Below are 60,948 nucleotides of genomic sequence, written 5' to 3'. Positions count from 1 at the left end.
CTGTGCTCCTCATCTTCAAGGCTCTCATCTCTTTTACAAAACTTCTTGAACCACTGCTGCACTCTACATTTGTTAGCAGTTCCTGGGCCAAATGCGTTGTTGCTGTTGTGAGTTGTCTCCACTGCTTTACCCATTTTGAACTCGAATTAAAAAAATCTCTCAAATTTGCTTTTTGTCTAACGTCATTTCTATAGTTTAAATAAATATAAAATAAACAGCAAGTAACAGACCATTAACAAAAAACAATAAAGTGAGAAATGTGCATTAAAATGATGTATAACATAACCACATTTATTTAAGAATATATTCCATTATCAAACAGCAAGTTTCAACAATGCAAAACCGCAATTACTTTTGCACCAATCTACAGTTAAAGAGAATGAGAAGGAAAGGGGGAGAAAAACTCTAGAAAAGCTATGACATAAGGAAAAGAAAAGTTGAGGTTGCTGGTGTAATGTGGCCTTCACTTTTTTTCTGAAAAGCTGGTGTGTGTGGGCTGGAGGTGGGGACAGAAGTGTCAGCATAGGAAGCGATTGCCACTCAACACTCACCATCTCTAAATCCTGGTGGCTGAAGAGCTTGGCACATAAGACCCTGGTCTCAATGCTCCGCAGAGAGAATTTTTAAAGGACACTGTTTTTATAAGGATTGTTCAGTGACGATCTTCCCTGGCACTGCTCGAAGTTTAGAAGGTTAGCTGGAGACTAACAAGAACCAGGGCTTCCTAGGTGGCTCAGGGGTAAAGAATCCGTCTGCCAATAACGGAGATGCAGGAGACTCCATTTTGATTGCTGGGGTAGGAAGATCCCCTGGAGAAGGAAATGGCAAACCACTCCAGTATTCTTGCTTGAAAAATCCCATGGACAGAGGAACCTGGCATGCTACAGTTCATGGGGTCACAAAGAGTCAGACGCGACTGAGCGCAATGCGAACACACTCTTGCCATCTTGAGGAACTGGATTTTAAAGTTAAAGGTCCAAACTGACTTCTTTTGCTCTGATGCTGGGAGAATCAATGTCAAAGCCATGATGTATCAAGAGTTGTCAACTGGGTCCACGCTGTAATATGCTCTCAACCATCCAAAGGAAGCTGTTGGGGGACTGAAAGCTGGTTAGTGTATTTGGTATGGACAGCCATAGAGCCAGCCCCACCTTCCTACACCTGCATACCTTCCTACATCTACATACCATACATCTCAACTCCTCATTTTCCAGGCTACCCAGATGCTGCAATTAACCTGATTTCATTTTTGGGTAACAGGATTGATAGGAAGATGCCCAGAGGGATGGATACCCCTACAGATGGCCCTGCCTGGAGGCTGGAGCCAAGTTTCAGCTGAAGTTGAATTCACGCAAGCCAACTTGGAAGTTCATAAGCTTGAAGATCTCCAGCCCAGGGAGGCCACCACCAGAACATACTGGTCACATTAGAACCTGCCTATTGAAGTGAAGCCTTGTTTATTTTTCCATGGTAGAGGTAATGGCATGTGACATTTCTCTGAATCATTTATTTATATTTTTCCTCCTTTTTTTCAGCATAAGAAACTAAACAGATGGAGAAAACTCACTTACAGGGTTTTCTTATTACTCCTGGCAGTCTTTGGCTCCAGACAACTGCTTAGCCTGTTTCCCTGGCTAGAAAGAATGCCTGGAAGTGTTTACTCTGTCTTCAGATTTACAGAGGGTGATCAGGGACCACATTTTCTCCATTTGTTCCCTGCATCAAAGTCTTCTTCCCAGCTCCAGTACAAAGATGGTTTACTGATGCTCTGGACCCCTACTCAGAAGCTTTTTTATTTGATTTGATTCTTATTGTTGATGTTAGTAGTGCATTTAAGCATGTCTCCACTCCCATCTTCTAGTGGGAATGAAGAGTTCCTTGTGAGAAGGTTGGATGTAGATGAAAACATCCATAATGCGAACACAGTTCTGCACATGGGCAACTGAGGGATGAGCTGATGGGAGGCAGGGGCAAGAGTAGATGATTAATTTTTGTTACGGGTAGAATTGTGCCTCCATCCCTCCATCCACATGTAAATGTGAGAGTCCTAACCTCCACACCTCAGAATGTGATCTTATTTGCAAATAGGGCCTTGGCAGGAACAAACAAGTTAAAATTAGGTCACTAGCTGTTGTTGTTGTTCAGTTACTAAGTTGTGTCCAACTCTTTGCGACCTCATGGACTTTAACCCACCAGGCTATCCTTCACTATCTCTAAGAGTTTGCTCAAATTCATGTCCATTGAGTCGGTGATGCCACCTAACCATCTTATCCTCTGCAGTTCCCTTCTCCCTTTACCTTTAAACTTTCCCAGTGTCATTGTTTTTTCCAGTGAGTCAGCTCTTGGCATCATGTGGCCAACATATTGGAGCTTCAACTTCAGCATCAGTCCTTCCAATGAATATTCAGGGTTGGTTTCCTTTAAGATTGATTGGTTTGATCTATTAGGATGGACTCCAATTCAGTATGATGTTGTCCTTACTGTAAGGGGGAAATTTGGATACAGAGACACACAGAGAAGGAAGACAATACAGAGACACAGGGATAACAGAGCCATCTCCAAGCCAAGAAGTGAGGCAAAGAGCAGATCTTCCTTCACAGCCTTTAGAAGACACCAATACTGCCCACACCCCGACCTTCAGCTTCTAGTCTCCAGAACTGTGAGTCAATGAACTTCTAGCTGTGAAGTCACTCAGTCTATGGTACTTTGTTATGGTTTCCCCAGGAAACGCATGCAATTGCATTCCAGGAAAGTACAAGGGGTGTGAGATATGTTATAAAAAGAGGGCAGCGGGTATGATGGAGTTGAGAATAATTACTTGCTTCAGACTCTTGAACAGAGATGCTGAATATGGCTCCAAACGGCAATAATAATATAAAAATTGGGTTTGGTTTGGCAAAGGCAACACCATAATGGGTAATTTTAGCATCAAAAACAATCAAAGTATTAAATATCTAGCAAACGAAAAAAGTAAACCTCTAACTATGGAGATTTCCTGTGCTTAAGAGGAATTGACCACAAAGCAATTAAAGTTAAGAAAGAAAGAAAGCCTTCTATTTCATACTTAGAGAAAACTTTTAAAACTCTTCTTGCTATAGACAAATAGCCCCACTTATATTTGTATGGCTTTTCACAGTTTTTGTAGAGCTTCATATACTTGATTCCGTTTAATAGTTCCAAGAGATAAACAGGGCAGAAAAAATTATGCTTATTTTATAAACGGGAAATCTGTGACTGTTAGAGTGTTTTGCTCAAGGTCAGATAAACAACAAATTTCTTTCTTGATTAAAATGATTTTAGTTGAAAAAATAGTCACCAATTTGAATAATTTAGACATAAAATCATTTGCTAGTAAAGATTCCTCCAGCCAAAGAAGCCAAAAGTAACTGGCCTTGGGAAGACCGGAGCTACAGTTCCCTAGCCCCCACAGCTCCCCCCGCCCAGGACCTTTCCCCATAAAGGGTTGTGAGTCTGGTCTATGAGATTGCCATAGAGATGACTCACAGCCAATCTCCAAAACTGAGTCTCTGGTCAAATTTCAAATTCTAAGATGAGAGGATCTGATTGGCTGGTCAAGTGTCTAGTCCTGTGGCTACCAATTGTGATCAGAGTGTGCAGGTCATATAGTATCAGCAAGGTAAATGAGGACCCAATCTTAAAGATTAGGTGGACAGTTTCCAAACAGAGGGAAATTATAATGTAGCCTAGTATGTCCCTGGAAGTTCCACACCTTAGCTGCCCAACACCAACACATATGGGGACCTTCCTGTAAATCTAGATGTGCCCCTCTGGGTAACAAGTGAAGAACCTAGAGGTCCAAGCACCCTCATCCACTCCCCAGTAGAAACAACCAAAGGTCATGTCCAGCTAACAACTAGTAGATGGGCTAGCAGCTCATTAAACATGATTCCCTTTCTTCCCAAGCTCACAGATTCACTCCCTTTCCCAACCTCCCTTGGGATTAGATGGGTCATGTGACCAAGTTCTGGCCAGTGGAATGTGAGCGGAAGTCACTTTCCGGTCTGGATCTCCTTGCTCTTCCCCCTTCATTGACTCGATGGAGAGACACTGTGACCTTGACAGCTTCAGTAAAGTGAATATGGAATAACTACAACATGGAAGGAGGTTGGGTCCCAAGTCACTTCTTGGAGAAGAGGCACAGGCATATCAAGAACAGATTAAAAAATTGCAACCGAAAGAATGCTGATGAAGAAGGTAGTTCCAGAAGGGATTTGATAATCTCCTTGGTACCCACAGGAGGAGCTCTCCAATTATTAATTCATTCATTTAAAGAGTATTTCTTGAGCTCCTAATATGTGCCAGGCATACTCTGCTAGATACTGAAGATTCAATGTCAAACTCAATGTCTGCCCTCTTGATACTTACAGCCTAGAAGGGAGAAGGGTATTAGTTTGTCTCATTCATGAACATGAAATTACAAACTGAGATAAAGACTCTGAAGGAAAGAGTCTGGTCTATGAAAGAGCATAGCAAAGGATCAAATCTTAAATGTGAGGATTTGAAGAAATGACATTTGGGCTGAGTCCTGAATACTGAGTAGGTGGTAACTCATGGAAGAAAGCAATTTTTAGACAAATATTTGCCAAACCTTCTGATGGGGGTACACAGGGAGTACAATAGGAGCCCCTCCAAAAGTATTTTAATTTCTTTGAAAGAAATGAAAAAGGCTTCTTACAGTAGGTGACATTTTGGCTGAATACTAATGGATAAAAAGAAATCTGAAGAAAAATAAAGGAGGAAGGATATCCCAAGCAGAGGGTATAAAGTGTGTGCATAGTCACGGAGGCATCAGAAAGTAAGAACAAGTAGTTCTGCACAACTATAGCTTTAAGATAAAGATGTTTGTGAGGGAAATGGTCCATGAGAAAGCTAGAGAGTCAAATTACAAAGACTCTCTTGTCTAGGTCATGCTAAAGGGGTTAGACTGTACCCTGCGGGCAGTGGGGAGTCAAAGGAAAATAGTCACAGAGAAGTGTTCAAATAAGATGTCTCCTTCAGAAAGTTCAGTCTAGATTTTATGAAGAACAGATTGGACCTGGAAGAGAACGGAAGCTGAGAGGAAAATTCAGAGCCATGAAGCCTCTCTGTGTAATAGTTATCGTCTACTCTAGGCCTGAGCCTGAGCTATCATCCACCATAACCTGAGCCTTTCTGGGAGAAGGAACAGTCTGAAGTGTTCCTCTCTTTCTACCTGCCCCATTGCCGCCATCTTGGTTGGCCCTGGTTGCCACAGCAACAAGTAGTCTCTCTCTCTCTCTCTCTCTCTCTGCCTGCAGCCTTCAACTCCTGTAATCTCTTCTTCACAGTGCCAGCCGGTATGGGCCCTGAGACTCGTGGCTGATCACATCCCCCAGGCTCAGAGAGCTACTCATGGACTAGAGGGTCAAGCTCAAATCTTCTCTTGTGCATCTCTAGTTTCCTCTCTCTTTACTTACTGCTCAGTTCTTCACATACATTATCTTTAATCCTACTCCAAGGTGAAAATCACTGTCCTTATTTTACAGCTTCAGAGGTGTCAAGTCACAGGTCACAACCCAAAGGTCACAGACTAATAAACTCTGGGATCACATTTTGAATCCAGAACTAACTCAAAAGCCCAAACTCTCTCCATGCAGGCATGTTAACACTAAACCAAGTGGCATGGGTCAGTCAAGCTATAGCCCCAAATTATGCACCCCAAAATGTAGTACCCTAAGAACTGACTGAAAGTATTACATAAAATAGAACAATGCCAGTACTATTCTTTTTCCAAACCACAGTAAATAATCCAAGTTTTTAAAATTTACGTATGTGCTCTCTATAAATTTCTTAAACTCTCTGGTCCTTCTACCACCATGAAAATTAGAATTTAGTGTAGAGCACTGACTTTGTACTAATTTTGCAGTTTGTTGTTGCATTGGTGAGCTTTTCTGGTCACAATAATGCAGGATCATGCAGGATCTTAGTTCACCAACCAGAGATCGAACCTGGGCCCCCTGCAGCGGAAGCTTGGAGTCTTCACCACTGAATCACCAGGGAAGTCCCTAATTTTATAGCTATTTTAATTGATTCCATCTCTTAAATAAGTTTGAAATCCACTGAGCTAAATTGTATGGTTAGTAGGAAAGAGGGAAATAAGAAATCTTTGCTGGGGTTGATACATGGAAGGCTCTGAAAGCCTGGCCCAGGAGTGTGTGATCCTATGGACTGTAGCCCTCCAGGCTCCTCTGTTCATGGAATTCTCCCGGCAAAAATACTAGAGCGGGTTGCCATTTCCTCCTCCAGGGGATCTTCCCGACCCAGGGATCAAACCCAAGTCTCCTGCATTGTAGGCATATTCTTTACCACCTGAGCCACTAGGGATGCTTATGTGGTTAGTAGGAAAGAGGGAAATAAGAAGTCTTGGTTGGGGTTGATACATGGAAGGTTCTGAAAGCCCGGCCCAGTAGCTACACTCCAAACTCCACATTCAAAAAACTAAGATCATGGCATCTGCTCCCATCACTTCATGGCAAATACATGGGGAAATAATGGAAACAGTGACAGACTTTATCTTCTTGTGCTCCAAAGTCACTGTGGATGGTGACTGTAGCCATGAAATTAAAAGATGCTTGCTCCTTGGAAGAAAAGCTATGACAAAACCTAGACAACATATTAAAAAGCAGAGCTATCACTTTGCTGACAAAGGTTCAACTAGTCAAAACTATGGTTTTTCTGATATTCATGTATGGATGTGAGAGTTGGACCATAAAGAAGGCTGGGCACTGAAAAATTGATGTGTTTGAACTGCGGTATTGGAGAAGACTCTTGAGAGTCCCTTGGACTGCAAGGAGATCAAACCAGTCAATCCTAAAGGATCAACCCGGATTATTCATTGGAAGGACTGATGCTGAAACTCCAATACTTTGGCCACCTGATGCAAAGAGCTGACTCATTGGAAAAGACCCTGATGCTGGGAAAGATTGAAGGCAGGAGGAGAAGGGGACAGCAGAGGATGATATCGTTGGATGGCATCACTGACTCAATGGACATGAGTTTGAGAAAACTCCAGGAAATAATGGAAGACAGGGAAGCCTGACGTGTGGCAGTCCATGGGATCACAAACAGTCGGACACAATTGAGTGACTGAACAACAACAGGCAGAGGGGAGCATCAGGTGGCTTCCAGTCGAGGAGAGGCCCGATTGCAGCTGCACTGCAGGAAGACTTCTCTGACCACAGGGGCCAAAAAAATAAGAACAGAATTTCTCAAAACATGATCCCATACCAGCAGGATCAGAATCAGCCAGGAGCACATTAAAACATGTTCTCAGGCCCCACCCACAATTCAATTCATCAGGAATGGGAATCCAAGAATCTGCATGTTAACAGCCTCTGAGATTTTAACGGATGCTGACTATGAGGATCAGCAGATTAGGAGGGGAGATTTTCGATCTGGAAACCAGCTGGGTGGCTGCAGAGATTCTCCAGAAAGGAGGCAATAAGGGAGTGAGCTGGAGCAGAGGAGAGAAACCTCAGGACAGGGAGAGACGGGCGGGAGAGGATGTGGGATGGACAAGTGATTAGATGCAAAAGGAAAGGAAAGGAAGACAAGGAAGTCAACTGAGGGTTTCTGACATGGGTGGGGGTGGCCGGGAGGATGGTGGGGTTATTGGCCCAAACCAGGAGGGCAAGGGAAACAGCAATTTGGAGGCAGATAATTTTGTTTGGGTTGGTCACCTTGAACTTGAGATGCTGACAGGACATCCTAGCCAGTGTGTAAACAGTCTACCATTAGCAGATCTCTAAATGGCATTGAGAATCTACAGCCAACTTGCACGTTTGGGAACCCTGGGACACTAATGAGGCTCAGGGCAGGGGACAGGACTTCTGGGAGTCTATTAGCTTTCTCCACTCACAGCCGCAGATGGCACGCACCCTGAGCCCAGTGGCCAGCTGTAAATACAAAGCGTGAATGACACCAAGGTGGGGAGAACGTGTGATTTCCTGCAGATCCAGCCTTGTCCTGGGACAAGCAGCCCTGGTCTCCTGCCCTGCGGAGCGACCTTGTGATGGCACCATCCAAACTGCACTCGATTCTTGTCACTCGTGCTCTGCTTGGGGTCACCCACCAGCATTGACTTCAAAGGCAGCTTCAAAAATCCGTACAGCTGTGTTCTCAACCTGGCCAATTATACGCCACTGGAAAGTCAGGCGGGGCCAGAACCTGGGAGTCATCTCAAGGACACCTTTTAAGACCAGAAGAAGGCCTTTGAGAAGTGACTGTTTCTGTAGATCCAAGCCACCCAGGCCTTTTATCTGCACATTAACACACACGGGCCTCAGGGAGGGGGGCTAGCCTGGAACTCGGATCATCAGGTTTTTCGAAAAGAGACATTTTTCTTGTTTAGCTTCCAGTCCGCTGAGGGGGGCATCTGGGGAATATCACTGCTGGAAGCACATCTAGAGGTTTTCAATTAAAATAAATTGCCTCAATCTTTGCAAATTGTACAACAAACTGTGGGTGTCATGCTAGGGCCTCAAGCTGTTCACTCTCAGGCGAGCTCCAGGCTGAACTCCTTCTGAGGCCACAGGAAAGAAGGAAATATATCAGTGGACTCACAGCGCCCTCATCCCATCCCCCTGCCCCACATTCCCCCCACCTTTGCCCTTATTATTGTTCAGTCACTAAGTGGTTTCTGACTCTTTGCGACCCCATGGACTGCAGCACGCCAGGCTTCCCTGTCCTTCACTATCTCCCGGAGTTTGCTCAAACTCATGCCCATTGAGTCAATGATGTTATCTAACCATCTCATCCTCTGTCACCCCCTTCTCCTCTTGCCCTCAATCTTCCCCAGCGTCTACCCCTCCCCACCTCAACCTCATAAATGGAGCCACTGTGCCCTGTTCTCAGCCCCAGGAAACCCTCAGCAGAAGCCTTGGAAAATCCATCCTGGTGATCAGCCCTCCTAGAGCAGCACAGGGTCTGGTGGCCTCCAGACACCATTTCTCCACCGTCAGCCAAGCCTGACGCATCTCAAGGACAGTAAGTGGCACAGTGCCTGGCACCTCTCGATTCCAGACCTAATCTGCTTCCTGATCTTGGTCCCCGGGCAGGTTCTGTTGGACCCACAGAAGAGCAAGGCTGTAGATACTCACCACTCACATGCCTGCTCAGTCACACAGTTGTGTCTGACTCTTTGTGACCCCATGGACTATAGGTTGCCAGGCTCCTTAGTCCATGGGATTCTCCAGGCAAGAGTACTGGAGTGGGTTGCCATGCCCTCCTCCAGGGGATCTTCCTGACCCAGGAATCGGACCTGTATCGCCTGTGTCTTCTATATTGCAGGTGGGTTCTTTACCCACTGAGCCACCGGGGAAGCCCGCACGAGAGCATCAACTCCCGGGGTGCATATTTCCTTTCTGGAATTCCCTTCCTAGTGCCAAAGCCCTCAAGAGCCCAGGAGGAGTGCAGAGTTTTGGTGACTAGAACTTGTGCAGTTTACAGACCTTTAGGGATGTGATTAATACAATTCAGGAGTGTCCGTGTTGACATACACTTACGTCACTGTCTGAGTCTGCCACAGCTGCCTGCAGAGCAGGGCATTTCCGCAACTGAAATCCATCTTCTCACAGCTCTGGAGGCTGGGAGTCCAAGATCAAGGTGTTGGCAGGGTTGGTTTCCACTGAGGCCTCACTTCTTTGGCTTGTAGATGGCTGTCTTCTGGTATCTTCACACGGCCTTCTCTCTGTATGTCTATGTCTTAATCTCTTCATATAAGATGGAATTAAGGCCCACCCATAGGACTTCTTTACCTTCATTACTTTTTTTTTTTTTAAAGATGCATACTTCAGTTTATTTCTATTTGTTTACTTTTTTGGCCTCTCCAGGTGGCATGCGGGATCTTAGTTCCTGGACCAGGGATCAAACCTCTGCCCCTTGCAATAGAAGTGCATATTCTTAACCACTGGACCACCAGGGAAGTCCCCCTTAACTATCTCTTCAAAGATGCTATCTACAGTACAGTCACATTCTGAGGTGTGATGGTTAGGAGTCAAACATACAACTCTTGGAAAGTGAAAGTGAAAGTTGTTCAGTTGTGCCCGACTCTTTTGAGACCCCATGGACTGTAGCCAGCCAGGCTCCTCTGCCCATGGGATTTTCCAGGCCAGAATACTGGGGTGGGTTACCATTCCCTTCTTCAGGGGATCTTCCCAATCCAGGGATCAAACCCAGGTCTCCCACATTGCAGATGGATTCTTTATCACCTGAGCAATGAGGGAAGCCCAACAACTCTTGGAGAGGACCCAATTCGGTCTATGACAGTCACAGAGCACAGGACCCACCCCTTCAAGTCTGACCCACCCTGTTCCTTGCCTTTTAGCCAGACTGTCCGCCATCATATTCCTTACAAGTAGCAGTGAGTCAGAGAGGAAGGAAAGTCCAGCAAAGTCACTGGCTTCTGGCTCACAGTTAGGGTACTAAGGTCATTGGAAGAAGTTTGAAACTAACAACTGTGGGTCCCTGTCCTCACCTGTTTAGACATGCATCTCCCTGGGTCCTCAGAGGTCACCAAGTGCCTTTAACTGAATCAGATCATCTGCTCTGATTTGTATCCCCTCCCCATTCCCCTATCTTAGAGCAGATTCTTTCACCAAAGATCCACATACACGCCAGGCAATAGACTTCACCCTGGTGCCTGTGCTGCTCGGCTTGCTCTTGAGAACCCCAGCACAAGGTCCAGCTGGCCCTGTGACCTCACAGGACAGAGGAGCCTCCCCCCTGCCCAGAGCCCCCCACCTGCAGATGGGGCTGCGTCATCAGCCAGAGTCTATTGGAGACTTCAGGCCACAGTTTCAAGGGAACCGTTTTGATCTTCACGAGGGATGAGCTCAAACACTTGGGGAATCTACTCTAAAAGGGGGAAAAGACACCAACATTCACTCACACAGAGGCATCGCTGTTTGAGAGCAAGTAGGGCAGGACGGAGCAGTGTGTGGCACAGTCAGAGAAGGGGGGCTAGAGAAACTCGGGGAGGAGATGGTGCTGGAGCTGAGCCTGGGAGGGAGAACTCAACGGGCTGAGAGCAGAGAGGAGGGAGGCCCCCAAAGTGGGGGCATGGCCTGAACAAGGACCAGATTCAGGTAGGAGGTGGCCAGGCTCAGGGCTGGGAGAAGGAGGCAGAGACTTGCTCTGCCCGGAGCAGAGGCAAGTTCTCCTAATGTAAATGCACGGATGCTGTGTGAACCGTCTGATTTCCAGAAAGGACAGGGAGCTGATGGCAGCGCCTGTGGCCAAAGCGGGCCTGTGGACAGGGGCAGAGGCCAGCTTGCTCCCAGACTCAGCACCTCTCCGGCATCTAAACCGAAGCTCCACTCCACTTTTTGGCAGGCCCTGAACGTGCTCTCCGCTGTCAGCATTATTGCTTTCCAGGAATCTCCTGTTTTTCAAAGTATTTTTGCCAAGATGTGATGTTTTGCAAGCCCTGCCGCCCATCGCCCTCCTCCCCTGTCAAACTGATGAAACCATCCGTCTTCTAGCCCCAAGCGGTCTTGCCCCACCCTGCCCTCGCACCCCAGCTCACCCCAGCATCTGGCCGAGATCCAGGAGTCCCGGAGGCAGAAGACAGGCCTGTCTGTCTCCACCGGAGCCGGTGACATGGAGGAGCTGTAGTATCCTCGCCGCCCAGTCAGGACAACTGCTTGTTGGCAAATACCCCCAAGGGGCATGAGTATCTCCCAGGCAGCCCCCGAGTTCTGGCAGGAGACAGGGTAGAATTGTTTCTGGGGCTATTTGGACATGAATTAAGGGCAAGGGGCCCTTCCTAAAATATTTGCTTGAGGACTGGGTTTTAAACTCATTCCACTGCTCAGTGACTCCTGCCCCACATTAACTCATCAATACAGGAAAATATGTATTCAGTCTCCCATTTGTTATACCAGGGGGAACATAAGTTGCCTATGGAGGAAGGGTTTCAGGCTTGTCAGATTCCGATACCTAGGAATCATTCTAACCCAGTCTTGCAAATAAATGTGGAATTTTGCCAGCCTGCCATTATACTTCGTCAGTCTAGGAGAAACCATATCTTCAGGCTGGAGAATATATGACCAACTATTATTGAACTGCAGGGCACAGGCTTTGTTTAGAAAGCTTCATGTGTGTAAATGTACATAATCCAAAAGGGAATTCTATTTTACCAGGAAAAAAACAATCAAAATCCTACACCTGTGACTCTTTGGTTTAGCATCCATGGTGACACCCGCGCTGGTGCTGCTCCACCATGAATACTGGCATGATAACAAATTGTATCTTTAATCCAGGCTACAAGGCTAAATCCAAATTGTTCTTCCTTGTCATTCCTTGGAGACCTGCAAGCTTTCAAGTAATTCGGAACTTAAGTTTTTCCTCACCTGTATTCTGTAGAGCTCTTCCAACTGCTGTGAGAGCCCTTTGGTGGGCATCTACTGCAAGAAATGACCCTGGACCTTTCTGGAAGCCTTGCCAAGACCTAGGAGGGTGAAAGGGTAGGCAGGCTATTTCATTCCCTGGTTTAGCCAACCCTGGGGACATGGCCTCCTCAGCACCAAACATGAAGTTTTGTGGGAAACAGAAAAGTTATTCAGTAAGAAAACTATTTAGGAGCTTACAGGGCAAAATGGCTGTTATTCTGTTTGTATGTTAGTTTCTCAGTCATGTCTGACTCTGTGTGACCCCATGGACTGTAGCCCACCAGGTTCCTCTGTCCATGGAATTCTCCATGCAAGAATACTATCATGGATAGACATGCCTTTCTCCAGGGGGATCTTCCTGATGCAGGGATTGAACACAAGTCTCTTGCATTGCAGACAGATTTTTTACCATCTGAGCCACCAGGGAAGTCCCAAGTGGCTGTTACCAGCCCTAGATAGTATTTGTATTAGAGTAATTCTTCAGAAAGGTTACTCTGTCTCTGACTGCTGATGCCGGACAACATCAAATGTGGACAAGAATTTCAGAGATTACGTTAAGTCTGTGGCTTCAAAACTTTAAAACTTCGAACAGAATCTTATATGGAAACCTGGTACATCAAGCACGTGAGTGGAAGGCCCACTGACCCCTCCTCCTTACCCCAGACACCTCTTGGCACAGTGGGACAAGCTGGGCCACCCCCTTCCCATGGCTTTCCTCCCCACTATCACTCAAGAGCAAGCATTGGAAGAAGGCAGAAGTGACCCAGCCTTCTAACATGGTAGTTCCATTGAAGAATGATGCCATGTTGGCTCCTTGAAATCACAGTCTCCCAAGTAGCATCAGCCAGGCTGGGATATGGACTTGAAGCCCACATGCCTGCCTCTGGGATTCACAGCCTCTGAGTGATGTGACTCTGCCTTGTCCTTGCAGCTGCTCCTTGATCAGCCCCTCTTGTCAGCAAGCAGTTCCTCAGCAGTGAAGCCTGTGCCAAATGCCAGATACTAATAGTGCAATAAAAATCCTACCTATTGTCACTGTAGGTTCATCAATTCTAACAGATGTACCACCGAATACAGAATGCCCAATAGTTACTTCATATGCATTTTTGTATGTCTGTTAGGTGTTATAAAAGATACATTCAATATAAGGGTTATCCTTTTTCCTGGGGCATGAAGAGGGAATTTGCCCTAGAGCCAGTAACATAGCTAGTAAGTAGCAACGTCCAGCTGCAAGGCAAGGGCTGCCTCAAATTTTCTCCCTTTCAGTCTTAAGTCTTTACCACCAACGCCTCCCCCATGCCACTTCCTAACACCCGTTTCAGTCTCTCCATCTCTCAATACAGTCATTCAACAGTATTTATCGAGTAACCACTGTATTACTGGCACTGTTCTGTCACGGGGCAAAACAGCCAAAGTGGGCACATAGAACCCTCTCCCTACATAGAGCTTACACAGGAAATAAGTAAGCAAAGGAACAAACAACAAAATTACATCTCGTGATAACTGCAAGAAGGAAATAAACAGCATTCTCGGATGGAGAATAACTGATTTCCCCCCACATAATCTTAGAGCCATAGCCCAAACCCAGAGACCATCAAACTCCTGATATGCTCCTGACAGCTGGAGCACTTTGGTTACTCCTACTCCCAAGCCCTTAAAAGAGATGCCCACGCCACCCTGGGGCCCCTGGTCCAACCACCCACCCAGCTGTGTGGAGTGGGACAGAAAAGAATGGCAGACCTGCAGGGAGAAAGAGCTGAGGGGAGAAGGAAGTGCTGCGGGGGAACAGGAAGTGCGGAGGAGAGACCAGGAAGTGCGTCACGGGAAAAGAAGAGCAAGAAACAGGAGATAACAGAAGCACGCGTTTCACGGACCGTCAAGGCAGAAGGTTGTCTTCAGCTGGTAAAAAGATGGAAATTCAAATCTCCTGAGTCTTAACCAAACACACCAGGGAGATGCTGCTAAAAGGCGGGCAGAAGACAATACACAGGGCTTCCTTGTCTATGAGCCCAAGGCAGGATGGGGTTGAAGGGGTATTAAAATTTCCTCCCCTCTTCCACCCCAAGGAAATATGGAAGAATAAGAGGAAGAATTTCAGACACCCTAGCTAATCTTTGACAGCTTGGAGAGAATGGAAACCTCAAATAGAACATAGTAACCCACCGATTTCACCTTAGCCTGGTAGCACTAACCAGGACCTGAAGAACCTAGAAGAAACTGCAGTCAGGCGGCTTTGCCAGTGTTCAGAGAAGCTTGCAGGAGGGTGGGATCTTAGAAATATTTGCTGGAGGAGAGAGGGCACAGAAGGCAAACACATGGAGGCCATGCATTTACTCACATTACAACCCAGAGGTTCAAGGAAAGGGTTCTTTATTTTCTCTATCACTTCATCTGATATTCCTCATGAGCCCACACCCTGCTCAATGAAAACTGGCCAATTAACAATAGTTTGGACTTTTCCAATTTAAACGGTCTCCTTTCAATGTAAACATTCAATCAGTTTATTCAAAGTTCAATTCCCTATAAGACTGGTCTTAACAGTCTCTTTAGGACAGCTCCTATTTCCTCCCCTGCTGGTCTTCTACTTTCCTATATGGCAGCTAAGTATTTGGAGGAAAGATAGGGTTTTCGTGACTCCAAAGAGACCTGGCATCTCTGAGCCTCCCTACTGGAAAGCTCCCTGAAACAGATATGCCTAGCTCTGCCTGTCCCTCCAAGGGCATCCAGGCATTTCTGAGGGTCCATTCTACACTGTAGCTGAAGACAACTGTGGAGGGTCAATCCCTGGTTCTCCCTCTGACCCACTCAGTTGATGTCTTCCCCAGCCTAGCACAGGGGCAGCTTGTGAAACAATCTCAGAAGGGTAACACAAATACTTCAGTGGATGAGAATCATCCCCCCCTCCCGAGTCTGTTTGGCCTCACGGCTCTACTCATCCCAGCCTTCTCAATTCTCAGACTCTCAGGTAAGGGGCCACGACAGCTCATAGAGAGTGAAATACAGTTTATTTCACTCATTTACCCAATAGTCCCCACTGACTCTGGGTTTGTGACTGTGAGAGGGGATATTTGGACTGGGGTTTGGTCTCTTACCTCCCCTCCTGCAGTCAGCCCTCCACCAGGCCTTCCATGCCATTTGGAAGCAGCCAAGAGCAGAGTTTCTCCCAGAGGACTGAGCCTCCCTTTAATACACACAGGGAAACATGCCACTAGTCTTGAGATCTGGGGCTGCCCATGCCTATCTGGACGTTTCTGGTAGTCCCGTGGGATAAAAGTGTTTGAGCGGGATCCCTGATACCTAACCCAGCCTTCTTCCTTCTCAGTTCTTTTCCATGGGGTGGGCTCAAGCTCTTCCTTCCATGATGTCTCATATCTTTCCCCAACCCTGTAACAAGGAACCTCCAAGTCTAGTTGTCCCTGGATGAAGTCCACCTCTTCAGTAATTGTGGAAAATTTTCAGGATATGCATCCTCCAGTGTGGGTTCTTGATATGTTTAGGAAGTTTGAAAGTCCTGTCTCTCTCTCTCTACCAAGTCTGGTTTTCAAGACTGTTGTCTTGCTGCAAAACTCTACTTGGATGTCAGAAACTGGTTTCTCTTTGCCTCTTGACATAACAGTTCTGATTCTTTCCCAACCTCCCCCAAGGGGGAACGGATGGCTTAATTCTGGATGAAGAACTGGGAGAAGGCCCTGCCCACGAAAATGCAAGGAACATTAGCAATTTGCAAAAACAAAACACAAACAAACAAAAACCAAGGGAAAAAATCTATCTCTGTCTCATAAACCTGTTACTGAGACTCAAGTGCTTGGGCTCAGTCTGATTTGCTCCTATTCTCAGAAGAGTAACACAAATACTTCAGTGGATGAGAATCGTGCCCCCAGAGTCTGTTCGGCCTCATGTCTCTACTCATCCCAGCCATCCCAATTCTCAGACTCTCAGGTAAGGGACCACAAGAGTCACGTGACCCCGCAACATGAGAACAGGCATTTCTGATTCAGTGGGAACTGGATGGGCAAGCTGATGCCTTTTCAATGTCAGAAAGATGGACAGATGGGGCTGGACTTAATAGTTTTACACCTTAAGTCTGATCTCTTTTGCCCAGTGATGGAAAGGTCTCCAAACTATTTGCCACAACTCACAGAGACACCTGTATGAATTCCTTGATGCCCTCTGTATGGAGGATGCTGTCAGGAGAGTGAGGGAAAACCAAGGAGAAACAGATCCAAATGCATACACAGAGATCGTTTCATTCACCAACTTCTCCAGCAGCCAGTTTAAGCAGATATTTTCATTTTTGATGATCGCCTGCAATTCCTCTGGCAACTTAATTTTCAAAAAACATCATATCAACATCTCTTTTCAACCTCTCAGAGCCCAGTGGAGTGGGTACAAGAGCACAGCCATCACCTTTGACAGATGTGTGAGCTTCTGGGACACAAAGAGGTCATTTGAGATGCTCAAGGTGATCTGATTAAAATAAAACCCCCTGGCACTTGGGTCATGTCCTTCCCACTGGGTCCCAAAGAGAATGTTGGGGGAGGGGGCGCATAAATCTTCATAAAGATCACAATAAATTATGGAAAATTCTGAAAGAGAATGGGCATACCAGACCACCTGACCTACCTCTTGAGAAACATGTATGCAGGTCAGGAAGCAACAGTTAGAACTGGACATGGAACAGCAGACTGGTTCCAAATAGGAAAAGGAGTACGTCAAGGCTGAATATTGTCACCTTGCTTATTTAACTTCTATGCAGAGTACATCATGACAAACGCTGGGGTGGATGAAGGACAGGCTGGAATCAAGATTGCCAGGAGAAATATCAATAACCTCAGATATGCAGATGACACCACCCTTATGGCAGAAAGTGAAGAACTAAAGAGCCTCTTGATGAAAGTGAAAGAGGGGAGTGAAAAAGTTGGCTTAAAGCTCAACGTTCAGAAAACTAAGATCATGGCATCTGGTCCCATCACTTCATGGGAAATAGATGAGGAAACAGTGGAAACAGTGTCAGACTTTATTTTTTTATTTTATAGCTGAATGATGCTATGAAACAGTGTAGAGGGTGCTGGGTGCTCTAGATTCATGCTGGACTTAGAAACAGGAATCCAGTGTAATATTCAGTTCAGTTCAGTCGCTCAGTCGTGTCCGACTCTGTGCGACCCCATGAACCATAACATGCCAGGCCTCCCTGTCCATCACCAACTCCTGGAGTCTACCCAAACCCATGTCCATTGAGTCGGTGATGCCATCCAACCATCTCATCCTCTGTCATCCCCTTCTCCTCCTGCTCTCAATCTTTCCCGGCATCAGGGTCTTTTCAAATGAGTCGGGTCTTCGCATCAGGTGGCCAAAGTATTGGAGTATCAGCTTCAACATCAGTCCTTCCAATGAACACCCAGGACTGATCTCCTTTAGGATGGACTGATTGGATCTCCTTGCAGTCCAAGGGACTCTCAAGAGTCTTCTCCAACACCACAGTTTTAAAGCATCAATTCTTTGGTGCTCAGCTTTCTTTATAGTCCAGCTCTTACATCCATACGTAACCACTGGAAAAACCATAGCCTTGACTAGATGGACCTTTGTTGGCAAAGTAGTGTCTCTGCTCTTTAATATGCTGTCTAGGTTGGTCATAACTTTCCTTCCAAGCAGTAAGCGTCTTTTAATTTCATAGCTGCAGTCACCATCTGCAGTGATTTTGGAGCCCAGAAAAATAAATTCAGCCACTGTTTCCACTCTTTCCCCATCTATTTGCCATGAAGTGATGGGACCAGATGCCATGATATTAGTTTTCTGAATGTTGAGCTTTAAGCCAACTTTTTCACTCTCCTCTCTCACTTTCATCAAGAGGCTCTTTAGTTCTTCTTCACTTTCTGCCATAAGGGTGGTGTCATCTGCATATCTGAGGTTATTGATATTTCTCCTGGCAATCTTGATTCCAGCCTGTCCTTCATCCACCCCAGCGTTTGTCATGATGTACTCTGCATAGAAGTTAAATAAGCAAGGTGACAATATTCAGCCTTGACGTACTCCTTTTCCTATTTGGAACCAGTCTGTTGTTCCACGTCCAGTTCTAACTGTTGCTTCCTGACCTGCATACATGTTTCCCAAGAGGTAGGTCAGGTGGTCTGGTATGCCCATCTCTTTCAGAATTTTCCATAATTTATTGTGATCTACACAGTCAAAGGCTTTGGCATAGTCAATAAAGCAGAAATAGATATTTTTCTAGAACTCTCTTGCTTTTTTGATGATCTAGCAGATGTTGGCAATTTGATCTCTGGTTCCTCTTCCTTTTCTAAAACCAGCTTGAACATCTGGAATTTCGTGGTTCAGGTATTGCTGAAGCCTGGCTTGGAGAATTTTGAGCATTACTTTACTAGCATGTGAGATGGGTGCAATTGTGTGGTAGTTTGAGCATTCTTTGGCATTGCCTTTCTTTGGGATTGGAATGAAAACTGACCTTTTCCAGTCCTGTGGCCACTACTGAGTTTTCCAAATTTGCTGGCATATTGAGTGCAGCACTTTCACAGCATCATCTTTCAGGATTTGAAATAGCTCAACTGGAATTCCATCACCTCCACTAGCTTTGTTCATAGTGATACTTCCTAAGGCCCACTTGACTTCACATTCCAGGATGTCTGGCTCTAGGTGAGTGATCACACCATCGTGATTATCTGAGTCGTGAAGATCTTTTTTGTACAGTTCTTCTGTGTATTCTTGCCACCTCTTCTTAATATCTTCTGCTTCTGTTAGGTCCCTACCATTTCTCTCCTTTATTGAGCCCATCTTTGCATGAAATGTTCCCTTGGTATCTTGTGGATGAACCTTGAAAACATTATGCTAAATGAAAGAAGCCAGGTACAAAAGGACAAATGTTGTATGATTCCATTTAAATGAGATATCTAGCAGGGGCAAGTTGACAGAGACACAAAGTAAATTAATGGTTGCCAGTTGCTAGGAGTGAGGGGAGACAGAACTTAACTGATAATGGCTATGGAATTTCTTTCTGGAGTAATGAAAATATTCTAAACTTAGATTGTAGTGATGGTTACACAACCCTGTAAGTATACTAAAACCATGGAATGTATACACTTTAAATGGGTGAATTTGTGCTATGTGAATGACATTACAATAAATTTGTTATTTTAAAAAGGGAAAGAAAAGAAACAAGAATACTAGTTCTTACCCTGGACCAGCCACTGAGTGACCACGTGGCTTTACAGATGTCCCTGAACCTCAATCACTTTTTCCACACCCATGAAGAGGAATAATAGCATCCTTGGCAAAGTCCATGAACAAGTCCCAGGAAATAAAAATAGAGTCTGGATAATAAATTCTTAATCTTTTTTCCTCCCCCCTGTACCTAAGTCTAGTGTCACTTGCTCGTAAGGTAGAGGCCTGGCACCTGGCCCTTCAAACCAAGGTTCTGGGTTTCAAAAGGCTGCCCCCAGCGCCTCAATGTAGTGGGCTGTGTGCAGAAGCAAAGCCCACGACACCTCCACCCAAGATGGCAGCTGAGGGCTGCGTGCAGAGATGCTGTGTCTGACACTGTGATGAGGAGCTGAGAGCAGCACTCCTGAGCCTGATGTCCGAGAACCTCACTCCCTCCCCACTGACTGGAAGCCTATAAACAGCCCTGTCCACAACCAGTGGGAGAGCACGTTCTCTAGAGTATGAGCACCCACCTCTCTATTTCTAATCAAAAAACAAAGCTTTTCTTTGCTTCTGAACTGAACTGGGTCTTGATCCCTTGGTTTGTCTATTGGCTTGAATGACACTAGACAAGAGGACCCTTGCTGCAGACTGATTCAAAAGGATTGGTAGCAACAGTAATAATAATAATAATATCTGATCCATTCACCTCATAGGATGGTTGAAAGCATCAAAAATAAGCTGTATCGATGCATGTGATTCTCTGGGTGTGTCTTTGTGGAAGGATCTTTTATGACCCAACAAGCCTTTGGAGATGGTACCATGATGACTCGATCCCAATAAGTAGAATGTGCCCACTCTCTTGCTTTTTTCTAATCTCATTTTGGGTATCGACCCCAGCATCTCTGTTCCTTTATTTTAGGAAAGAAAGGAGGAAAAACTTGTGTGCAATCAGGAATACATAGATTAGTCCTTTTATTCTTGCTTATAGATGACTGGGGGTTTCCCGGGTGGCTCAGTGGTGAAGGATCCACCTGCAGTGCAGGAGATACAGGTTTGATCGCTGGGTTGGGAAGATCCCCTGGAGAAGGTCATGGCAACCCACTCCAGTACTCTTGCCTGGAGAATTCCATGGTCAGAGGAGCCTGGTGGCCTGCAGTCCATAGCGTGGCAAAGTGTGAGACACGACTGAAGCAACTTGGCAGAGACACACACAAAGTTGACTGAGCAGAGGAATATGGCAAAGGACAAGGCCTCTTAGCATGCTCAGTCTGTACATTAGAAGGACACTTTATAAAGCCCTTTTACATCTTTTTCTCTTTGAGTCCTCACAGCAACCATGTAGGTAGGTAAGCAGGGTAAATCACATCACCTGGGTTCAGAGCTTGACAGATGGAGCGGACAAGTGATGTGACTGTGACCACGTGGCACTGAACCGAATTCTCCTAAGCCCCCCCCACAAGTATCTCCCTCTGCTCTGGTGCTACATTTAGGGCTGAAACCTTTAGCACTTGAAATAAAAGATTTGAGCAACTTGAGCAAAGGCTTTTCTTCCCTCTGAAAGTCAGCAATAGTTGCTATTAATATTCCTTGAATGTCTAATAATTACAGAATGTGGTATCAATTTCTGGACTTAGGTTGAGACCTATTAGGGGCTCAGATCTGTTCCGGGACCTAAAATGGGTGTGGAAGTAAAGTGGTTGATGACATCTAAGATGGATGAAACTATTAGTGGAGACAAGACAAATTATGAAACAATAATGAATGATTCAGGCCAGAACTAAAACTAGTGTGGGGTAAGACACACATAAGGCTCTAAAGGAACATGATGAAATAACACACGATTGAATCAATGAGTTAAAATTAATGAAAAACATACTATTAAGTACTAGCTTGTGTGGTTCACAATATAAAAGATGCAGGATTGGGATGGAAAATAAATCAATGAAAGTGAGTATTGTTAGGGGAAGTGTCATGGAAGAGAGATTTAACTGGATGTTCATAGATCGCTAAAGATTTCCTATTTCAGGAAACAGTGAAGACAAGCCTGATAAGAGGGAAAAAGAACAAAGTCCCAAACATAGGAATATACTAGGTATGTACGCAGTGGTTGGTGTCCCAGGTAGCGCTAGTGGTAAAGAACTCACCTGCCAATGCAGGAGACATAAGAGACTCGGTTTTGATCTTTGGATCAGGAAGATGCCCTTGAGGGGGGCATGGCAACCCACTCCAGTATGTTTGTTTGGAAAATCCCATGGACAGAGGAGCCTGGCAGGCTACAGTCCATGGATTCACAAAGAGTTGGACACGAGTGAAGTAGTTTAGCACACTCGCACACACCCAAGCAGTGGTGTGCTAGGAAATATTCAACATCCCTGTCTTGGGAAAACAAACCTTTATTTGTAGCATTGACCAGTTTCCAGGGTATAACTGCTCCAAATATGGTTGATCTTGGGCTACCAGTATGACATTATTGAATGTGGAGTTGGGAAGAGATATGTGTTAGCTCACCAGCATATAGTATTTCCAGCATACAATAGACAAAAGTAGTCCCAAGACCAGAGATAATAGTAAACTAATTAGGGACTTATGAGTTTTAAATATTTATTAACTTTATAGACATAATTTATTTAAACTTATATAATTTACTTTTTAATAATGGCCTTGTTTAGCAATTGACTCACAACCTTCCTGGAAATTTAGCATCAGCTCTTGTGAGCCAGTGCAGGACAGTGCTATTGCACGCACATAAAACAAAGAAACCAGACTCATGGGAATGGTTCAGATTGGAGGTTAGCGGGAAATAGAATTCACTTCTTGGAGCCAGGTTAAAAAGACCAGGAAAGACTGAATGAAACTACTCCGTTCAGTCTTGTCCTACTCAAGACTGAATGGAGTAGGATGTAAGGAGGCACTGAGGAGACTCCAGCAAGAAAGCAGATGCCATGGTGTTCAAGGAAGTCGAGAGGGGTGGACAGGATGGAGGGGTGTGGGGAAGACACAGATGAGGGGCTGAAAGGCTGTGAGGTAAGGGGAGCTAGAAGTGAGGGTGGCAAACAGAACCCAGATGGGGAGACTAACGGGAGAGACATTTTGAAGTAAATGCAAGCACAGCTTTGAGCCTGGATTTGGGGATAAGGAGACAGGCCAGTCAAAGAGGCAGGAGACAGGTCTGGGTGACTGAGCGGAAAGTTAAAGTTGAGAGAACTAGCTGATCTCAACACATTGGGAAGGAAGACAGTTTCTTGAACCTGCCGATGGGAGGCAACAGCCAGGAAGGTGTATGATGGAAATGTCCTGTGGACAACTGTGAAGAGATATGGGACTGGAGCTCGGGGGAGAGGAACGTGGTGGAAAATGCCACCATCTTTGAGTGTCTCAGTGCAAAGGTGGCAGAAGAAGCTTGAGAAGGAAGGGCTCTCTGAGGAATACACATGGAAAAGAAGGCCTGAGTGTTGGCACATGCCATCATCAGGGAAATGGGAGGAGGAAGAAACGCTGTGGAAGACTCCAGATTAAGAAGGCACCAGAGAGTAAGACACTCAGAGGAAGAGGTCAGAGACGCCAAGAAGGGGCAGTTTCCAAAGGGGAAGAGAGCATATCAAACGCATTAGGGATGCTGAGTGAGTTAAAAGAGAGAAAAATAAGTTTTCAGAAAGAAAGAGAGACATGTAGGGGAGGGCTCATGAGAGAGGGGATATATGTATACAAATAGCTGATTCACTTAGTTGTACAGCAGGAACTAACATGACATTGTAGAGCAATTATATTCCAATTAAAAGAAAGGAAAGAAAAAAGAGAAACAGTCATGGAATTTAATTCCATCCCATGAAGAGAAATAAATCTCTCCACCTCAGGCAGAAGCTCTTCTCTTGTCCTGGGTCATCTGGAATCCACCTCAGTAAGGCAGCTCACTTTGCTTTCATGGACACAGGCTTTTTGTTTCAAAGATGGAGGTCCCCAGTCAAGCAATAGACGTGTGTGTTGGGAAATCTCAGCATGCTAGACTAGCCCTAAAAATAATGGATAACTTCTCAGCAATCAACAGTGATGACAGAGCTGAGATTACAGAAATTAAAACTTGAATAAGCATCTAGGGAGGTGGAACATGACACAAGCAGCCCTCTCTGAGGGATATGAAGCTGCAGTTTGTGAAATAATCTGGGGGCTACATTGATTCCAGTCGCTTCCTCCGCGAAACCGAAAACACAAGTCTTGTCCCTTTAGAGGAAATCGGTTTTAAATACCCCCAAATAATAAAGGATAAATACAGCTGTCCCCTTGAAGGAATGTGCTGTATACAAGCATTGTTTGTTATGGATGCCAGAGGTATCCACATACAGCCTTTAGGGACTGCTGTATAAATAATGAGTGCTCTTAAAGATGCAAAAGCCAATTCAACAGCATATTCATTGCTCTTATTTTGGATTATGGCTCTTGAGAGAGAAAACAGATTCCAAGCCAAGTAGAGAGAAAGACAATATCCCACATACTGTGTTTAATTTAACAGCAAAATAACAAAAGCAAAGCTTATTCTACAGGTTTATTTCCAAAAGTTAGCAACTCTGGCCAGTCTCTTGCTTCATAAGGAGCTAATATTAATAGCCAGAATATATACATTCTAGTTTTGTTTTAAAGAATGTGTCATTTTCCCTTTAGTTCTCCATTTTTGTCTGTAACCCTCTAAAAGGGTAACTCATGTCCTCATATTTTTTTTTTTCATTTTGTACTTGAGTGATAAAAGCTTTCTTAATTTCTTACCTCTTTATGATATGTATTAAAGCCTCGCCCATATTACTGCACCAGACTTTAATTAGGGGAAGATTATTTCCTGATTCTATCTCCTTAGCTCCATGGGATTGTGCTACAAGCAGGAGAACCACAGGAGAAATGAGTAAAAATGACAAAATTGTTTGTTGGCAGGGCTTTGGGGAAGCAAGCACACTAAACTTTGCTGGTGGCACCATAAACTGAAAAAAAAGTCTTAAAAAGCAATTTTGCAATATGTGACAAGTCATAAAAATTATTCTACTCTTTGACCTGGTAGAGCCTCTTGGGGAAAAATGTCCCCAGGAATCATTCCAAGGCAACAAACTTATTTGCAAAAAAAAAGATGTTCCTGGTCCTGTCGTATATTAGAATGAATCCTTGGAAACAGCCCAAGTACCCAACTGTGAGGAAATGGTTTGGGCAGACTGTGCTCTATTAATACAATGGAATATTAAACGGTCACTAGGAAGGACAATTATAGAGACGATTATGAAATCTGGGAAGAATCATGCAAAAGCACTCTGAGTGGAAAAAGTAGAAAATAGATCGGTACACAAAAATAAAAAGTAAAATCATCTAATGTAAATAACTAGCCATATAAGGGTTCAGTTATTGGCACTCCTTATTCTTTTATTTCACTCTGGGCCTGTTTGACCTCATTGTTTACTAAATCCTACAACTCTCAACTAGCAGGCAGTTTAGTCCCCTCAAAGGCGAACAGCAAAATCAGAAAATGGAGGAAAGGAGGAGGTATAACATAGTTTAAAACCAATGCTGAGGACCTTCCCTGGTGGTCCAGTGGTTAAGATTCCGTGCTTTCAGTGCAGGGGGCATAGGTTCCATCCCTGACTGGGGAACTAAGATCCTGCATGCCATTCAGTGTGGTCAACAAAATAAATAAATAAAACCAATATAGTATTTTGCTCTGTTGTGTGTATCCATACAAATACACATACATGCGTGTGTGTGTATCTGCATACAGACAGAGAGTGTGCTTCATTTGAACCAAAAATAGTATTTTTTAAAGAATGTGAAAAATTTTAAGGAAATCAGTCCTGAATATTCATTGGAAGAACTGATGCTGAAGCTGAAGCTCGGCTAGTTTGGCCACCTAATGTGAAGAACTGACTCATTGGAAAAGACCCTCGTGTTAGGAAAGATTGAAGGTAGGAAGAGAAGGGGATGACAGAGGATCAGATGGTTGGATGGCATCACTGACTCAATGGATATGAGTCTGAGCAAGCTCCGGGAGTTGGTGATGAACAGGGAAGCCTGGAGCGTTGCAGTCCATGGGGTTGCCAAGAGTCGGACACGATACTGAACAACTGAACTGAACTGAAAGAATGTGAGCATTGTGTGTTTACCACAAATAAAACGAGGGACTTTAAAAGGCTGACAAATACTAAGTTCCCCTCTTACAATGTGTTCTAGTTATTTACTTAACCTATTTAGTGATGGCATCCGTACTGGATCTCCAGATAGTCCATTGAAAGTGCTCATACTGAAGCAGTCTAGCCGCCCACAATCCTGTGGGGGCAACTATCACAGAAAATAATTTCCTGTCCAGCAATTTGCCCAGGAAGAGAGTTTATATGAGATAAACAGGCTGATGGTCTGCTGCACTGAAACGGCAGTATGGCGGCAGACTTCAGGCAAATTTTTAAATGCTCAAAAGTGAGTTCTCTAAAGAGAAATGGACTAAATGGAGGACCAAACAGTCATTTTGAGTGGACGGCTGAAAAGCGGATGGCATAGGTAATAGTAAAATGTGACAAAACCATGAGGAAGTGAGTTTTGAATATCTGTTATACGTGCTTTTAAGAAAATGTGTTTAATTATAATCTTACACTTTTTAAATTTTAATATTAGTTCACAAAATTCCCCCAAAGTTAACAACCAGTTCTTGCAAGCCAGCTCCAGCACAATAATCTGGCTCACCAATCCATCTCTCCATTGACATTTGGACCAAAACAATCCTGTGCTGTGCCTTCAATGAAGTTTTCTCCCACTGGGGTTCTAGAACAGCACACTTCTTTGCCATTTCAGGCACATCATCTCACTTCTTATCTTGGTTCCATCTCTTTTCCCTACATCCTTTGCATATTAATATGCCCGGGTTTTCCTTCTTGATTTGTGTCCCTTTTTATCTTCCCTGAGTGGTCTTATTCATCACCATCATGTGAAGGACTCCAAAATGATTCCTGTGTTGAACCCCAAATTCTGAATTTTTTCCCAGGTTTTAGAGGGCCCATGAGCATCTCTACCTGCTCCTTATCCTTGTGTCTTCTTTCCTATCTCTTCATCCAAACTTAATAATTTTCATGCCTTCTTCATCTTGGGATAAGGAGATTCCCAGTCATTCATTAATTCATTTGCAAACATTAATTATTCAATAGGGGCCAGGCAGACTTTCAGGCTATAGAAATATAATAGAGAACAAAATTGGCAGTCCTTCAGAAGCTCACAGTCTACAGAGTGACACCAGACAGCCCACAAAACAAAGAAACAAAACCAAAAGATATTTCACAGTGTCAGATAATGATAAACCTGATGCATGGTAAGACATCTCAGCAGCATCCTCTGCTCCCTCCTCCTCCACTCCTTACATCCAATTGGATACTAAGATCCTTAAGTCCCTGAATGGAAACTTCCCCTCTCTCCTGTGTGTGTGTGTTAGTCACTCAGTCGAGTCTGACTCTGCAACGACATGAACTGTAGCTGGCCAGGCTCCTCTGTCCATGGGATTCTCCAGGCAAAAATATTTGGTCATTATCACCTAGGACTTCCACAGTCTCTGACATGCCCTCCCTATTCCAGGTTCATGCCTGATCCACGTTTCACACTTTTTCTGGAGCTTTCCAAAACACTAACCACGTCTTTCCCCTCCCCTTGTTAAATACCTTGGAGGTACTTTAATAAGGATAGGATTAGTCGCTCAGTCATGTCCAACTCTTAGCGACCGCATGGACTGTAGATCTCCAGGCTCCTCTGTCCATGGGATTCTCCAGGCAGGAATACTGAAGTGGGATGCCATTTCCTCCTCCAGGGGATCTTCCTGACACAGGGATCGAACCTGGGTCTCTCACATTGCAGGCAGATTCCTTACCATCTGAGCCACCAGGGAAGCCCACTTGACTAGGATGAAATTCTTGGCATGTTAAACAAGGAAACTAATTTTGTTGGCTATTGACTGTGTGTAAAATGCTCAGTGATCACACTCACACATGCATGAGTGCACAACACATACACGCACAATGTATTTACTTCTACATCCCCAACAGTCACAGAAAAGATTTCATCATCCTTCAACAACTTGATGAGTTGTCCTGACTTTTCACTTGGTGCTAGACACTTTCACAGTTGGCCCAACACTTCTGGTGAAGTTTCCTCTCCTGCCCCTCCCCCACCACACTTGAAACCTGGTCTCACTGCCTTAAGTTCCTGTTTGAAGTCAGTTCACACACTTGAGCCTGTACTCACCTTGTCCCCTCTGCCAAGGATGCATTTGCTTCCCTTTCTCTATGACCCTGATGTGGGGAAAGACTGAGGACAGGAGGAGAAGGGGGCGACAGAGGATGACATGATTGGATGGCATCACCGACTCAATGGACATGAGTTTGAGCAAACTCCAGGAGGTAGTGAAAGACAAGGAAGCTTGGCATGCTGCAGTCCATGGGGTTGCAAAGAGTCAGACAGGACCTAGAGACTGAACAACAACTCTGCAAAATGCGATGCTACCGTTAGATGCCTCCTTCTTAGGGAAAGCCTCCTCCCTCTGACCCCCACCACCATCCTTTGCCCCTGAAGTCCCTCCCTTCTGAGCAGTTCCACAGCATTTTGCTCATGAGACACCTTGTTGAGCATTTACTATGTTCTGGGCACAATTCCAGACATTGGGGTTAGAGTGCTGAACAAATCTAGGTCCCTGCTCTCATGGGGTTGGTATTCTAGTGAGCAGAAATGGAACGCAAACACTCAAATAAATTCAAGTAGTAATGCCCTCTGTGAGACAAATGAGTTGAGGGGAAGGAGTTCGGGTTAGGTCAGGGAGGGAACCCACAGCACATATCTCCAGGTTAGAGTGGGTCCTGGGTCCCCGTTCATCTCCCCCAGGAATCAGTGAGGGTAGGGCTCCTGCCTTGTTTCTCTTCGTCCCATGCCACGTAGCACACATGCAGTAAGCATTCGTCAAATAAGCAACTAAACCAATGGACTTTCACAGACTGTTTGTTTGGAGGCACGATATCCAATCAATGATCAATGTTTCAAGTTCTGCAAAAATTCTTCCGATGGCTTCGTAGACAATCCTGCTGACACAGCGTGCCTCCTTTTCAAGCTATTCATAGCAAGCCACCTGAGTGGCTCACACTTCCCCCATTTCCACCCGTCCCCTCCTTCCACGGCCATTGTACAGCATCCAGCCATCTGACAGGGAGAGGAAACGTTACATCCTATGACTTCCCAAATTTGAAAGCACGAGGATTATTTCTGGCTTGGAAGCGGTTCAGTCCCAGGAATATCCATGCCAGCATCCGTTCTAAAGTTAATCTACTTCTCCATCTGTACCATTCATGAATCTACCCATTTGGCCTCCCGGGAAAGGAAGTGGCTGGATAGATTCCACAGTGACAGGAGACTGTGAGCAAGAGCTTCCTTTTAGGGAAATGCTCAGAGCATCTCCGCAAGGACAGACTCATGAGACATCACATGTGTTTTTCACACTCTCACAGAACACACACAGCAGATCAGTGATGAGGCAGGGGGCACCAAGAACTTTCATCCTTCTACCCTGAAAACAGAACGGTGACTTTGGCAGGTGTGATCACATTTCACGTTGTTTGGGGCTCCCCAATTACATTACTTTTTTGTTTGGGTGGAAAAACAGCACATATCCTTTGACCACTAGTACAAGTACAAAAATTACAAGAGGGAATACTATTCCAGGTGGTTTAAACCCCAATACCTTATCTCCAATATGCTTGCTCTCACTGTATTCAGATTTGCATGAGTGTGTGAGGGTGCATATATATTGGACTATTTGTACAGCCTACTACATTGCTAAGAGGATTTTAGGCAATTTAGAAAATCACTTAAATGTAAGAAGATTGTGAGACTTAAAAATGGGATAAAATTTTTCCATATGATGTTTACCTGAAATGAGGTTGACTTATTGTATTAGATCTTTCTTACTGAGATTTGCTAAAACATAATTAAATCCTTCTGGATAGGAACTTGGGACTCCAAAGGAAATAATGGTGCTAACAGACGCCCAGGGTAATATCTCTGGAAATAAAAAAGATTATGTTCCTCATTTCAGGCACATTTTTACACAATAGATGAAAGAGAATTGTCTTCCGTGTGGTGAGCAGTAGTGAAGCTCTGAATGTTTTTAATTTCTCGACCTTGGTGTCAAGACCTCCCAACTCACAGACTCATACCACCCGGGATGTCTCCAGGTCCTGTTGTCAAGGGCAAGGGAGGTGGGGCAGAGAGCCAAGAGATTAAAACATCCTCAAGAATAGAAAGTGACTACTTTTTTAATTTCATATTAGCCTGCAGAAGGATAGGAGGATGTAGGAGATGAGGAGTAGTTAGAAAAGAAGAGAAATATAGGAGAAACCACAACCTAAAACACTGACTGCCATAAACCTGAAACACTGAGAACCATGGATCTGTGTAGATGTTGGGCTGAGGAGGCAGGATACAGGGTGGGAGTTAGGAGCTTGGGTCCGGCCCAGATTGGCCTGGATTCTTCCTCATCAGCTCTGCTGTTTACCAGCTGTGTGACCCTGGGCAAGGTCACGAAGCTCTTAGGATCCAAGTGTACAAGGTGCTTATTATTCTTAACTCTTTTTTTTTTTTTTTAATTTTTAGCACAGTCTCGTACTACAGTTCTTGTTTTGGGCCTTTGGTTTTAAGCATTAAAACAAAAGCTTATGCAACTAATCACTAATATTCTATACTTCTTTCATTCTAGAGCTGTGGTTCTTACAGTGTGGTCCCCAAACCAATAGCATCTGGTATCATCTGGGAATTTGTTAGAAAGGCAAATATTTAGTTTCTAACCAAGACCTATTAAATAGGTCCTAACCAAGACCTATTAAAGAAGAATCTCTGGGTGTGGGCATAGCCATCTCTATTTTAACAAGGTCCCTGGGGCTCCTCATGTACACAAAAGTGGAAGGAGCACTGTTCTAAAGAAAATAGATGGTGTTTAGGCCTCCTTTCTGCTACAGAGGATTATTTCTTTTTGAAGTCAAAAAGCCAAAGTAGGAGACCTCTTGAGAAAGTTCCCTTTCCATTTTCAGAAGCACAATGGAATGAAAAGAGGCACAAGATGCTGGCGAAGAGGCACATTTCTGTTGGGGGCAGGCCTGAGAAAAGATCACATCTGTTTTCCGAGGTGGGCCTTAGGTGGATGAAGTCCAGAGTTTTGGCCTCCAGGGACCTACCTAGCTTCTTCACAAGCATGTCAAGTCTTTACCCTAAATAGCCCATGACTGAAAAGGTGGCCAAAGACTTTGCATATCTTTTTCGAATACCTGCTTTTCTCTCAGTCATGTCTGACTCTTCATGACCCCATGGACTGACAGCCTGCCAGGCTCCTCTGTCCATGGGATTCTCCAGGCAAGAATACTGGAGCGGGTTGCCATTTTCTTCTCAGGGGATCTTCCCGACCCGGGGATCAAAATCTAGGTCTCCTGCACTGCAAGCAGATTCTTTACCATCTGAGCCACCAAAGAAGCATACTTTCTTTTCACTTTCCCTCCTTAGTGGGTTTACAAACCACTGCCCCAACCCTAAATTCACGACATCGTATCTGATCTTGTGCAAAATAGATTGATATGGGCTTAAAATGTGACCTTTGGATGCCCTTTGTTGTGTGCCAGTTGCATTGGAGCAAAGAGTCCTCATCTGTCTTTGCCTTTTTCCCCTTAATTTTCTATAAATTACTATAATAAAGATTTCTTCATATACAAACTCTCTAGCCCGTATGAAAATGTGAAACCAAATAAACACACTACAACTAAGAACAATTAAGTCCATTTTACTTTACCTCCTAGAAAAGGAAGTTAAAGTATCTTAATTCCAACAGTCAGCTTGAGACAGAAGACTTTGTATGTACAGCAGCATGGTCCATGGAGGAAGCCACCAATTTACTCACCCTGGGTCTCCAGATATCCAGAGAGAATAAGAGACAAGAGCAGACCTACATCACCTTAGAGGTGTGGTTGGGGTTTCCCTGGTGCAATACCTGGATTCACAAACATGTAGACCGTGATGGATTAATAAGAGGACTAGAGCGTGAACTGTGGTGTTGGAGAAGACTCTTGAGAGTCCCTTGGACTGCGAGGAGATCAAACCAGTCAATCCAAAAGGAAATCAACCCTGAATATTCATTGGAAGGACTGATGCTGAAGCTGAAACTCCAATACTTTGGCCACCTGATATGAGGAGCTGACTCACTGGAAAAGACCCTGATGCTGGGAAAGATGAAAGCAGGAGAAGGGGATGACAGAGGATGAGATGGTTGGGTGGCATCACCAACTCAATGGACATGAGTTTGAGCAAGCTCTGGGAGATGGTGAAGGAGCGAGAAGCCTGGCGTGCTGCAGTCCATGGGGTCGCAAAGAGTCAGACATGATTGAGCAACCAAACAACAACAAGAACAAGATCCAGTGGGATGACCTAGCTGGTAGCAACCACACACCTTGTCCATGAATTTCCTCTCTACTGGACCCTGCACTCAGCTCTCTGAGACTTGAAACTCTAACACAAAGACCAAGCTGAGAAGGTACCCTGGTCATCCATCACTCTTCCACACGTGCCTCCCATCCATGACCTTTACATGATTACTCAGAAGATTATAAACTCAGTAATTATGGAGGTCCACTTTACTGAACAGTGTCTGAATGGGCATTAAGGTCTTTTCAGGTTTTTATGTTTTTTCCCATCCAAAGGGAACAAACAGAGGTTTGGTAGGATTTTGCTGGTGACAGCAATAATCAGCTCCTTGAAGGCGGTGTTTACGGACTCCACCAACATTTATTGAGCATGTACTACACATCAAGCACTGGTCTTGCTTTACAGTGGTGAGCATAACAGAGTAGAAAACCAAATTCAGCAGAGTACATTTCAGAGGTCTTATTGACTTTAGTCATCCATTCATGAATCAGTCAACATCCAATCAAGCAGATAAAAAGGAGCTCTGAGGAGCTGTGCAAAATGAAAGGCAGAAACGAACAGGAGCAAGGTTTTTGCCAGGTTACTTTCCTTTAGAGGGTGGCAGGGGCCTACTCGGAGAAGGCGATGGCACCCCACTCCAGTACTCTTGTCTGGAAAATCCCATGGACAGAGGAGCCTGGGGGGCGGCAGTCCATGGGATTGCGAAGAGTCGGACACGACTGAGCGACTTCACTTTCTCGTTTCCCTTTCATGCACTGGAGAAAGAAACGGCAACCCACTCCAGTGTTCTTGCCTGGAGAATCCCAGGGACGGGGGAGCCTGGTGGGCTGCCATCTATGAGGTCGCACAGAGTCAAACACGACTGTAGCGACTTAGCAGCAGCAGCATCAGGGGTCTACTGGGCAGATGACAAAATGAATGCTCATAAGGTGATTCCTTACTGACTGACTGAAGATTCCATTTCTGGGAAAGCTGAAGCTGTAATTCCATTAAGGCTTGATTTGGTGATGTGAACGTTAGGTCATCCCACTGGATCTTGTTCTTTTTGTTGCAGTCTTGTTGTCTTCTTTTTAACAACATAAAAATTGTTAAATTTTTATGTTGTTAAAATAACATAACAACATACTAATCCTAACCCTAATAATAATAATAATAACCCTAACATAACAATCCTAACCCAAATGTAAAGTGACATGAAAGTCACTCAGTCGTGTCCGACTCTTTGCAACCCCATGGACTATACAGTCCGTGGAATTCTCCAGGCCAGAACACCGGAGTGGGTAGCCTTTCCCTTCTCCAGGGGATCTTCCCAACCCAGGAATCGAGCCAGGGTTTTCTGCATTACAGGCAGATTCTTTACCAGCTGAGCTATGAGGGAAGGCCCTGGCCCTAATGCAACTTATAATCTAGTAGGAGGGACAGGTCTCCAATTTACAATACAACAATAAATGTAAAAGCATGCACTCTCTTGCCAGGTGCTATGAGAAAGTATAAAGGGGACTTTAATTAGGTGGAAGGGGTGTCAGAGAAGGCCTCTTTGAGGAAATCATCTCAAAAATGAAGAAGCCCCAGCTAGGGGCTGATTTAAAGGAAAGACTGGTGAGGCCAGAGCCCAGTGAGCAGGAGAGATGGGTGAATAAAAGGAAGCTGGAGGTAAGCAGGGGCTAGATTACACTGCTCTTGAGGACAAGTGAAAGACTTTGATTTGAAGCAATAGGAAACTATGGAAGGTCTGGGGGCAGGGTTTTAAGGAGATTTGGCTTTTACTTAGAGGAGATCATTCTGGCTGCCGGAGAGAAGGCCGCAGGTGGACACAACCACAAACAGTCATAGGTGGGAAGCTAATGGGTTCTCCAGGTAAGAACTCTTGGTGCTGAACCTGGGATAGGGGAGTGGAGATGGAGGGAAATACAGAGATTGCAGAGGTACTCAGAAGGCAGAGTCAGCACACTCTGTGATAAAGGAGAGAGAGTTGCAGGGGCAAGGAAGCAGACAGTGGCTTTGTATTCAAAAGGGGAATACAGTAGAGGAGGAGGTTGAAGGGGAAGGTCAGGAGGCTGCTTTGGAAGGGCTGAGGTCAAGGAGTCGAAGAGAGCTCCAAGTCGAGCTGATAAGAAGGGGGAGCTCAGAATCCTTTCAGAACCCTTTCTGAGCTCTCCCTCCTTATCAGCTCGACTTGGAGCTCTCATGGACTCCTTGATCTCAGCCCTTCCAAAGCAGCCTCCTGACCTTCCCCTTCAACTTCCTCCTCTACTGTATTCCCCACCTCCACTAGCCTGGCCTAACAAAGGACAACCATGCAACCCGAAACACTCCACCGAATCTACAGTTTACCTGGAGGCCTCGAGAGCCCTAGTCTAAAGAAGGCTTAACAGTCCCTGTGGAAACACCGTGTAAACACTGAAATCCAACCACAAACTGGTCGATTGCCAAGAGGGCACCCAAAGAGTTAAATGCATAGTAAGTATGGAAATTACTTTATTTATCCTCAAGCTCCCTCCCATATTACAGTTCATATACTCAAGTCCCAGTATAATAAAATCTGGATTAAGCTGTTGTAGAGCTTAATGGAGCCAAGTCACGATGCCAAGTTTCAGTTAATACATTTTAAATGAAAACACACCAGCAAGATTTAGAACAAGGGTCAGGAATCATAAAATAAATACCGCAAAATAATTCTCCATTGTGAAATGACGGGCGTCATGCCCCTGGGAGTCTAAAATCTCTTCTGAGTTCAACAATCTTTTCACTTGGAGACAATTAGCAAACCACTGGCAGGCTCTGCTCTTACCTTTAGGGAGGGAAAGAAAAGAAGCACACTCGGACAAGGGAGCCAGACTTTTGTCTTCTTCTTTCTAAACTTGGCTTGCTAAGTCATTTCAGTCGTGTCCGACTCTTAGGGACCCCATGACTGTAGCCTACCAGGCTCCTCTGTCCATGGAATTCTCCAGGCAAGAATACTGGAGTGGGCTGCCATTTCCTACTCTAGGGGATGTTCCCAACCCAGAGATCGAACCCAGGTCTCCCATATTGCCGGCAGGTTCTTTACCAACTGAGCCACCAGGAAAACCCACACTTGGCTTGAGGCACTGTCAAAATATGATTGCTCTGGTTAGGGAAGACACTGACCAACCAACAACTGGGCAGGAGTAGAGGGCTAGGAAAGAAGAACCTGGTTGTGTGCAAGCTTCTAGAACCTTCTAGAGGCTGAATGAACCCCTGTCTCTAGGGATACCTGTGTTTTCCAAGGGCCGTAGGTGGTAGAGTAAATAAAAAGCGTTTCTCATCCATCTGTCTAAACCCAGCCTCACTGTGAGTCCTGCCAGAGAATTTGGCTCTGCTTTCAGAGAAGGTCATTTCTGCTACAAATATTCTTTGCCATGGTGAGAATGAAGGTAGAGTCTCACTGCCATCTTCAGGGGCTTGCCCTTTCTGCTCCCACATCTTTTTACAACCTCCATAGGCACACGGAGTTTCTAGCTAATTCCGAGGGGTCGCCAGCCCCTGAAAGACTGAGCTCTAGAGCCATCTCTTCAGCTGCTCAGAGTTCGGTGCTGTAACGAGCAGCACTCTGCAGTCAAGCAAAGGAAAGGAATAGGCATTGCACTTAAACTCCAAAATGTAGTCTGTCCAGACGTGGCAGGAACCTCCAGGGAATACCTGGAGTTCTGTGTGTTTCTCACAGGAAGACATCCCAGCAATACCATTTTTTGTTGAGTGCCACCGTCCTGAGCCTGGTCAAGTTTTTGCCTCCCTGCTCAGCCCCTTGTGCCAATGCCCACAACATGGTCAAGAGCTAAAAATGCCTCCCTTGAATTTCCAAATGCCCCCCCCCCCAAAGAAAGTGGTGCTGCAGAAGACTTCTTGAGAGTCCCTTGGACAGCAAGGAGATCAAACCAGTCCATCCTAAAGGAAATCCATTCTGAATGTTCATTGGAAGGATTGATGCTGAAGCTCCAATACTTTGGCCAGCTGATACAAAGATCTGACTTATTGGAAAAGACCCTGGTGCTGGGAAAGATTGAAGGCGGGAGGAGAAGGGGATGACAGAGGACAAGATGGTTGGATGGCCTGACCAACTCAATGGACATGAGTTTAAGCAAACTCCAGGAGATGGTGAGGGACAGGGAAGCCTGGCATGCTGCAGTCCATGGGGGCGCAGAGTCGGACACGACTGATCAACAACAAAGGAGGTGGTTCTACCTCCTAGTGAGAAACACTGATGGAGGAACCCCCAGGAGAGCAGGCACTGAGGACCCAGAACTGTTTCTTCTTTGTACCTACCATACGTCCAGGCCTGGGACAGTCAACAGTAATCTGGGGGGGGGGGGGGAAGTGTAGCATCCCTATGCAGGGCTGGGTGCAGGCCTAGTCACAGCTTTCCTCCTGCCTCTCATGGGCCTTAGTGACTTGCCACCCAATCCCCACATCACAGCTCTTTCTCCTCCTTACACAGTGGGGACACCTGTTCCTTTACACTAGGGCCCAGGAAGTGTGTGTGTGCTGAATCACTTCAGTCATGTCCAACTCTTTGCCACCCTATGGACTGTAGCCTGCCAGACTCCTCTTCCCATGGGATTCTCCGGGCAAGAATACTGAGTGGGTTGCCATGCCTTCCTTCAGGGGGATCTTCCCGACCCAGGGATCAAACCCCTGTCTTTTAGATGTCTCTTGCATTGGCAGGCAGGTTCTTCACCACTGAGCCACCTGGGAAGCCCCAGGACCCAGGAAAAGCTATGATCAATAAATGTTCCAATGGGTTATTATGTTTCTTGACTGTGAGGATGCTTGAACAGTTTGATTCTGCGAGCAGAAATGTTAAAATAGTTGTTGGCTGACACTACTGGTAGCTCAACTATGTGGAACAGACGCTGCTGCCACTGGGCCAAGGCTGGAGTAAATGTGGCCACACATCTGAATTGAATTTTGACAAGATCCCATTGCCAGACTCTTCTATGTCTAAAGCAGCAAGGTCTACCACAAAATGGAGGTTTTGTCCTTGAAAACGGTGATGTCAAAGACAGAAGTGATGACCAGCTTATCAGCTATATTTAGAGGGCTATTAATACTTTGGTCCCAAAACCACAGGTGAATCCCAGGTGGTCGAGATGAATGAAGAAAGAGCACATTTTCCTGAGGGCTTTCGCGTCCAAGCATTTACAAAATTTGAAGTTAACTGGTGGAGGGGCAGAGAGTGGAGTCATACCCCAGCGTGAGTGACTCCCAGGCTCACAGTCCAGCAAATGGACCATGGCAGTCTCCAGGCCAAAACATTAGTATCATTTACCCTAATTAAATCTACTCTGAAGGGGGCCAGTGCAGGGCTGTAGGGGGCTGTAATGTCTTGTGAGACCTTTGGAAAGACAAGCAGCTTGTAGCCACCATGTCTGGCTCAGAGCAAATAAACAGCAATCGACATCTTGGCCCAGAATATCAACCTAAACTTTCAAGGGAGTTCTTTTCCAAGGTTGGATCTGTGTTTTTCTTATATATATACATATATATATATATATATATATGTATGTATGTATATTTCCATTTTCATGCACATTGCTACTACTGGCTTCCGGCCAGATCTACTTTGCCAAGAGCAAGAAAACTATGAGAAAAGCTTTACATATATATAACATTTCTGAACTGAGTAGAAACAGAGGTATAAGGAATCTAGACAGTGGTTGGCAAGAGGAAAAGGAAAAGGGAGACAAGATGTATGCCTGGGGCGGGGGTGGTGGTGGTCGTGGTTTGCAGAGCAAAGACGCTGCAGAAGAAGAATATCCAGCACTCCAGAATGATTCACTGTGGGATGGGGATGAGGAAAAGAGAAGGAAAAAATACAGAGAAAGTCCACATTTCAAGGCTGAGATCTGAAAGAATCAATGGAGTTGGGCCATCTGTACCAGACTGGTGCTTTTGATCACTCATACTCATGTTCAGATTCAAAGGTACAGCACTGAAAGGGTTTGTATCAGCATTTCACCAGCTGTGAGCTTTCTATGGGATCTGCTTCCCACCCTCCCCTGCTGCAAACCTTCCATTCTCCTCTAATCTTGCAAAATTTCATCTAGCTCACTTTCTCCGTAGATCCACCCTCCTGCCTCACTTTGGTGATCTGGTGATTTTTGGGGTGTAGCCTGGTAGACTTCGGGTTGGTCATCATTTCTATAATCATTTTCTACCATCCCTCGCCCACTCCCACCCCATATACACCATGTCCTGCAACTTTTGACACGTGAACCTGAACTTCTCACCTGACCTAAAGGTTAGGATATACTATACATCAGGCTGACTCAAGAGTCCACTTTCCTGGGCCGAGAGGAGACAAAGGGAAGAGAGAGGAGACAAGAGGGGGGACTATCAGAGAGAAATCAAATTTATTTTCATAAAGTGATGATATATCTAAGTGGACATGACCAGAGGACATTTGGAAATTGAGTTTGGAGTTCAAGAGTTAGGGCTAGGGAAAACATTTGAGAAAGCATTGGCCTGAGGATAAAAGTTGAATCTGTGGTGGTGCTTTATTGTAACAATTTCTTGCCCGGCCTACAGATTTATCTACATTTACACTCACTGTTATGATAGATACACAGATGACACCACCCTTATGGCAGAAAGTGAAGAGCAGCTAAAGAGACCCTTGATGAAGGTGAAAGAGGAGAGTGAAAAAGCTGGCTTAAAATTCAATACTCAAAAAACTAAGATCATGGCATCTGGTCCCATCACTTCATGGCAAATAGATGGCGAAACAATGGAAACAGTGACAGACTTTATTTTCTTGGGCTCCAAAATCACTGCAGACAGTAACTGCAGCCATGAAATTAAAAGATGCTTGCTCCTTGGAAGAAAAGCTATGACCAACCTAGACAGTATATTAAAAAACGGAGACATTACTTTGCCAACAAAAATCCGTCTAGTCAAAGCTATGGCTTTTCCTGCAGTCATGTGTGGATGTGAGAGTTGGACCATAAAGAAGGCTGAGCATAGAAGAACTGATGCTTTTGAACTGAGTGACTGAACAACAACACTCACCCCTACACTGTTAGCTTTCATCTGTGTGTTCAAGATGAATCTACTACTTACAGTCGTAACCCCATTCCTTATCTTTTCTACTGCTGGCTCTTAATCTTCAGTTGGCAGACAGGTTTAAATCTCCTTTATCATGAAAACAACAGTATCAGTTCAGTCAGTCAGTTGTGTCTGACTCTTTGCAAACCCATGGACTGCAGCACTCCAGGCTTTCCTGACCTTCACCATCTCCCGGAGCTTGCTCAAACTCATGTCCACTGAGTCGGTGATGCCATCCAGCCATCTCATCCTCTGTCGTCCCCTTCTCCTCCTGCCTTCAATCTTGCCCAGCAACAGGGTCTTTTCAAATGAGTCAGCTCTTCGCATCAGGTGGCCAAAGTATTGGAGTTTCAGCTTCAGCATCAGTCCTTCCAATGAACACCCAGGACTGATCTCCTTTAGGATGGACTGGTTGGATCTCCTTGCAGTCCAAGGGACTCTCAAGAGTCTGGACACGACTGAGCGACTGACCTTGACCCTGACTCCCTCCAGCTGCAGCCTGCTTGGAAATGTTCTTAGCTTTCCCAGGAGGGAAAGTAATTTGCCTGGAAGTGATAGATGCTGCCTTTACTTCCTCATTTCTCATCAGCTTCTCTTTCAGAGGTTTATCTTTTATCTCCAGGTCTCCAATGAATTTGTTTCAATCTTCATTTTATTGGACACTTCTATAATTTACATGGCTGTTCCTTTGGAATTCTCTGCCCCCTTGGCCTCTGTGATGCCTCTTTCTTGGCTTTCCTTATTATTCTCTGATCTTTTACTTACTGGCCTTCTTCAAGAGCTACTCTGGTATGTATTCCCCAAAATTTTAACCTTGAACCATCTCTCCTCTCTCTCTGCTTGTTCCTGGTGGGTGATCTCTTTCATAGATTTCTAATTTAATTCCATTACCATCAGAGAACATTTTCCATTTGATTTCATTTTTTTTTCAATCATTGAGAATTATGTTATGACCCAGCACATAATCTATCTAAATGAATGTTCTGTATGCAAACAAAAAGTAAGTAGTCTGCTGTTGTCATGGGAGTTTTTACTTATATCACATTATTGATATATATTCAAGTCTTGCATATGCTTATTGATGTTCTTCTATCAATTATCAAGAAAGATAATGTTGATGTCTTAAACTACAACTGGGGATTTGTCTGTCTCTCCTCTTAGCTGCGTGTTTTTGCTTCATATATTTTGAAGCTTGGTTGTTGATAAATGTATGTTTAGAATTGTGTCTTCTTGAAAAATTGATTATTTCATTATTATGAACCCTCCCTCTGTATCCCTGGTAACTCCACATTCCAAAGTCTGGTTTGTATATTAATATAGCCAGTTAAGCTTTCACTGCATTGATGTTAGCATAGTATGTCTTTATCCACCCTTTTGCCTTTAACCTATCTGTGTTTTTTATATATAAAGAGAGTTACTTGAATGGTGTGGTCTTGCATTTTTATCCAGTGACATTCCTTGTCTTTTAATTAGGGTGTTTAGACCATTTATACTTAATTTAGCTATCCCATTTGGGAGAATTTACATTTACCATCTTCCAATTTGTCTTCTATTTGTCTCATCTGTCCTTTAATGGCTTTTTCCTTCTTTTACATTCTTTGGATTAATTGAGAATATTTTATGATTTATTTGCCTCTACCTCTGGTGAAATTCTGAAAGAGATGGGAATACTAGACCGCCTGACCTGTCTCTTGAGAAACCTGTATGCAGGTCAGGAAGCAACAGTTAGAACTGGACATGGAACAACAGACTGGTTCTAAGTAGAAAAAGGAGTACATCAAGGCTGTATATTGTCACCTTGCTTATTTAACTTATATGCAGAGTACATCATGAGAAATGCTGGGCTGGAGGAAGCACAAGCTGGAATCAAGATTGCTGGGAGAAATATCAATAACCTCAGATATGTAGATGACACCACCCTTATGGCAGAAAGTGAAGAAGAACTAAAGAGCCTCTTGATGAAAGTGAAAGAGGAGAGTGAAAAAGTTAAAGTTCAACATTCATAAGACTAAGATCATGGCATCTGGTCCCATCACTTCATGGAAAATAGATAGGGAAAGAGTGGAAACAGTGGCTGAATTTATTTTTCTGGGCTCCAAAATCACTGAAGATGGTGACTGCAGCCATGAAATTAAAAGACGCTTACTCCTTGAAAGGAAAGTTATGACCAACCTAGACAGCGTATTAAAAAGCGGAGACATTACTTTGCCATCAAAGGGCCATCTAGTCAAGGCTGTGATTTTTTTCCAGTAGTCATGTATGGATGTGACAGTTGGACTATAAAGAAAGCTGAGCACCGAAGAATTGATGCTTTTGAACTGTGGTGTTGGAGAGGGCTCTTGAGAGTCTCTTGGACTGCAAGGAGATCCAACCAGTCCATCCTAAAGGAGATCAGTCCTGGGTGTTCATTGGAAGGACTGATGTTGAAGCTGAAACTCCCATACTTTGGCCACCTGATGTGAAGAGCTGACTCATATGAAAAGACCCTGATGCTGGGAAAGATTGAGGGCAGAAGGAGAAGGGGACGACAGAGGATGAGATGGCTGGATGGCATCACCGACTCAATGGACATGAGTTTGGGTGGACTCTGGGAGTTGGTGATGGACAGGGAGGCCTGGCGTGCTGCAGTTCATGGGGTCACAAAGAGTCGGACATGACTGAGGGCCTGAACTGAACTGAACTGGTGAACAAAAAGGGAGGAATAAAATTTGATGAACATGGTGTCATTAAAGTTAACATGGAGTAATCAACTGTGTTAAATGCCTCTGAAAGCTCAAATAAATATAGACATAAAAACGACCATAGGATTTGACAATGTGGAGATCAATCTGATGACTTTGCTAGGAACAACCACGGTGAAGTAGTGGGGTTATATGCGTAAGGAATAAAAGATGAAGAAGTAGCAAGAGCTACCATGGACATCTACAGATGTTTGGCTGTAAAAGGGAGCAGAGAGAACTTGATGGTGATTAGAAAAAGACGTGGCATCAACAGGGACTGTTTTTTAAGAAGAGAAATACAAGAACATGATTGAGTGCTGATGACGGTGATCATACCTATGAAGGGATTGTTGTACGAGAAGAGAGAGGAAGCAAAGAAACAGAGAGTCCATGGGTTCCAGAACACAAGTTGAAGAGAGAACTCTGGTAGGAAAATGTCATTTGTGAAAGGAGAAGCAGCAAATAAGTGGTACATATCTAATCAGTTGGTGATCTTTTTTCCAAGTTCCTCTCTCTGTTCCCCATGTTCTCAAAGATAAATAAGCATAGTCCGCAGAGGACGTGTGTGTATAAAGTACTGTAACAGAAGGAGTCATCACTATGCTTGCAGCTTGGGGGTGCAAGTTAGTTCCAGATGAAGGAATCAGAGAAATCTTCTCAGAGGTGATATCATTCAAGCTGGGTCTTGAAAAATGGATAGAATTTGAGTAAGTAGACATTCATTTATGGGTGATGAAAAGATTATATCCACCCATGATCTACATCATGAACAAGACAGGGTCACAGCCCTGAGGAACTGCGTGTCCAAACTGGGAAGTGGTTTTCCAGAAAAATAAAGGAATAGGAGTAGGCGGAGGATAAGTGATGCGAAATGAAGAACAGGCAGGTGGTAACAAAATTATGGAGGATCATAGGGGAAACCCTAAGGAATAAGGAATTACTGAAGATTTTTCTGTTGAAACCTGAAAGCTTATCTATCTCAGGGAGGCCAGGAAGTCAGAAGGCAGAGAAGTCAGGATCTCACATTCATAAAGGGACTTAAATTGAAACTTTTGACATTATAGCCAAATAAGATTACATGTATTGTCATAGTAATAAATTGATAACACTGAGAGAAGACAGTGTTTATCAATCTGATTTTTAACTTTTGTCCTTATTGGTCAACAATCTGTAATGTCTCTGAAATTATACTTTTTATAACTCCTATAATTATCTTCTGAGACAATTATATTAAACCTGGATTTTTATATTAAAAACATTAATTTTTTGAATAGAAATATTTTAAAATATTCTACCATTTGGGGAACTCAGAGATTTTGTGTTTGTGCATGTGTGATACAGACCAGAATCTCCAAAAGAATGAAAGTGATAAATACTCAACCACTGAGAACCGCTGCTTGGAAATACAGCATTATCACCTTTCATGAACTGATAATAGCTGCCTTCTTCTGCAGTATTTTGCAATATGCTAAGAAGCATCAGAGGATCAAACAGATGGCAAATTATTACAGTTCTTTCATTAATGTCAACTCTGGTCTTATCATATTAACAATGGTCACATATTGTATCTCATTCTGCCTTTGCAGGCACTCTGTACCAATTAGTAGAATTTATTTCCAGTCCATTGACATTTTTAAGGTTTTCAAAGTAAACAATTTGATACAATTTAATTACAATCCTTTGAAATTCAGCTGTGATTAATGGAGTTAAAGAAGAACACACATAAAATTGCTGACAGACATAAAGTGATTCCTAAATTAAACTGTCTTGAGAAAATAAAAGATACTTACTTGAACTTCAGTTAGCACTGAGAAATGAACCCTGTAGGCAGATGAAATAAGAACACACATTAAGCAATGCTGGGAATAAGAACTAATGTCCCCCCCAAAAAATCCATATCCTCCCTCGTTTGCCTTCTCCACAGGACCAGACTATTACGGGAACGGAGCAGTTGAGCACCTCCGGGGTATTTCGTGAAGAGGACTACCAAATGCACAAATGTTTCCTAAGAAAATCCCCCTCCCTATATGTCTATCAAAGATTAACATCTTTAGTTAGATATTACCCTGTGTTTTTCTTCTTTTTTTAAAAAATCCAAATACTTCTGGCTATTTGCCTGATCATAAGGAGACTCACCGAAAGCTAAAAGAAAGCAGAACGTGTCACCCAGGGTCCCGGACTTGCAGCTGGGTATGGTAACCGTGTGGGCTTTCGGTTGACTCTCTGGGGAAGAGAAGATGCACAAATATTGTTAGAAGGAGGCATATTTTTAACTCTAAATATGAGAAGAAGGATTGGTATGTGTACTTGGGACTAAGGGGTGGAATGTTGTGAGCATCTGTTGTTTCTGTCTGTTTGACACCCCCACGTCCTCTGTGGAAGTGCTCATCTTCCATGTCAATCATGTACTTCTAGATGGATGAACAACCTTAGCAGCCCAGCACCATGTCTCAGCACAGGTGAGAATGACTGACATAGACTCTGACGATCAAAATCTCCCATTATTCTAACCACGAGTGCTGGGCAAGTAAAAGTCCTTCCCTGGTGTTTTCCTACTTAAGCTGGAATAAAATCATTTTAGGAGGTCAGGAGATCCTAGAATGAAATGCAGAATGCAGGGGAATAAGGTGCTGTCCTGAGTAACTTTAGAAATGAGTGGCATCTGTCAGATTAGGGGCCAAAGGAACGTGGTCCCAGCATGGTACCCTAGATGATAAAGTTGTTTCTCACGAATATACAGGTTAACAACTTTAAACTGTCTATATATGTATACTGGAATTGGACAGTTAAGTAAATGGGTCATAGATAGCGAGAGCCATGCTTTTTACTGTTGGAGGGGAAGGTTACAGATAAGAAATGAGAACAGGCCAGAATAATCTATGACATTTTTGTTGTGCTCAGACGCTTAGTCGTGTCTGACTCTTAGTGACCCCATGGACGACAGCCCGCCAGGCTCTTCTGTTCATGGGAATCTCCCAAGTAAAAGTATTGGAGTAGGGTGTCATTTTCTCCTCCAGGGTATCTTCCCAACCCAGGGATCAACCCACATTTCTTACATCTCCTGCATTGGCAGGTGGATTCTTTACCACCAGCACTACCTGGGAAGCTCAATCTGTGAAGTAATGGGTTGTATTTAGCTTAGTGTTGACACTGACGGTTACAAGTAGAAAGATTCATAGATATGTGTATATACACACTTTAGTATGCATACATACATCTCCTATTCTGTGAGTTGGAAAGACCTAGAAGCAGTGACCATCCAGATCTTGGTTTATAATAGCATTCTCCAATAAAACAGCCATGGCTCCTTGGAGAAATGACTAATTCTAGGACTGTGGTAGGAAATATACAAAGTGATCTTGGAGCATCTTGTAGAGCCAGAAAGTAATGAACTACTCAGTTCAGTTCAATTTAGTCGTGTCCAGTGCTTTGCAACCCCATGAACTGCAGCACGCCAGGCCTCCCTGTCCATCACCAACTCCCAGAGTTTACCCAAACTCATGCCCATTGAGTCAGTGACGACATCCTCCGTGGATGTCGGTGATCTCATCCTCTGTCATCCCCTTCTCCTCCTGCCCTCAATCTTTCCCAGCATCAGGGTCTTTTCCAATAAGTCAGCTCTTCGCATCAGGTGGCCCAAGTATTGGAGTTTCAGCTTCAACATCAGTCCTTCCAATGAACACACAAGACTGATCTCCTTTAGGATGGACTGGTTGGATCTCCTTGCAGTCCAAGGGACTCTCAAGAGTCTTCTCCAACGCCACATTCAAAAGCATCAATTCTTCGGCGCTCAGCTTTCTTTATAGTCCAACTCTCACATCCGTACATAACTACTGGAAATACCATAGTCTTAACTAGAAGGACCTTAGTTGGCAAAGTATAGCCCCAGTTTAATCATGAGGAAAACCTCAGACCAACCCCAATTTAGAGACATTTTACGAAACAGCTGACTCGTTTCCCTCAAAACTGTCAAGGTCATTAAAAAAAATAAAGTCTGAGAAATTGCCACAACCAAGGGGAGCCTAAAGGGACACAGTGACTAAATGCCATGTGGGATCTGGATGGGATCCAGAAAAGGGGCAATAGGGGAAAACTGAGGAAATCTGAAAAAGCGGTAGACTTTAGTGAAAAATAACGCATCAATACTGATTTATGAATAGTGACAAATGGACCCTAAGAATGTTAGATGTTCAAGACAGGGGAAACTGGCTCTAGGGCATTCAGGAATTCTCTGTGTTATCTTTACAATAATCCTACAAATCTCAAAATGAGATTTGTTCTAAAATAAAATGTGTGTTATTGGGTTGACCAGAGAGTTCACTTGGGTTTCTCCATAGCCTCTTACTGAAAGACTCAAGTGAACTTTTTGGCCAACCCAATTCAAAATAAAATTAAAACCTTACAAAAAAAAAAAGAAAAAACAACACCTTCGTCAGAGTCAGCTCTTTCTCTAGCATCACCAGTTCCGGAGGTCCCGAGACTCTCTGTAGCTCTTCTTGGCCACCATAGTTTCGACAGATTTTCTGTTTTCTGTTTTAGATCCCCTGACTCTGTTCCTTGGATCCACCCGGGGTACCCTTCTTCCACCAGCCTTGGTACCAGGTCACAGGAACCAGCTGAGAAGTCTCTTTTCCTCTACCTCATCATCTCCAGGTCCAAGTCAGGCATCCCGGGCAAGATACGAGGTTAATTAACACACGTTTTCATTCAATGTCACCAAACACTTAGAGATACAGCCTTAGAACACCAGTGCCTCTGCTCCCTTTTGCTGCCTTAAGCAGGACAAGCTACTTGAAGGAAAAGCTACTTTTCTACCTAAGACAATGAGAGAAGGAACAAAAAAGGAAGACCCAGAACATTCTGAGCCTGGGGCAGAACATTCCAACATTTCCCGACCTTTCCTTAGGGCAACACACAAGATCCTGAGCTGCAAATCCCTTTAAAAAAGCTGCAAATTGTCCACCTGGCCCATAACATTTGTCCAGGCCCTAGTCTCATACCATAGAGTTCTCTCTGTCTCCGTTTCCCCTCTCGGCTGCCTCATCTCTTTCTGCACCCCAAAGCATCAACTCAGTGCTACAAAGACCTCAGGGAAAGCAAGTAAAGAAGACATTACCCAGGAGCTCAGGCAAAGGTATCAACAGGTGGAGGGAGAAAAAGTGCACCCTCCAATGAAGAATCATCACGATGAGCAAGAAAACCACCAGGGTCTTAAATAGGGCCCACAGCCATGGGTTGGCTTCAGGCTGTTGTTGTGGGTGGAACAAGTTGGGGCCGCAAGAGGCAACAGTCACAAGAGGGTATGGAGAAATCAGAGAGTATGCCAATTTCATTCTGGAAAAACAGTCGTGAGACATCTGGGAAAGAGCCAAAGAAAGGGTGAAGGAGAGAAAAAGGAAATAGGATGCATTCAGTTTCCTGTGGCTGCTGTAACAAATGACCACAAACTTGGTGACCTAAAACAAGAGAATTTTCTTTTCTCATGGCTTGGGGGTGGGGGCAGAAGTCTGACCTCAAGGTGTCAGAGGGCTGTGTTCCCTCCAGGGGCTCCAGGGAAGATTCCTTCCTGCCTCTTCCAGCTTCTGGTGACTGCAGACCTTCCTAGGCTGGGACAGCATCAAGCCCATCACTGTCTCCATCTCCAACTTGCCACCCCCTCTTCACTGTGTCTGTGACTTCTCTTCTATCTCTTACAAGAACACTTGTTTCTTGATGTAAACCTCATCTAGATAATTCTGCGTGACCACATCTCAAGCTGCCTACATTTACTTAACCGTACCCACAAAGATCCTTTTGCCAGATAAGGTCACATTCAAAGGATCTGGGACAAGGACATGTTTGGGGTGGGGGTGGGGGAGGGGGGCACCGTTCAAGCCACTATATAAAACTTAGAAGAAAGAGCTCTCTTCCATGTGAAAAAACAAATACCCTCAATGTGCTTGGTGGACATTTGATGGGGAAGAGTTATTTTCATTCATTGGACACAGCAGGGTTGTGAAGCATCTGTGCTTCATTGGATTTCAACCTCGCACACTAGAAAAAATACAGAATCCCAGGCTCCACCCTACACTAACTGAATGAGAATCTCTAGGGGGTGGAGCCTGGATATCAGTATTTTTCAAAGCTTCCCTAGTGATTCATTTTTTCTTTTTTCTTTGGCTGCACCACGCAGCATCTAGAATCTTAATTCCCTAACCAGGGATGGAAACCGTGCACCCTGTTATCTTAACCACTGGACTACCAGAGAAGTCTCTTCCCTGGCAATTTTGATGTGTGGCCAGGGCTAAAATGCTTTCAAACTATGGTGTTGGAGAAGACTCTTGAGAGTCCCTTGGACTGCAAGGAAATTAAACCAGTCAATCCTAAAGGAAATCAGTCCTGATATTCATTGGAAGGATTGATGCTGAAGCTGAAACTCCTTTGGCCACCTGAAGGGAAGAATCGACTTATTAGGAAAGACCCTGATGCTGGGAAAGATTGAAGGCAGGAGAAAAAGGGGACAACAGAGGATGAGATGGTTGGATGGCATCACCAACTCAGTGTACATGAGTTTGAGCAAGCTCTGGGAAATGGTGAAGGGCAGGGAGGCCTGGGGTGCTGCAGTCCATGAGATGGCAGAGTCAGACATGCCTTAGTGACTGAACAACCACCGTAACAACAAAGGCTAAGAATGGTGTTGCTAGAGAGATGGGAAGGGAATGGCACTGATCCTTTTTAAATGAGGCTCCCAGCTCACCCTCGGGGCAAACCAACGCAGAATTGCCGTTATATCTGGTCATCACCCAGCATTTAGCTGCAAGATGTGCCATAGGACCTGTCCCTCAAGACCAGGGACAGCCAATGACATAACGGAGTAGATTTTCTTGGCTTTGTTGGCAGCTGGTGCCTATGCAGTCTCCCAGACACGTGTGCCTCTCACCACTCCGCACTGCCGTAATTCCCTGACCACAGTGACTCATGCCTCTTTCCGTAGGAGGTCCTCCTCTTACAAATGGGAGTGTTCCAACCAGTGCATAGGGATCTCAGCTGAACAACATAGTTTTTCTAAAAGTGCTCTCCCGGATGAAAACCACATCTCTGTCTAATGAAACTGTTTCTTTTCGAATCAGTTTATGCATGAACTCTTAGATCAGGTGAGAAAGACAAGAACCAACTCATTAAAGTTATGTGATTTATACTGAAAGGAAAATTCTATGTGTGTTTACCTAAAACGTACACTCTTGGTCAGATCATGAAACATGTATCACACAGTACTTAGAATGGAGTATGAATATACTGTTTTCAATAACACTCTTTTACAAAAGTGACATCAAAGGAAGCACCAGTTAAACAGAAATGAAGCCAAACTGGCTGGCCTTTGAAAGGGAACAAATAACTCACTATCCTGTAGTGACTACTGAAACAGTCACTTAAAGACACTCCCTGGGCTTGAAACCAATTAGTCTCAAAGTTACAGGCAAAACCTGAGTGGACAGTGCCCCGTTGTTGAGAATGAGGAAAAGATGACTGGATACTTCTCCACACTGACATTCTGACTTAGCAAAAAAGAAAAGTGAAGACAAAATAAGAAACACTCCCAGGTTAAGCCCAACCATGAGCTGGTAGAAGGAGAGATGTCCACAGCGGACTTCCATGGCACACAGACACCAGAGTCTAATGTTCTCAGAGGAGAGCATAAAATAAGGAACATTATGCTTCTTCTTCTTCTCCCAGAATCATTGCCTACCACAAGGTGATCCAAAAATAGATGGCCCATTTACAGAGGAAAAAGAAATAGTAAACCAAGATGTGGTTGTCATTAGTTCTGCCTTCTAGTTTTCCCTGGATCTCCTCTTGGGACCATGATAGGGCTGTAGGTTCCTTGCCAGTGAACTAGGGTGTGACCATGGAACTCACTTTGGCCAATGACATGGTGGGAGAAGTGATACGTGTAACTGCAGCCCAGAGCCTTTAATGACCTACACATGATCTGACACTCTTTCTCACTTTCCCATGACCAGCAGCATTTCAGAGAATGGTGGCTTCAGCAACCTGGATCCTACAGTGAGGACATGAGGAGAAACATCAACTGGTCAACCCACAATGGAAATGTTGCATGCGCAAGGAATGAACCTCTGTGGTTATAAGTCACTAAGCTTTCTGAGATGTAGTGACTGTATCTCAACCCAGCCTAATTAGTTTGTATATATGATATGAAAGAAAAATGTTCAGCTTCATACAATTCAACTATGAAATGGCATTTTGTACTTTTCAAATTCAGAAAAATTAAAAAAAAAGGAATTAAATGATTAAAATCCCGTGTTAAAAATACCAGAAATTTTAAGGTTTTCTTTTCTTTGACTGCACTACACACAGGGATTAAACCAGTCTTAACCACTGGACTACTAGGGAAGTAGTCAGAAATCTTGAAAAGGCATTATTGATAACTATGTAATTTGATGATACATTTCTGAACCATTATCTAGTACAATCTAACAAGAATCGAAAAACCAACGAGTTCATTTGCTTGCTTTTCAGATTCCACGTGTAAGCAATATCATATGATATTTATCTTTCTCTGACTTACTTCACTTAGTATGACAATCTCTAGGTCCATCCATGTTGCTGCAAATGGCATTATTTCACTCTTTTTATGGCTGAGTAATATTCCATTATGTATATATACCACATGTTTATCTATTCATCTGTTGATGGTCTTTTAAGTTACTGGGGTCTCTTTGTAAGGACTAGGCCCATTCTTGAGACCTCCTTAAGAGTCCACCTTTATCACATTGCGTACTAGGCTTCAACATGAATTTTGAGAGGACACATTTGATTGATTGCAAATACACACCAATCTGAAACCAGATGACAAATTTGTTAAGAAAAATGAAGGATAGTGGTTAAGGATGTACAGGCTAGCACCAGACTATCTGGGCTAGAGTCTTGATTTTGCCACTTCATTACTGTGTGACTTTATCCAAATTTTCACCTTCTCTGGGTCTTGGTTTTCTTATCTATAAATGGAATCTATCTGACAGGACTATACCGAGGATTAAAGAAAACAATAGGAAAAGCATGCAGAACAGTGTCTGGCACACAGTAAACTCAACAAATGTTAATAGTCAGTTCACAACATTTGTGGCTGTTAATAAAATCAGAAGGTATACCCTGAAGAAGAGAGAAAGCTGCTCGTTTGGCCTAAACTTCCTTCTCCACAGTCATGGGATTCTGAATATGGTGTTTTAGTAGTCTTCAGAAAGGAAAAGATTTTTCCAAGGAAGGCCAGGTTCCATCCACTGCATGTTAGCTCTTGGCCACCATGGCTTGGCGTGGGCCATCAGGAGCCATGAGAGTGGCAGGAACACAATAGCTTGTTTTCCGTGTGTCTCTCCTAATGTGCAAAACAGATGCGGTCTGGCCGGTCTCCACTCCGGGCTGTCTTCAGGAGGAATGAAGCCCCGCAAATCTGGCTCACGGTTCCGAGTCCCCAGTGGATGTGATCCCCATAAATCAGGCCACCGATTCCAACCCCCAAACCTGCAGCAGAGGAGTTCTTGGCAGAAGCTCCTATTTTGTTAGCCTCAACTTTCCATCTCATCATTTCGTCCTGCAAAATCCAACTGGTGGTCGCTAGAGGAATGAGGGTTTTAGCTGCAATTTCTCATTCACACCAAGCATGTGTCTCCTGTCTGCATCCCTTGGTGAGTTCCAAAGCAAGAGGAGCAGATGATAGCAAATTCCTCCCAGCAGACTCCAGTCCCGGAGTGGAAGCCAAGGAAAATGGAACATCCAGATCAAGAGCTCTTAGAGCTGGGACAGACCCAGGGCATGAGCAGCCTCTTGCCCATCACCTGTCGGGGGCCACTGAGAGTGCCAAGCCCTGGGGACAACCTCTCCCTTGAGCCCTGGGGACCCCTCACCACCCAGCCCTGGGGACCATCTCACTATGGACTCGCCTCCTTGTGGGAGATGAGCTTGGCCTCAGTCGTCTGGATGTTACATGTCCTCGGGGCTACTGCACACCCAAAGGTCTGCCTCTTCAATTTTCCAGAAGCACGTTCACAGGCCATGCTTCTCACTCTCTCCAGGGAATGTGTTCTCTCTTCTGTCCCTGTGTTCCTTGCTCGCCAGACTTGGGTGTCTGTAAAACAGTTGGATGGCCTGACAAAGTGGCAGTTTGAACCCCGTTCCATCTGCTGGTGAAGTCACTGCACATCCCTGGATACCAGTTTTCTTCTCTGTCAAATGTAGAGGAAGTATGATCCCTAAATCCTTCTGAGTGCTGCATTTTCCATCTCCCTGAGCAGATGGTGGTGGGTCGAAAGCAAAGGCCTATCGCTGCCCACTGATGAGTGGACCTCATCCTTTCAGGGAGAGCTGGGTGCCGCAGAGCTGGCCTGGCACCCCCACTCCAGCCCACAAGCCCAGCGAGCAAATCTAGACAGGCCCCTGAACCCTTTGCATCAGCAGTTAGAGGAATGAGCCTGATGAGAAGACCCCAGGATGGAGGGAGGCAGCTTGTCAGCAAAAAATAAAGGAGTAAATACATTACGATCCTCTTGCAGGGAACAGGCCTGGTAACGAAGCTTCAATCTGTGAGGAGAGTGGCGTGCAAGAGTGTGGGGTGTGTATATGTGTGGTGTGGTATGTGTGTCTGTTGTGTGGGGGTGTGGGGTGTGTGTGTTTATGTGTGTATGTGGTGTGGTATGGATATGTCTGGGGTGTGTGTGTAGTATGGTATGTTTATGTCTGTAGTGTGTGTGTGTGTGTCTGTAGTGTGGGGGGTGTGGGAGGTGTGTGTGTGGTGTGGTATTTATGTCTATTTGTGGTATGGGGGGTGGGTATGTGTGTGTATGTCTTTCTGTGCTGTGGGGTGAGTGTGTGTGTGTGGTATGTGTATGTCTGTAGTGTGTGTGTGATGTGGTGTGTGTGTCTGTCTGTGGTATGGGGGGTGTGGGAGGTGTGTCTGGTGTGGTATACGTATGTCTGTAGTGTGTGTGTGGTGTGGTGTGTGTGTCTGTCTGTGGTATGGGTGTGTGTGTGTGTATGTGTGTGGTGTGGTGTGTGTCTTTCTGTGGGGTGTGTGTGTGTGTGTGTGTGTGTGTGCACGTGCACGCACACAACCAGATCCAACTTTTCAAGAACTGTTGACACTAAGAATACTAGGTTTTACTTGGGATCAGAAAAGTACAATAAAGGACATTTTTTGAAACATCGGTGAAACTTGAATATGGACTGTATATTACATATTAATATTGTTCCTGTGCTAAATTTTCTGAACTTAGCAATTATAGTGTTTATAAAAGTGAGAGTCCTTATTCTTAGCATGCAGGGATGAAGGATCACGGTGTCTGCAACTTATTCTCGGATAGTTCCATAAATAATAGTAATAATGTAACAAGTCTGGATGCAGAGAACTAAAAGCACGTGTGGCAATGTTAACCACGGGTAAATGTAAGTCAAGGGCAGACAGACGTCCACTTTACTAGCTTCACTACTTTTCTGCAGGCTTGACATATTTTAAAATAAAAAGAAAATGAAATTTAGAAAGAGGAGTGTCTAGGGATTTATAAAGCGTCTCACTTTGGGATTAAAGGCAATGGGCACAAAGACAGGTGAGAGCCTCTGGTCCTAACTGAGTCCACTGACCCTCTCAGGTTTCAGCCCTACTGTGAGGGCCAAGAAGCTGCAGCCGGCTCACACAGCTGTGTTTCAGGAGAGAACCCAGTGAGGGAGACCAGTCCTCCCTCCAGGAGACTGCTGTCAATGGGGAAGAAAGGCAGGTCATTCATTGATCAAAGGCCGCCCTAACGGGGTGGGCCACCAGAACCGCCCTTTAGCCCTGGAGGTGAGGGTGTTTGCTTTGCATCTATTCTGACTCCAAGTTCCAAATGGGGCTGCTTCTCAGACAAAGCTTCCTCTCTCCCTGCCAAGCATCAGTGCTCTCTTAGCCTCCTTAACTTCTGATTTTCATTTCAGTGATTACTGGGGTGAGCCCAGCAGTGGACCAGGCTGCCCTCAGGAGGCAGAAGGGCTTGGCTCTTGTCCACCTCTGCCACGTGGCCCCAGATCAACACCTCGACCTCAGTTCAACAGAGGTCGTGGAGATCCAAGACCTGTTTGGAGGGATTAGATGACCATGGGTCTTTTTGAATGGCACTGCCTTTCTCAAATCATTCTAATTGTCCCCATTAAAAAAAAATCATTATGGTCACTAAAGAGTGGGCATCTGCCACCACAAAGGGTACTCCTGGTTGCCTTTTTTTTGTGGTAATTGTGGTGGTGCTGGTGGTTTAGTTGCTAAGTTGTCTCCAACACTTGCGACCCCATGGACTGTAGCTCGCCAGGTTCCTGGTCCATGGGATTTCCCAAGCAAGAATACCAGAGTGGGGGCTGAGGGGCTGAGGGGCCACCCATGAAAGGAGGACTTGGAGGACAAGTCCTGATCCGGCTCTTTTCAAACTTTTTGCTCCTTTTCTTACCAAGATGGCAGCACTAGCTCCGCGAAGCTCTGGAACCTTCTCCCCCACCTCTGCAGTTGCTTTCTCCTTTTCTTCCTCCAGTTTTCAGGCATCCTGTGAGTCTATTTTGGTTTCATACAGCCAGGAAGGGGCCAAGCTGGGGTTCCTATTCCCAACCCTCTAGGCTTCTTTCCTGGAGGCAGCCTCCAACCTGAAAGCACCAACAAGACCCTCCCAGCTCCAAAAGTCCTGGGAGCTCTGAGTGGTTTTCCCAAGAGACCACAAAAGGTAGACAGCTTTGTCTGCCAGGATGGGCAGCAAGAAAATCTGCTCCCCAAACAAGGGCTTGGAAAAAGATAAATAAATTTGAGAAGGCATAAAGGAGGAAATCAACCCTGAATATTTATTGGAAGGACTGATGTTAAACTGAAGTTCCAGCACTTTGGCCACCTGAGGCAAAGAGCCAGCTCACTGTAAAAGATCCTGATGCTGGGAAAGATGGAAGGCAGGAGGAGAAGGGGACCACAGAGGATAAGATGGCTGGGTGGCATCATCGACTCAATGGACGTGAGTTTGAGCAAACTCTGGGAGATGGTGAAGGGCGGGGAAGCCTGTCGTGCTTCAGTCCATGGTCTCGCAAAGTGTTGGACATGACTGAGCGACTGAGCAACAACAAAGGAGGGAACTCAGCAAGCATCCCTCCCCCAAAGTCATGGCACCAAGGAAAGCCCCTCCTACCACATTCTCTCCCTTTCTCTGACTCTGTGACATCCCCAAGGTAAATAAACCCTTTAGGTTAATTACTAGTTCCATCCCAGGTTTCAGACTCCCACCCCTTTCGGATTTTGAGTTTGGACCCATTACTGTTCTCCCCTCTCGTTTCCTTATCCTGTGCATACAGTTAAGCCCCACTGATCCACTGCATGCTAAGTCATTTCAGTTGTGTCTGACTCTGCGACCCTATGGACCATAGCCCGCCAGGCTCCTCTGTCCATGGGATTTTCCAGGCAAGAAAATTGGAGTGGGTTGCCATGCTCTCCTCCATCTTCCTGACCCGGGGATCAAACCTGCATCTGTTACATCTCCTGCATTGGCAGACGGATTCTTCAGCCCTAGGACCATTGGGGATACATTAGGTCATGGCATCCAGTGAGAAGAAGAAAATTCCAGCAGACTCCTATTGTTTCTCTGCCCTGGTCCTCCCTCTGTTGGATCACTCACCTCTCTTCCTTGCCTCCATACAGCTGGCCTGAGCTGGAGTGTCAATGCCCCCATCCATCTACCCACCCCACCAGGGAGCCCCAAGGAGCCCTCCCCTCACCCATCCCTGCCCTAGGAGAAAAGGTATGTGGATCACAGCACCTCCCATCCACTATGTGGAGTAAGAGGGTGCAGAGCACACTTCTCATTGACACAAGCTCTTGCTAGGGTTCTTACACAGCAATTACTATCATTTTGCCCACCCCCCCGCTTCTTACATCCCAGAGCATGGTCTTGAGGACGACCCTTTAAAGAAGAAAATGTTGCCCAAAGCACCTTGAATTGTGTGAAGATATCAATAACACTAGAGATATTGTTATTTCTTGATAGAGTTATGTTTTAGGTTCACAGCAAAATTAAGCAGAAGGTACTTAAACTTAGGATTTCCCATACACCCACCTCCACACATGCATAATCTCCCGTTATCAACATCCCTCATCAGATGTTATATCCCTTGTGTTACAGTCAATGAATGGACACACAATCTCCACCCAGAGTCCGAAGTTTACATTAGAGTTCCTCTGGGTGTTGTACATTCTATGGGTTTGGACATATATATGCTGGCATGTATCCACCCATGTAGTATCACTCAGAGTATTTTCACTGTCCTAAAAATCCTCCAGCTCTGCCTTTTTTTCTGTCACCCCTCCTCCCTAACCCTTGGTAACCCCTGATCTTTTTACTGTCTCCATACATTTGCCTTTCCAGAATGTTACATAGCTGGAATCATACAGTATGTAGCCTCTTTGGGTTGAGCTTAATAATATGCTTTTATATTTGCTCCATGTCTTTTTATAGCTGATAGTTCATTTCTTTATAGCTCTGAATAATATTCCATTGTATGCATCAACTTTTTTTTTGTTTTTGGAGTATAGTTGACTTACAATGTTCCCTTAGTTTCTGCAGTACAGCAGAGTGAGTCATTGATATGCATGCCTATATCAACTCTTTCTTAGATATTTTTTCCCATATACATCACTCCAGAGTATTGAGTAGTTTCCTGTGCTATAGAGTGGGTCTCTGTTGGTTATCTATTTTATATGTAATAGTGTATATGTGCCAATCCTAATCTCCCAATGTATCCCTCTTCCCTTTCGCCCCTGGTAACCATAAGTTTGTTCCCTATATGTACCACAGTTTATTTATTTCATTCACCTATTGAAGGACATCTTGGCTGTTTCCAAGTTTTGGTGATTACAGTAAAGCTGCTACAAACATTCATGTACAGGTTTTTATGGGGACACATGTTTTTAATTCATCGGAGTAAACACCGAGGACCATAACTGGTGGATCATACGATAAGAGGCAGCACTATTCCTAATTGTCCCTTTCAGCAAAGGCTGCGTCCTCCTCAGTTCCTTCTGGGGTCTGCCTCATGCTTCGCAGCCCCTGGTTCTTAGCGTCTGCTTCACTTGACTTTTTTAATATAACTTAAAACAATTTTTTTTAATTTTGAGATAATTGTAGGTTTGTTCCCAGTTGTAAGAGATAATTTGGGAAGCTCCCTTCACCCAGTTTCTCCCAAGGATAACATCATCTTGCATAACAAGAGGGTAATATCACAAGCAGGAAATTGACAGAGATGAGGATGTACCAGTTTATTTAACCATTCACCCATTGAAGGGCGTCTGGGTTGTTTCCAGTTAGGGGCTGTTACAAATAGACCTGCTATGAATATTTTTGTAGAGGTTTTATTTTTGTGAGCATAAGTTTTCATTTCCCTGGGATAATGTCCAAGAGTGAGAGATTGCAGGGTCATATGGTAAGTGCATGGTTCATTTTGTAAGAAGCTGCAAGATTCTTTTCCAAAGGAGCTGTGCCATTTCCATTCCTACCAACAACGGGCGAGTGATCTAGTCTCTCCCCATCCTTGCCAGCAGTTGGTGTTATCGCTGGTTTTTATTTTAGCCATTCTGATAGGTGTACAGTGATAACCTGTTGTGGATTTAATTTGTATCTCCCTAATGGTTGATATTCATTGGAAGGACTGTTGCTGAAGCTGAAGCTCTAATACTTTGGACACCTGATGCAAAGAGCTGACTCACTGGAAAAGACCCAGATGCTGGGAAAGATTGAAGGCAAAAAGAGAAGAGGCGACAGAGGATACGATGGTCACCTACTCAATGGACAAGAATTTGAGCAAATTCCAGGAGATAGTGAAGGACAGAGGAGCCTGGCGTTCTGTAGTCCATAGGGTTACAGAGTCAGACACAACTTAGTGACTAAACAACAAAAACCATAGCTAATGGTGTTGAGCACTTTTTCACGTGCATGTCTGCCTTCTTCATATCTTCTCTAATGAAACATCTGTTCATGTCTTTACTCATTTCGTGATTAGATTGATTAGGACTTTTTGAGTTTTAAGAGTTCTTTATATATGCTAGATACAAATTCTTTGTTGGGTGTGTGTGGTTTGCAAATATTTTCTCCCAGGCTGTAACTTGTCTTTCTGTTGTCTTCACAGGGTCTTTCACAGGGCAAAGGTTTTAATTTTTGAGGAGTTGAAGTTTACCAATTTTTTCCTTTGTGGATCATACTTTCAGTCTCAAGTCTAGAACCTTTTTATCTAGCATCAGGTCCCTAGGGTTTCCTTCTATTTTTTTCTAAAAGGTTTATATTTTTCATATTATATTCAAGTCTATGACCCACTTTGAGTTGTCAGTTCAGTTCAGTCGCTCAGTCGTGTCCAACTCTTTGCAACCCTATGGACTGCAGCATGCCAGGCTTCCCTGTCCACCACCAACTCCTGGAGTTTACTCAAACTCATGTCCATTGAGTCAGTGATGCCATCCAACCATCTCATCCTCTGTCATCTCCTTCTCCTCCTGCCCTCAATCTTTCCCAGCATCAGGGTCTTTTCCAATGAATCAGTTCTTCACATCAGATGGCCAAAGTATTGGAGTTTCAGCTTCAGCATCAGTCCTTCCAATGAATATTAAGGACTTTGAGTTGACTTCTACATAATACTGTGAGTAATTATATGTGAGGTTTAGGCTGAGGTTCATTTCTGTGCCTGTGAACATCCAGTGCCCTAGCACCAACTTGTTGAAAAGACCATCCTTCCTCCATGGAATGGCTTTGGCTCTTTTGTCCAAAATCAGTGTGACATATTTGTGTGGGCATTCACTTAACCTTCATTTTGCCTTTCTTCTTTTTTAGAAGCTCCCCTGCCTGGCGGAAGGCAACTGGTTGGGCATACTCTGAAGTCTTGGAGACTCTGGATAGACAGGTAGCCACTGCTTCAAGCGCTCTGGACTCAAACTCCTGCTCTGCCGGGAAGCATCAGGGGTGTGGTGAACGGCGCCCTAACTTAAGGAAGGGAGGAAGTTAAAATGGTCTGAGGAAAGGCAGGTGTCAATAAGGACCTACCTAGATTTTATGAAAATGGAAATAATTAGCTTCAAATGCTAAAATAACTAAGTGTGTTCAGTTAAAAACAAAGAAGGGAAACAAGAAGGATAGGTCTCTTTCCAGGGAGGCGGCAAAATGAGACTGAATTCCAGCTTTTCCTTCTCTAAACCAGCGGTCTCCAACCCTTTTGGCCCAGGGGATCAGTTTAATGGGAGACAATTTTTCCATGGAGAGGGTGGGAGTGGGGCGGAGGGATGGCTTTGGGATGGTTCAAGCACGTGACATTTATTGTGCACTTTATTTCTATTTATTATTACATCAGCTCCACCTCAGATCAGCAGGTATGGATCCCAGAGGTTGCGGACAGCGGCTATAAAGCACTGAGCTGTTCTGAAGGCTGTGGAGGGCAGTGGTGGGAGCTATGGCACCATTAAATGCATGATCAAAGCCCCAGGGGACTGCCCTGGCGGCCCAGTGGTTAAGGCTTCACATTTCCAATGCAGGAAGCACAGGTTCCATCCCTAGGTGGGGAAATAAAATCTCACATACTGAGTGGTACAACCAAAAAACAAGCCATTTTTAATAGCCAATTTTAAAAAATACTTAAAAAAAAAAAACCTATCTGAGAGACCATTCCCGACCACCAGCCATGGCCAGGGTGCACCTTTTATGGCATGTCTTGCAGCTCAGTGCGACATTTATTTTCAGACATGCTTTTCTAAAGAGTTTTTGGTTCTCCTGGTAAGAGTCAGGATTCAGTCTCTTCTCAAGAACTTCACCTAGAACTGGAGGAGCCAGGTGGAGCTCATTGTAAGCCAAGAATCCGCCCTCTTCACATCTCTGCTGCTGCTCCAGCTTCTCCATTACCCTACCTTTCAGCCACCCCAGGATGGGTAGGATCAGGAGAGAGTGAATACTACAATCAGAAGGCTCACAAGGTGGTCCATTTTCATTCCGGGTCCAAGTACGAGAGACCAGGCCCTCGGAAACAGAGCAGAGCCCCTTTGCCCTGCAAAGTACAAGGCTCAGAAGCACGGCTCCGTATCTTTCGTTAAATGTCAGAATGTCAAAAATTAGAACAAACGTCTCGAAAAGCAAGATATTGGCCCTTCACAATTCCCCACTCAGGCTGGCTTTCTGAGCCACCTTAAAGAAATGCAGAGCTTCCTTCTGTGTGCCTTAGAATCTCCTAGAAACAAAGGCTATTCAAGACACAGCACTGCTCCAGTTCCAAGGGTAGGTCTGTCTGCCTCTAGCTGGACCCAGAGCGGCAGAAATGCCTGGCAACCGGTGTTCTCAGGGCAAGAGCGTCAAGAATATCACAGACAAAAATGAACACGTGCCAAAGCCATCAGCTCTTTTGACCCCCATCCTTCCCCAGATGTGTTCAAGAAGAACAGCCCAGGGTGAACCCTTGTCAAAGAGCAATCTCCTCTGGATATTCACAAGACAAACTAGGAGGGCAGTCATAATTAGAGTGTTATAAACATACCACAGCTAATAAGTGACATAAATAACCATATAAATGTCAAGCTGTGAATCTGAAACTTGACAGGACCTTTCAGATCCAACCAGAGCTTGGCACCAGAAAGCATTCTCTGAATTTGCACATAATCTGTTTTTTGCAGCTCTTTTGAGAAGGAGCTATTTACCCAGTAAGCATGTTATTCTCCACCAGAGACTCTGGTCATTCCAAGTCAATTAACTGCATTCCAAAGAAAACAGGAGGAATTTAAAATACAGGATTTGAAGGTTTGTGAGGGAGATAGAGAAGACAGGAAGGGTCCTTGTAAATTGTGGTTACTAATACGTCCTCATTGCCCTGGAGCTCTGGACAGCAGACGGCACTGAGCCACTTGATTTTTTGAAGAGAAAAAATTCCATGTTGTCGTTCAGATTTTCCCTTGGGCAGCATGGTGGAGGCTGTCCAGCCCAGTTTCAGGATGGCACCAAAAACTCAGTGGTCTCTCTGGAGACCCAGTGCAGAGGCAATCCACAGAGCCATCCATGGCTCCAGAGTCCTCACAGACCCAGACCCCCCCACCAAGACTTTCCCTTCTTGCTCTTTAATTTTTG

The 60,948-nt window shown here is 44.6% G+C and overlaps 2 long non-coding RNA genes across 2 annotated transcripts; both read right to left on the bottom strand.

Moving 5' to 3' along the window:
* Positions 1-271: 271 nt before the first annotated feature.
* Positions 272-14,232, bottom strand: LOC145539249 (uncharacterized). Its single transcript, XR_014077668.1, has 4 exons — positions 14,169-14,232; positions 12,390-12,487; positions 11,564-11,735; positions 272-1,089 (listed from the first exon to the last, which is right to left on the bottom strand). It is a non-coding gene; the product is annotated as an uncharacterized LOC145539249 (long non-coding RNA).
* A 6,308-nt stretch (positions 14,233-20,540) lies between these two features.
* On the bottom strand, positions 20,541-35,176 carry LOC145539677 (uncharacterized). Its single transcript, XR_014077897.1, has 4 exons — positions 35,086-35,176; positions 24,342-24,444; positions 23,433-23,593; positions 20,541-20,733 (listed from the first exon to the last, which is right to left on the bottom strand). It is a non-coding gene; the product is annotated as an uncharacterized LOC145539677 (long non-coding RNA).
* Between the last annotated feature and the right edge of the window lie 25,772 nt (positions 35,177-60,948).

Source organism: Giraffa tippelskirchi, chromosome 2 (genome assembly GCF_054371585.1).
Source record: "Giraffa tippelskirchi isolate mGirTip1 chromosome 2, T2T-mGirTip1v1.2.pri, whole genome shotgun sequence".
Classification (NCBI taxonomy): domain Eukaryota; kingdom Metazoa; phylum Chordata; class Mammalia; order Artiodactyla; family Giraffidae; genus Giraffa; species Giraffa tippelskirchi.
The sequence above is the reverse complement of the archived record's forward strand: the minus strand, read 5'-3'. Positions and strand labels throughout refer to the sequence as shown.